Genomic DNA, 72,089 nt, shown 5'->3' with positions numbered 1-72,089 from the left:
GTAGGGTACCGGAAACGCTCGTGTGATAAGCTCGTTTCATGTTATTCAACTAATTGGATTGATTGTAGTCATTGTAGACGTAATAAATTTATATTTAATTGTAATCAAGTAAAAAAACAAGAAAAAACGTTAACTTCGGCTGCACCGAAGCTAATATACCCTTCACAGGTGCATTTCTTTGAGTAAGTATGAATTTATATGGAAGCTATATGCTATAGTAATCCGATCTGAACAGATTATATTATTACCATAAGCAGTAATCCATGTCAAATTTCGTGAACATACCACATCAAATATGAAACTTCTGAACAATTTCTTCTGACACTGCATTGTTGCCTTAGGAAATAATCTATACCAAATTTTATGAATATATCGTGTCAAATCCAAAAGTTTTTCATACAAGAATTTTTTTCCGATCGTTCAGTTCGTATTGTAGCTATATGCTAAAGTAAGCCGATCTGAACAATTTTTTCGGAGATTACATTGTTACCCTAGGAATTAACCTGTGCCAACTTTTGTGAAGATACATTGTCAAATGTGAAAGCTTTCAATACAAGAACTTGATTCCGATCGTTCAGTTTGTATAGCAGCTATATGTTGTAGTGGTCCGATATCGGCAGTTCCGACAAATGAGCAGCTTCTTGAAGAGAAAATGATGTATGCAAATTTTCAAACCGATATCTTAAAAACTGAGGGACTAGTTCGTATATATGTATACAGACAGACGGACGGACGGAAGGTCTGATGAACCGCGCGATACTGCTGGTCGAAACGATGACATCATCCGAAACTCTTTGATTTACTCAAATTTTTTCTCATTCCCTCATAAACAGGGAAAGGTTTATGAAAATTAAGGAATTTGGAGCAGCTGTTCTCAAAGAAGAAGGGAAGTCAGAAATATGTACCTGCTTAAAGTAGCTAACAAAATCAGTGCGAAACGAAATTTGAAGGAACGACACAAATCGTTTTTTGGAATACGTGCAAATAAAGTTTGTTTTTGCCGTTCTTTGCAGGAATAGTGAATCATGATATCATGTGATCATGTGAGTTATATTATGTCTTAGGTTATGTAGTATTTTATTTAAAACATATTTTTGTAAAATTGTGAGAGTTTTGAAAAATTTTAGTTATTTATCTACATATGTACGTACGGATCCAGTATTGATTTATAATATGAATACACATATTTAGGTTTGTACAAAATGGCCAAAAGTTACTTTTAAAATAACCAAGCAGTTTTTATTTCGACTGTTATAAAAAATGTGAGTTTTGACAACTCTCTCTCGAATCAAAGAGTTTCGTATCATTTTATCCTCATCCGGTCCAACGCAAAGTATGAGTCTACAGTTGAGAGCGCTTAATAACTGCAGCCAGGAATAAAGGGATGTTTAACTTATTCCAGTCCAGAGAGCGCCTCAAAATAAGCGTTTTTTATAACATTTCCCATTGTAGCCAGATCAGAAAAAAAAGATATTTTTTGGGCATTTTAAATAAAATACCCAATTCGCATTTTCCACACCACCTATGAGGTATGCAAAAGGGCGCGTTACCGAAGTTATTTTTGGGTGCTCGGTTCCCCAGTAGGCCTATATCACCCATTAAAAAATTATTTACATAAAAAAACTAAAAAAACAAAACAATAACAATTCATATATAATAGTATAAAAAAATAACAAAAACAATACCACTTCATATCACATATAATAATATAATACTTAAAACTATAAAAATAAACATACATATATACAAATGCCAATATTTAAACCCCAAATTCTAATTTGTTATTAAAAACTTTCTATTAAACGTTCTAACTTTAGAGCCTCTTAATACGAATCTGCTTAAAAAATCTTACTTTGGTATAAAATATTTAGCTCTTTGCAACCACTAAAAAAGGAAGATAAAATCTACAAATGTGAAACACACAAAATTTTATTCTTAAAATTGGGTAAAGATAAATCTCTATTTAAAAATTTCGTCACAAAATAAATTCTAATTCTAATAAATAGAGCAATAACTACCTTTGGGTCACAGTCTTCACAACACAAGAAGGGCCTAATATCTTTTAATTTAGCAAAAAGAATTTCTCCTAATCCTATTTTATGACAATTTCTGTCAAATTCTTCGACAAATTTTGTTTCTAAATTATTAATAAATGCAACAAATTCTTGAGGCAGCTTCACTAAGTTGCATTTATCGATCTGGTTTTGATGTATGAAGATGAATTCATCAGAAGGAATTTCATCTCCTAAATAAGGTAATGGCAGGAGGCATGTGTGCATTTTAAAAATTTTCAAATAAAGGTAGCCGCAAAAATAACTAAAAGCATTTTCCTTTAAAAAGTTAATTTCTAAACTACTATCTAAAGTAATGGATCTAACAATGGAGTGTTCGGGCCGTGGTAAACCCTGGAAATCCTGCCAAGAAAGGTCACTTAAAACGGAATCATTGCACACATTAAGAAGAACATTATGGCTATGTTCTGAAATAACACCCCATGACTTCCTAAATAAACTAGAGAACATGAGGGTGTTACTCTAGTACCTCCCCTACTTCTAATCTGACCAAAAAAATGCTCTAAGCTGTCCTGACATAGTCGTCTTGTCTTCAGGTAAGGAAATCCTGAGTGTGACAGCAATCGCCACAATCGTCTTAAACTATTAATATTAATTAACTACCCCTTTATAAAATTGAAATTATTTGTTGTGTCGTTTCCTAACTCATCTACGACCCGAATTGTTTTCAAAACTTTTTCTGCCTCATCTAAAAACTGGTTTTGCTCTGGGGAACTTATAAAAACTTTTTTAGTGGGTACAATGGCCTCAGTGAAACTACTATTGAAGATATCGAATAATTTATTGAAAAAAGAAACGAAATCCGCGGTATTAATGAAGCTCATACTATTTGAGCTTAAGGCTCCCGAGCTGTAAAGAGAAAGCATACCTGAAGCGACCGTATTACTTAAAACTTGAGACGCGAATTTAACTTTCATTTTTTGAAAGGTATTGGGGTAAATATGAGCATCGGTTAATTTATGCGCACACCGATAACTCGACTTAGAGTCCTGTTTATAAAAATGGACTATGTCAGACCAACATACGCGACTATTTTTAAAATCTACTTTATTTTTCATATTTTGTAAGCAGTTTCGACTACATTTTAATAAATGGGGGCTATCGTAAAAAAAACATATTTCCTTACCATTAACGTTGAAAAAAGGCCGTGACATTGAAACACCTAACAAATTAGCTAAATTTTGAAAATTGGTACCCTGGTCACAAACAAAATGGCAAGGAACTAGCCCTATATTTTGAAGTTGGGTAATGGCTTCAAGAATATATTTCTTGAGGACATCCCCTTTACATGAGCCTTTAATAAAAAAATAAGCTAACGGGTGGGACCAAGGTTCTCCACCTATACCTTGCACCATTATGGTCATTGCAGTTGTGGCTATTCTAGATGTGCGATTTTCATCGCCATAATCTTCAAGACCTATCACCCTATCAAATTTCCTATCATACTGCAAATGACATTTCAGTGACATTTCATCACAAGAAACTGATATGAACTTTTGTTCGAAAGAAAATCCCTTACTCCTAATTTGTAAAGACTTTATGCTGCTTTGGGTGCAACCTGGGAAACGAGGCCAATCTGCGACAAAATTATGTAACGTAATTTCCGAGGGAAAACTAAGTTGGTGCTTTAGGTAGCGGTAAGCGATTGGTGACAAAAAAAATACACCCAAAGCTAAAGTTTTAAGAAAAGTGTCATATCGCCGACCGTGACTTTGGCGATTACTATTTAAAAAACTACTCCTAATACAAGCACCTAACTGAGGAGGAACTTTGCTGCAAACTATCTCAAGAGGATCTGACTCTTCCCTAAATGAACTACTTCTTAACATTTCCCTACATCTTTCTAATTCAGTTGCCATTTGGACCAACTGAGCTTTTAAACTCCTATTCTCCTGTTCTTTTTCGTCTAATTTTATTTTTAAAATTCTATTTTCTTCTCTCAATTTTTTTTTCTATCTGTCCCTGCTGTCAGACCCCTACCTGTTTGCGCGGCCTTTTCACTACTCTTTAGTAGTTCCTCCTCAAGAAGAGGCAGAGGCTCTAAAATATTTTCCCGGTCTTCCCTTTCTAAAAGTGGAAGCAGCTGCCTCGATGCACCGGTTGCATTTGAGGCAGTTCCTTCCATTTGGGGAAAAAAATCTTCAACGCCTACTTCAATTATATTTTCAGAATTTGGGGCGTTAAATATTGGCTCATTAATTAAATTTATGTCCGGAACGGCTCTCGGACGCAATTTTTTCGCGTTACGCATTTCATTCGAAAAATGCCGCTCGCACGCAAAAATGTGTTTAGGTGTTTTTTCGCTCAGATCTTCAAAAACACCTAAACGTTTGAGCCAACATTTACGCCTATTAAAAGAAACAAAATAAAATACAAAAAGGTAAAAATTTAATTATAAAATATGTATAATAATAATTATAATAATAGTGCAAAAAGTGTATATTTAATGAATATTTAAAGTACGACTTTTTTATAACTATCATAAATATTCAATTATAAATGCCGCTCGCACGCAAATATGGGTTTAGGTGTTTTTTCACTCAGATCTTCAAAAACACCTAAACGTTTGAGGCAACATTTACGCCTATTAAAAGAATCAAAATAAAATACAACAAGTAAGGAAGGGCTAAGTTCGGGTGTCACCGAACATTTTATACTCTCGCATGATAAAGTGACAATCGACATTTCATTATCCGTCATTTACATAATTTTTTTTTTCTTGTAAAATTAATTAGTATTAAATTCAGAGAGCTTTACCGATATTTTCGGTGAAAAATTAGGTTAGGTTAGGCACTGAGTTCTTCGAGTTCGATATAAGGGACCTTGAAAAGTTATAGTCCGATCACTACAATTTTTCCACAAGGGATACCTCAGCTCAAATACCGTATTTGTGTAAAGTTTTATTCCGCTATCATCATTTGTTCCTAATGTGTATATTATAAAGAGAAGGCATCAGATGGAGTTCAAAATAGCGTTATATTGGAAGAAGTTTCGGTTGTGAACCGATTTCACCCATATTTCGTACATCAGGGTTTAAAAAAAAATATTATATACCAAATTTCATTGAAATCGGTCGAGTAGTTCCTGAGATATGGTTTTTGGTCCATAAGTGACGACGCCACGCCCATTTTCAATTTTTAAAAAAAGCCGGGGTGCAACTTCCTTCTGCCATTTCTTCCGTAAAATTTTGTGTTTCTGACGTTTTTGTTAGTCGGTTGACGCACTTTTAGTGATTTTCAACATAACCTTTGTATGGGAGGTGGGCGTGGTTATTATCCATTTTTGAACTGTATATGGAAATACCAGAAAGAAACGACTCTATAGAGTTTGGTTGACATAGCTATAGTAGTTTCCGCGATATGTACAAAAAACTTAGTAGGGGGCGGGGCACGCCCACTTTTCCAAAAAAATTACGTCGAAATATGCCCCTCCCTAATGTGATCCTTTGTGCCAAATTTCACTTTAATATCTTTATTTATGGCTTAGTTATGACACATTATATGTTTTCGGTTTCCGTCAATTTGTGGGCGTAGCAGTAGGCCGATTTTGCCCATCTTCGAACTTGACCTTCTTATGGAGCCAAGAAATACGTGTACTAAGTTTCATGATGATATCTCAATTTTTACTCAAGTTACAGCTTGCACGGACGGACGGACAGACAGACATCCGGATTTCAACTCTACTCGTCATCTTGATCACTTTGGTATATATAACCCTATATCTGACTCTTTTAGTTTTAGGACTTACAAACAACCGTTATGTGAACAACACTGTAATACTCTCTTTAGCAACTTTGTTGCGCGAGTATAAAAAGGTAAAAATTTAATTATAAAATATTTATAATAATAATAATAATAGTGCAAAAAGTGTATTTTTAATGAATATTTAAAGTACGACTATTTTATAACTATCATAAATATTCAATTATAAATCGTTAGTTTAAAATAATTTATTTAATTAATTAACGGCAATGGCAATAAATTGACAGTTACGCTCTGAACAAGTAGAGCGCGACAGACTGCAAGCGACATTTGTCAAATATTAAAATACACATGTTCTTAAAGACACAGTTATTGAGACAGCTACGTGACTACATAACTGTGTCCATAAGAACGTGTGTATTTTAATATTTGACAGATGTCGCTTGCAGTCTGTCGCGCTCTACTTGTTCAGCACATCACATTTAAAAACACACGGAAAGTCAATTTCATTATGAAAAATTACTATTTTCATTGCACAATCGAAACACTGATTTCATCGAAATTTTTCACAAATTCACAAACACTATTTGCACTACTTAATGTTTTTCAGAGAGGGAAGCCAGACGCATTTGCAGACAGAAGAAGAAGGAGGCCGAAATGCGTGAGTACGAACAGCTGGATAAGCTGGCCGACAGGGGTAATGCTCGAAAATTCTACGAAAAGATGCGGCGGCTTACAGAAGGTTTCAAGACCGGAGCATACTCCTGTAGAAACCCCCAAGGTGATCTAGTTACCGAGGCCCAGAGCATACTTAAATTATGGAGGGAACACTTCTCCAACCTGCTGAATGGCAGTGATAGCACAACACCGGGAGAAGGCGAACCCGATTCCCCAATCGATGACGATGGAGCAGACGTTCCATTGCCCGATCATGAAGAAGTTCGAATAGCAATTGCCCGCCTGAAAAACAACAAAGCGGCAGGGGCCGATGGATTGCCGGCCGAGCTATTCAAACACAGCGGCGAAGAACTGATAAGGAGCATGCGACTTTTTTATAACTATCATAAATATTCAATTGTTTACTTTAAAATAATTTATTTAACTAATTAACGGCAATGGCAATAAATTGACAGTTACGCTCTGAACAAATAGAGCGCGACAGACTGCAAGCGACATTTGTCAAATATTAAAATACACATGTTCTTAAGGACACAGTTAGCTACCTCAATAACTGTGTCTGTGCACGACTACATAACTGTGTCCATAAGAACGTGTGTATTTTAATATTTGACAAATGTCGCTTGCAGTCTGTCGCACTCTACTTGTTCAGCACATCACATTTGAAAAGACACGGAAATTTAATTTCATTATCCAAAATTACTCATTGAACAATCGAAACACTGATTTTATCGAAATTTTTTACAAACACTTTTTGCAATATTTAATGTTTTTCACTCACCGTTCGAGATCCGTTCCACTGTTTGGAAAGCTAAATGTTCTTCCTCCCTCGTTGCAGCCAACAATGCATTTTCTCCAACTGCTGGTTGTCTTCGGCATTTTATCTGTAAAATAAAATAAAAAAGTATTAAATAAATGCAAATTTATTTAATAAAAATTAAAATATACTCACATCTTTCAATCTGCGTGCTGTTTCGCCTTCGGTATTCTTCGAACTAATGGCCGTTACAAATGGAGACAAAATAATGAAAAATCTCTCCATTCGAACAATAATTGGCGGGATTTTAATCTGGTCGTCCCTCTTTTCCAATTGATAAACGTCAAAACCACCTAAACTTTGACAGTTGATCGAGTTTAGGTGGTTTTGACGTTTAGCAATTGCTCTCTCACTTCCAGTGAGAGAGAAGTTAAACATCTCTTTATCTCTGACTGCAGCGCTCAGTGTGTCTAATTTCCAATATTTAGTATATTGGTAAATAGTTGTAGTGGCGCTATATTAACATAAAGTTTCCTGCTGCTTACATAAAATCGTGTTTACATGTGAAGTTAACATTTTCAAAAACAATAATAAGGATTTCTCTAAGCTTCACTAATTTTATGTACATACTTATTTTAACTTGTATAATTGCAATGAAGCAATGCATACTGAAATATGTGAAAATGGTTCTTTCATTGTGCTGTTCGTGGGGATGGTAGTAAACTCGAATCCGATTCTACTTAAGTAACGAGTTTACGCGTAAAATAATCGATTTTTGAGACTCGACCTTTATTTTTAGAAGTTAATCAAGAATCGAGTTGGGACATTCGATTTAACCTCGTGATCAAAAGACACCCAACTATAAATTTATTGATTTTTTCTATTAAATTTCATTTCTTGTCAATATATACTTATGTATTTATTAAAACGGCACCTAGCGCCTGGTGAATTTAAAAGGAGAAAAAAAGGGAAGACAAAGAAATTTTTGATCTGATTGACTCTGACTTTAGAAAACCCTTTGACATTATCAACGTCTTCTCTAGAATAATTCCAGGTTTTTTTTAATAGACTACTCAGCGTGTCCAAATGTGACTTTTGATGCGTCAGTTTGGAGATATGATTTTTTTTCATTGTTTGTGTATTTCCAGATATACGACTTCCGATGGTTAGGAGTTCGTGAGCAGCTTAATTGTTGGATGATACATATACGTATGTATGTACATACAGTGGCTCAAACGTATAATTGGACACTAAGTATAAGATTATTCAAATGCCGATATTTCTCTTCAATGAGAAAATTTCCAAAAAGTTTTGATGCAGAATTGTAGATTATGAAAAGACCTTTTAAAAATGTATAATACTTATGATCTTTTATTAAACAACTTTTTTCTAATTACAAAAGAAACCAAAATCAACAAAATTCTTGTCAAACGTATAATTGGACGAATAGTGTAGATGCCGAGTTATTCTTGGAAACGGTTTTTTGGGACCGTTATTTTTTCTGCTGAGTGAGTTCATGTTAATTCCAAGGCAAATGAAAAATCAGTATGCAAGTGTAGTGTTCAAAGTGCAGATAAATATTGAAATGGATCAACGAAAAAAGCAAACGACTTTAGAAACGCGGCATTTAATTATAAAATTATATGGAGAGGGTAAATCCGTGCGTAAAATCGCCGAAATTGTTGACCGATGTCCGTCCACAGTTCATGCTATCATTCAACGGTATGTTAAAAATTTTCAGGTAGAAAATAAAAGTCGTATTGGTCAAGGAAAGAAATTAAATGACCATGATGAGCGTTGGATTTTGAGAGAAATAAAAACAAAACCATTTACTACGGCGAACGAATTAAAAAATATGGTCAACAAGAATTTAGAAAAGGAGGTTTGTGCCGAGACCATTCGTAACGTGTTAAGGAAGAATAATTTCAATGGGCGAATAGCCAGAAAAAAACCCTATATTAGTAAAAAGAATAAAATTTCACGGGTAAAATTTTGTAAGGAGTATTTGTTGAAAGACTCTCACTTTTGGAACAAGGTAATTTTGCAAAAACTTGTTAAACTTCATTATTTTTTATCTTATCACTTATTTTATAGGTATTGTTTACTGATGAGAGTAAATTTAACCTACATGGATCAGATGGAAAGAAGTACGTTTGGCGTAAGCCAAATACTGAGTTTTTGCCTAATAACACTCGGGCTACGGTTAAGCATGGGGGAGGTTCGGTAATGGTGTGGGGATGTGTTTCTAGTGCAGGAGTAGGGAACATTCATTTTATAGAGGGTAAAATGAATCGATTCCAGTATTTGGACATTTTGAAACAAAATGTGAAGCAAAGTGCGGATAAATTGAAGATATTGGACAAATTTGCTTTCTATCAGGACAACGATCCAAAGCATACTTCACACGTAGCGAAAATGTGGCTCATTCATAATTGTCCAACACTGTTACAAACACCTGCACAGTCGCCAGATCTTAACATTATTGAGCATGTTTGGGAAGAACTTGCCCGTAAGCTCTATCAATCCACTTTCAACACAATAGAGCAGTTGAAGCAGGGAATCCAACGTGAGTGGAACAACATAACTCCAGAATTTTGCTCCAATCTCGTGCAGTCTATGCCCCGACGTTTAGAAGCAGTAATAAAAGCAAAAGGTTTCGCTTCCAAATATTAAAACTTTTATGTTATATATGAATGTCCAATTATACGTTTGACAAGAATTTTGTTGATTTTGGTTTCTTTTGTAATTAGAAAAAAGTTTTTTAATAAAAGATCATAAGTATTATACATTTTTAAAAGGTCTTTTCAAAATCTACAATACTGCATCAAAACTTTTTGGAAATTTTCTCATTGAAGAGAAATATCGGCATTTGAATAATCTTATACTTAGTGTCCAATTATACGTTTGAGCCACTGTATATATGAAAATTCTTGAAAACATTTCGCAGATTTGCTCTTTGAATTCTGGCGGTGGTGTTATGGCTTGTGTATCGCTAGACACTAAACTATGGCCTATTAATGGAAAAGGTGTAACAATTGATGACGACGATAATGACCGTTGGAAACAAGAGTACTCATTTCCCGGAACTAATATTCTTTCCTGTTTTGTTGTGCCTGCAGCCTTACTGACGTCGAAGAAATAACCAATATTAATAAATATATTTTTTGTAATAAATTCTCTACTAATAAATACCAAAATATCTGATTTTCTCTCTTTGGCAAACGCGTCATATATTTTGTATGCTACAGAGATTTAAGTTAATGAACTCTTACCTCCCAATGTTTACAGAATCACGAAAAAACTTGCACTTACGTATACAGTGCTTTGGAATTGATTGACAAGAAAACGCGAAGCGCATACGTTTTCGTTTTGTAATTATTTCCGGTTTCAAGTGAATACTTTCAATATGTTTCAATAATTGACCTTTTTTCTAGAATGTATGTATTGCAATATGTAAACAAATATCAATATTGCAACAAAATATTTTCAAAATTGTTGAATAAATTAAAAAACTACCTGTTGTTTATTAAAAAATATTGTTGTGCACAGCTTAAACATGGTATAGAGGAGTAGGGAAAGTCCCATTCACCATAGAAAAAGAGCCATTCACAGTACTTAAGCTACCCCTCAAGTGTACTTTTACAACAACAACATCGTGGCCACCTCTGGTGAATAAGGGTGGCGAGAGGTTAAAACGGGTTGTAGAAAGCGAAAATGCTATAATATTAAATTATAAATTTATAGTACTATATTTGTACATTTATAAATACTATTTTCAATTTTTGTTATAAAGTAAAGATTTTAGCTGTTATAACAAAAATTAATTATACCTTCATGATATAGATAAATATGCTATATATTTTTAAGCGCTTTAGTTAACTTATTCATGGACAAAATGGAAATTATATTTGATAATGAGTGGACCATAAGAGATAACCATTGTGAAAAATTTGATATTACGTACCATAACAATTCGTCTGAACAATAAAACACATTTTTTATTGTAAGATAAATCAAGAGATAATTATAATAGCCATGTTTTCTATATTTTAATTATAAATTTTTGTAATCACAAACTACGTACACGTTTTAAATGTCAGAATTTAGCTATACGCCGGCGATCAGGAATTCTACTCGTTCCCAAATGGAGTGTTTGACCATCCTAACAGATTTACTATATTATTTTTTAGTTCTAAGCTAAGTTTTTAAATAAAAATTATTCTTAAAAAATTATTTATTGAATTTGCAATATTTATTTAGTAGTAAAAAGGAGTTTAAATTAGCTTACGCAACACTATTTTGACATGCTCAATAGCAATACTGGCATATTATTTGAAAATATTCAAACGGACGGACGGACGGTCAATCTAAAAGTAAGTTATTTAAGTTTTTAATTAAATTATTACTTTATTATTATAGCAATTCTATCCCGTTCCTGTGCAGGTCGATCGACAGGTTAGTATGCTAGAAGTTTAATTATAGCTAATTACTAATAGAAACTTTTTTACAGAAAGAAAATGCCTCGCAAATGCGTACTAGAGTGTGAAGGCTCGTTACGGCTTCACAAATTTCCTGGGGAGCGAGAAATGTCCATGTAAGTAAAATATTTTATTTTATTTTCTTATTTATATGTATATGTAATCACCAAATGACAATCGACGGTTATGTTATGGTTGTTAAAAAAATAATTGTGCAAATTTTTATTTTATTTCGTGCTGCGTTTTGGACGTAGCAAAATAACTTTTTATGTGTATATATAAGACTAGTGAAATTAAATTTAAATATTGGTTAAAATTGGTTTATCTCTGAGTGCAGAACCTTAAAATGTTGGATATGTGTACTCTTATGTATGTAACTTGAAGTGGTGGATCGAAATCAATGAACCATTCAATTTCAAATTTTTTGATCATACGTTATTTTGCATATTGGGTGTATATATGTATAATAAATAATTCAATACAGTGAAAAATTCATTAACGAATAAAAGTGAACACGATTTTTTTGGGATTGTGAATGTGCATACTTCCTATCACATTTATAATATTATTATATTGATTTATAATATTAAATGAAAGATGGATATGAATGTGTGAACTGCATTCCTCGTATTCCGGGTTTATTATGAATAACACAATAATAATATATTATTGTTTATCACACATCTTGAATAAAAACGACTCTTGTATCTAAAAAAAAGTTTTCTAATTATAATCTATAGTGAAATTGTAGAAAAAATATAAAAATCAGTCATTTCTGCTTAAAAATCGAAAAATTGCTCTAATTTCTACAAAAGCAAACTTTAACCCTTTCACTACCATGGGGATCATGCATCCCAAGAGAAATTTAAAAAATCGTCAAAAATACAATTCAAGCTCAATTTAGATAGGAAAAGGTCCCATTGGTAGTTTACAGTATTTTTCGTTCAATATCAGCTGATTTGGTTTCGTTCAATAACTGTACTGCCTTTTATTGCAATTAACCGACAGCAACCTTCAGTGAATGTGCACGTGTTTGCCTATTTGTAAATGTATAAAAGTGTTTCTGTTTACTAAATTAATTTGAGTGAATAAAATAAGTGTTTTTCAATATAATAAGGTGAGTTCGCAACAAAATGTTGTAAATAAATTCGTTTATTTGGGGTTTTGTCCAGTTGGGATATATGATCCCATTGGAATTGTATAATTCAAATAAGCGGGACACATAATCCCATTGGTATACATTTCCGAAATGGAAATATTCATAGAATTTATATCTTTAAATTTTACAGAATGAATAATAGAAAAAAATCTGCCAGAAATATGAGGGAAGACGACATTTTGGCGATTATCAATTCCAGCGACTCTGACGTAAGTGATTTTAGTGCTTCTGACTCAGAGTATATTCCGGATTCCGAGAACGAAGTAGACGAGTCTCCGAGCGAGGATGATGAAGTAACGGATATTGATAATGCAATAGTGTTATCCAGTGAAAGTTCCAATCTTCCAGTAGTATGGGGAGAACCATCAGTTTTATTTCGTCCTCGCTTTTCTATCACTGAAGACGTTGAGCCCATTCTGTTGGCTCAAATTTCAAGGAATGCAACTGAGTTCGAAGTCTTCAAATGCATTTTTCCAGAATCATTATTTATTTTTATCGCGCAGTGCACAAATGAACGATTGAGCATTCTAAAAAAACAAAAAAGTTATAATATTGCACCAACTGATGCATCAGAAATTAAAATTTTGTTGGGCATTACGCTTATAATGGGTTATAATCAACTTCCAGAGATTTCTGATTACTGGTCCCAAAATGAATCCATGGGAAATGAGTACATAAAAAAGGCGATGTCGCGAACTCGTTTTCAGACCTTAATGTCAAAATTATATTTTAACTTCCCTGAGAAACCTGAAGCAGCATCTAAGCTTTATTATATAGAAGAAGTTACCAATTGTTTGAAATATACGTTTGTCAAAACTCGTACCGATAGTTTGCGTCAAAGCATCGATGAGTCCATGGCAAAATTTAAAGGTCGATCTTCTCTAAAGCAATATCTTCCGATGAAGCCGACTAAACGTGGCATAAAAATTTGGCAAAGGTGTGATTCTAAAACTGGTTATACATATGATTTTAATATTTATGCGGGTAAAGAGGAATGCTCAACATTATCAGGAACTTTAGGGGAGAGAGTCGTTTTTAAATTGTGCAAAACTATTCGAAATCCAGATACTGTGTTGGTTTTTGACCGTTTTTTCACCTCATATAATCTGATGAAAACTTTGCCATTTGCTTGCGTAGGAACATGTATTCAAAATAGAAAGAACTTGCCAACCATTAGTGACCGTTTGAAGAAAGGTGAATGTAAATTTTGCATTAGCGAAACCGGTATAATGGTAGCAAAATGGCAGGACTCACGTGAAGTTATTGTTATGAGTAACTGTCATAGTCCTACAATGTCCGTAGTCTTCAGAAAGCAAAAAGATGGTTCAAGGGTTGTTACTAACTGTCCTAAAGCATTGGCTTTCTATAATGAGAACATGGGAGGAGTTGACATATCTGATCAAAAGGTTAAAACTTATGAACAGAACAGAAAATCAAGCAAATGGTGGCGTAAAGTATTTTTCAAGCTTCTCATGACATCTATTGTAAATGCCCATATTGTTTATCAGGAAAATATCCACAAAAAGTTTCAACTGAAACATTTTATTGTTCCACTCGCAGAACAGCTCATTGCGCAAGGAAGAGTTGGGACAAAAGTCAAAAGGACATCTACAACAAAAGGACCCAGGTCAAAAAGAGCAAAAAAAATGTTAAACGTGGGAGATCATATGCCAGTAAAAGATGATCGCCGCAGACGCTGTGTTTTATGCACCTCAATAAAAAAAGTAAAACGCACGTATTACATTTGTTCAATGTGCAAAGAGCCCTTATGCTTCGAATGTTTTGGCATGTTCCATAAATAAATAAAACTTAAATTGAGTTACAAATAAAAACTAAATTTTATTATTCTCAAAAAATTATACCAATTGGATATATAGTCCCAATTAATACCGTGTAAATATACCAGTGGGACATATTATCCCAGGACATATCTTCCTTCTGAAGGATACGAAAAAAAAAATTGTCTTATTTTTCTCTTTTAGAAGATTATATCCATCCGAAAAAACGACCTAAATTTTTTTAACATCGCTGCGTATAGTACGGTAGTGAAAGGGTTAACTGGAAAAAAAATTTTTTTCCTTATTTTTGACATAGGAGAAACTAAAATTTACCATGTAGATGTCAGACCCAAAAATCGTGTTGACCGGTGTAATATAATGCAACTATGAGTAATAGATATAATATACAACTGCTGTGGTCAAATATTAATTAATATATTGTAACTATGTATATTTGATTTCATAATTTTTCAGCCAAAATTAGGCCGACCGACATACAGTGGGAGAGTCTCTTAATTACCTCCTCTGTGGATCTACATGTACAAATAGTACCCGTATGTATTTTTTATTTACAAATATTTGTTGAAACTGCTTTTATTTCTTGATATGTATAATAATACTTTTGCGCTGCTTAATTTTTTTATACAGCTGGGTTGGTATTTTTGCGATGACTTTTTACAAATAATTGTTTTATGCTTATATTTAAATATATATATACTAACAATATTAACTTTTTTATTCTATATTAATATATTTGTTATTTATTTTTGCTTTTTAGGCGGAAGAAATGGATGCACCTTCTTGGTGTATCTGAATTAACTAAGAGAAATTTGTATGCCTGCGATAGGCATTTCTCGCTTCACCACCAAAATAAATTAAGATTATCAAAAGGGGCAGTCCCCGATAAAAATTTGTTAATGCCAACAGTGGCGATAGTTTCGGACTGTGGTAGTGTAGTTAAAGGTAGTTTAGTTAAAGGTAGTTTTTGCGAACCTGACGAACAGGACAATGTAAATACTTTAGGTCCTATAGAGTATATTTCCACCACTTTCGGTGACGAGGTAGGAGACTGTACTTCGTGTTCACATGAAGTGCATGAGGAGGTGTCCCTTCAATACAATATATTTGAGGAACACTCATATTCCTCACCTTTAGGAAGTTTAGATAATAGGGCGATAAATATTAAAACGCAAACAGATGCGTACCTAAGTGAAAGGACACCTAGGAAAAGAAAGTTTGTTAGCGAAATAGTTAGCTTAAAAAAAAGAAATATTAGTTTAGAAAATGAGGTGCAAGAATTAAAAAAACAATTAGAAGAGAAGGAAAGAGAAATTGAGGCCCTAAAAGGAAACAGTTTGTCTATTGAAAATAATGAGAATAGGCAAATTGTTGAGCTATGTAGCAAATTGCCTCCACATATTGCTGCATGTGTGAGGAATAGTTTGTTTAATAATAACCGTAATCTTCACGGTAATAGATACGATAGGGAATTAAAAACCATAGCTCTGGGGGTTCACTTCTTGTCACCTCTAGCATATAGATATTTACAGCCCTATTTTAATTGGCCATCACCAAGAACTTTGTCTAAATTTATTCAAAGTTGGCCACGAAGTCCTGGTTGCACGTATAGCAGCATAAAAACTCTGGAACTTCGAAGCCGTGGCTTTACGAGTGACCAGAAATACGTGTCAATTTGCTGCGATGAAATGTCTTTGAAGACCCATTTGCAGTATGATAGATATAGGGATTTAATTGTAGGTCTGGAGGATTATGGTGATGAAAATCGTACCTCCAGAATTGCTTCAAGTGTTTTAACACTTATGGTTCAAGGCATAGGTGGGGAGCCTTGGTCTCAACCACTTGCATATTTTTTTGTGCATAAATCATGCAAAGGAGACGTTTTAAAAAAGTATGTATTCGAAGTTGTGACACAACTTCAGGGGATAGGTCTTCACCCCTGCCATTTTGTGTGTGACCAAGGGTCAAATTTTGTGCATTTTGCCCGGGTTGTAGGAGTGACAGAAAATAGGCCATATTTTATAGTGAATGGAGAGGAAATCGTATTTTTTTACGATTCTCCTCATCTTATAAAAAGTGCGCGAAATTGTTTGCAAAATAGCAAGAACGTAGTTAGTTTTAATGGACGTCTTGTGAAATGGAGTGATATAGTTCACTTCCATGAGCAAGACGCTCAACAAAGTATTAGATGTGCGCCTAAGATTACTTCGGCTCATCTTAGGCCATCAACTTTTGAGAAAATGAGTGTGCATTTAGCTACACAGGTTTTCAGCAACACGGTTGCTAGTGCAATGTTCGCATTATATAGCTCCGGGAAATTGAATATTTCTAAGTCTCCAACTTTCCTTAATACCGCCGAATTTGTTCTTTTTTTTGATAAAATTTTTAATATATTTAATAGTAGTAGGCTTGGAGCCCTACGAAAATTTAATGATCCTTTTTTAAGTAGTACGGAACAAATTAACTTTCTATTAGAAGCCGAGAATTTTTTTAAATCGTTGAAAGTCAACGATAGTTTAGGTCGTGATATCACGAATACTTTTTCATTTATTAAAGGATGGCTTCTAAACATAAATGGTTTACGACATTTGTGGAAGATCTTGTCCACCAAAGGATTCGAAAATATTAGGACAAGAAATCTTTGTCAAGACAGACTTGAGCATTATTTCGGACAGATTCGTAGGGGGGGCGGAAATAACGTGAGAACTACTCCGTACATGTTCTCATGTCTTTTCCGAAAATCCTGGGGCCTTAGGACTGTCAACTATGTGACTAAGGGAAATTGCGAACCTCTGCCTAGGGAAGAATGGGAAGCTTTGAGTTCTAGCGCCCTTCAAAGCGTTTGCAACGACGTTTTGATTAATGACATTTCTTGGCAAACCTTTCAAAGTTTGCCAAGACCACCCTTAGAACCACTTCAAAATATTGAAATCGGGGAAATTGATTTAGATGAAAGTTTTTTTCTAAAACAAAATTCATTTGTATATTTTTGCGGCTATATGTATTCAAAGTTTTTAAAACTTCATAGTTGTTTGAGTCCGATACCTCATTTCGAAGAAGAAACTGATTCTCGTTTTCTTTTTTCTATGGAAAAAGAATATAACGACTGCAGTCTGGTCAAACCACCTGCAGACTTTATAAACTTCCTCGAAAAATTAGAGGAAATATTTTGCGAGAATTTTGATTCTTGCTGTCATGTCCGTGGGTTTTCAAAATGTTTATTTGAAAAAATGGGACACATAGAGCCGTTTTATTGCTGTGCTAATTCTCAGCCAGACGTTCTTAAATGCCTTTTCATTAGGATAAGAACGTATTTTTCAATAAAAATTTTTAACAAACAGACGAGCACAACTGCTTTCAAGCATGTGAAATTTTTATGTGTTGCACACATGTAAAATTTGTCTGAAGTCCTTTGTCCGGGTGTTTGTCTGAAAAAAATCTTCATTGGTTGTCCGAATTCTAAATTATTAACTTAATTAATTTTATTTTGATATTTTGAAGTGCTCAATTAAATATTACGATAGGAATGCACACTTGTATATTCTTGCTATTAGGCACATTCCGCATTTTTTTATTCATAGACGCCACCCCCCTCCCCCCACCACATATCATTTGAAATTTTTCAGGCTTTTGTTAGATCTCCACTGTTGGCATATGTACATATTAAATATTATTTTATACATACATATGTATTTTTATATATTTTATTATAGAAAATTTTTGAATTGTTTTTACTTTTTTTATTATACAAAATTTTTGAATTGTTTTTACTTTTAATTTATTTTTCAATTGAATTGAATTGTTTTTGTTATTTTTAATTTAAATTTTCTGTAAATATTTGTTGCTTAGTTTTAAGGTATATGGGTGCAAATAGGCCTCCGGGGGAACCGAACACCCAAAAAAAATCGGTAACGCGCCTAGTTGCATACCTCATGGTGGTGTGGAAAATGCAACATAGGCACTAAAATATGTAAAAAAAAGAAACAATAAATAAAATCTACTGAAATAAAACATTTAGTTACAATTTACTTTTTATTTGGGTTTATAATTATAAAATAGGTAGAAAAAGGGTCCAATTATAAGTTTGTTTTAAGCCAAGTTTGGATACTTTTACTTTGTCAAACAATGTTCACTTGCAATTATCCCTATTATAATGTATACAATACTTGTTTTGTAAGTTCTCTAAGTTGCTTGTTTGTAGAATTCCATTTGCAGTTCTCGTAAATTTAGTTCTAATATCTCCACTACTTCGAAATTCATTTCTTGCCGCGCTTGTTTTATATAGCCCTTAATAATATTTATTTGCTAGTGGATCTTCACTTTGTGTATTTACTGGTTGCGCCGGCCAATTATCTATAGATCGCAAGTCAGACTGCAAAGAAAAATACAATAACAGTTACATCGTACCAAATAATATTTAAAAAAATTACCCCGTAAGCATAATCGTTCTCATTATTTCCTCTGATTTGACCGCCGCTAGCGTTATTTGCTAATGCTTGTCGTTCATATGCTTCCATTGCTTGACGGCGTTCAGTTTCAATACGTTGTTCTGCCTCCATTCGTTTACGATCTTGAATTTTTCGTATATCTTCTTCTTCAGGTAGGGGTCGTATTGACAGAATTTTGTCTTTGATTAGTTGGCTGCATGATAAATGTATGGCTTTTTTTAGGGCCCCTTCTCGACTACCTTCTTGACAAGGTACAGCTAATATACGTTTACTCCGCAAATCGATAGCTTCAGCCACATGACCAATTTTTCCCCTGAACGCACTTGCGTCGGCAATGGTGAAATTAGACTCTCCATCGTAAAGACTACCAACAATTTTTAAATACATTTCTATATCGGGTAATACATCTTTGCGCAGTTTTTGTATTAGCATAAATTTGTGAAATAAGCGGACGGTATGTTCGACTCTCATGCATTTCTTGCCGAGTTTCTAGTAGCCACAAACAATGGTCACAGGAACCGATACCATGGTGCTGTGGATTTGATTTATTTGCATTTCCTTGATAGCTTCGCTTTGTGATGTAGCCAAACTGGCAAGTTGCACTAATTTTTAAATAAATTATTTTTTATGACATAAGAACAGGAGACAATTAAGTTACTTACATGCAGTTTCTATTGGAAGGAACTTTGAACAATCATTGCACATAATACTTCCACACAAACGGCAGTGATGCTGATGGCGAGCAATGTGAAAGTTTTTGGCGCAACTAAGGCATAATTTCACTGAGCTACCATCCAACCATGTAAAAATCTACGAATTCATAATTAAATAAAAGTAAATAAACATTATATGCGGTTTAAATTAAGTACTCACATTGCGTTCATGTTGTTTTCGCAGTACGGGATCCATTGGTAAATTGGTTAATAATTTATGTAGCCGAATAATCAATTTATTCGTTTCACTTGCATATCGCTCCAGTCGTGGGTTTCTTATCGATGGAAAATACTCCTAATGATTATACTCGGCGCCAACTTCTTGGCGATCCATAAAATTAAAGATAAACTCGAACAAATTGTTTTGCAAAAACCTTTGTTACTATCATGGTATAGAGGTTACGATGGCAAAAATGTAAATATGGCTGTGAATGAGCATAATCTGGACCCCACTATTTGGCATGGTTGCTTATTTGTTCGTAACATTTTTCTGTGGTGAACATTCATTAGCTTACCACAGTTAAAAAGAGGCATAAATAAAAAACTTAATTTTTCATGTATTTGCTCATATTGTTCTCATCTTTAAGAATATATATTAAAATAAAACGATTTTCTTTTGAAAATATATTAAAGTTTTATATATAACCAATATTTTTGGGACAACTTTTCCATAAATTTTAAGAAAATAACACAATGCAACCATTTTCCGGTAAAAAGTCGGCCATCTTGGATTCAAATAGAAACTCAACCCCGGACTACACTTGGCGTTTCTACAGTGGCACCTCTCAGCTGTGCCTTTGTTTACATAACATCAGCTGATACTTTCTTTACTCCTCCTCTACCGTGAGCTTAAATGAAGCGTACAAGTGTTCGAGCAGATATGAAAAGAAATTACCAGAGAGTTGCTCGATTCGAGTTGCCGTGTGAAAGGAATGGAGTTGTCGATAGAGAGCAATAAAAGTTGTTAGTCTGAACTCAGACTGAGTAAACTCTTCGCTCTTTCTCTCTCGCTTTCTCCTTCGCTTTATTTTAAGAGCAATCAAACAAAAAACTTTCAATACAGAGAATGAAATGTTTTTGCTTTCGCAGTTGTTCTGAAAAAGGTGAGCGCATTTCACCATAGGTAGCATGAGCGGACTTGAAAATATCAGAATTAAGCGAAATAATCAGGGTGACCCATTTTAAGCTCTAAAAAATCGATTTTAAGCGCTTAAAAAAGCTCCAAAAAAGTTAAAAATATGCTCTTAAAAAAGTAAAATATGACGATAAAAAAAAATTTAGTGTATTACAATTCTTTTTGTGAATTTTATTGATAAATATTCAAATTTTACTACTTTAATTAAGAAAAATAATAAAAGTATATTTTCCTTTGTCCTATTTATTGCTATGCACTACCATGTGCATTTTTAGGCTTTCCAACCTAAAATTACGTCTGTATTCAGATAATATATTTCCATAAATTGAAAAAGATCTTTCCACGTCACAAGATGTGTATTAAAATTTAGTTATTTCATTTGGAGAGAACTTAGCAATTAAACTTGTTACTTGTTTATTTTCGAAAAGAACATTATTTATGTCCACAAGTACTTTGTAATCTGGGTTACGTAGCATCATTGCTTTAAATTTATTTAAATATTTATCATTTGAGATCATTTTCAATCTCAAAAAAAACTGTGTTAAGTATGTTAATACTTTTTTCAAGGGGAATTCCTTTTGCTTCGAGCTGATTTATGCTTTCGTTTACAAAAACAAAATTCATTTTAATAAAAGCTAAGCCGCTGCTCAATTGCTGATCTTCGTAAAGGTTTTTTGCAACTTTAATGGCCTTCTGGGTCGAAGGTGTCAAGCACAGTTTTAATTTCATTAAAATTTTTGCAGTAGTACTCCGCAGCTTTCAACCAGGTCTACCATCTGGTTATAACTGGACTCGGAGGCAATGGTAAATCTGGGAACATTTCCAAAAGTTTTTTTTTACGCGAGGGTGCCTAAAAAATTTGTTAAATAAATGTTTGCCTTGTGAATACAGTAAAACCTTACCTTAAAAAAAACAGATTTGTTGCTTGCAACTGCGTCTGTTACGACAAGTAAGACTTTCGAATATTGTATGCCTTCTGGCCATAATGCTACATTTAAAAGGTAACACTTGTCTTTTTCTTCTTCTTCTTCAAGAACTCCAAATATAAAATTGGCAATATAACATTGCTCGACGTCTGTCGTTTCGTCTAAAGACACCCATATATATTTATTTTCCACCTTTTTTTTTTAAATGTTCCATACATTCGTAGTATAATTTTGGAACGTATTTACGCATTGTTTTTTCTAACAGAAACAGTGTTATGAAAAATGGTAAAAAAAGGAAAAAAATGTAAAAATAAGACCTTAAAATGAACAAATACAAAAATATGCAGCATAACTAAATAATTGCAAAAATATGCAGCATAAGCAATATTAAGTAAAATCATAAAATGGGTCACCCTGGAAATAATATTGTTCTCAATGCAAGTACATACATATTTACAGTGGCTCACATCCAAAGTCGGGCAAAAGTATGTAATAGGTTGAAGTGATATTTTTTTAAAGAAATGTAAACTGTTTTCAAAAAACAAGAAATGGTTTTAAAAGCTTATTTATTCAGCAATATTTCACAGCTAGTACTAGTTCTATTTTATTAACATAACGACGCTCAAAAACAAAAATGTAAAAATTCATTAAAAATATGGCCACATTGTAAGTCGGGCAACACACTTCCTTTTGGCTTGTGTTTGTAATAAGTGCGATGTTTAGTATCTTGTTGCGTATCCATTTTGCTTTTCCACTTCTTGGAGTCTATAAGGAATACTTTCAACCAGTTTACGACAAACATCTGGAGTTATTTTCATCCATTCCTCTTGGAGCACAGCTTTAAGTTGATCCCTGTTGGTGCACCTCCTATTTTGAACCCTGCGACCTAGCTCATCCCACATATGCTCTATCACATTAAGGTCAGGGCTTTGCGCTGGAGTTTTTATGACCTTGGGGCAGTTATACAGCAACCAAGTCTTCACCATTTAATTTTTGATCTCGTAGCGAACGGTCGTCATGTCATCGTCGGATGATGATTATCTTTTATTGGCATGTGCTTCAATTCTTATGAAAAAAAAAATTGAAAAATTTTATTATTTTAATTTATTTGATTTGATTTTATTTTATTTTAGTTTATTTATTTTATTTTAGTTTATTTATTTTATTTTATTTTATTTATTTTATTTTATTTGATTTTACTTTAATTATTTTAATTTATTTGATTTGATTTTATTTATTTTAAAATTTTACGCTTATTTCACTTAACTTTTTTCTTCTTCACTTCATTCTTTTTCGCTTCACTTCACTTTTCCGCAAGTATGTATGTATGTCCTCTTCGCTTGAAGTCTTCACTGCAAATGAGTCATGCTTGTCAAACATGAGTGGAGACGATCAAATTATCTTCCGTCAAATAGAAATATCAAAAATTTTTGATTTTCATCAAACAGAGCCGACAACAAGTCGGTGTAGCGTACGTGTAGCCGATGTGAGCCGACGACACCAACACAATTAAAGTGTTTGACGCAATTATTTGATCGTCTCCAGGGCACTTATCGGCAATGGAGTTTTAACAATGTGCCAGGATATTGTTGCTGAAAAATGTTATGAAACCGACACAAGCGCTATGTTGCCACTTTTGTAATTGCTTTCTGCGAGGTTGTCACATTTCCCTTCTGGAAGCAAAATCAGAAATTACTGCAATGTATGAGTTTTAAATTTTTGTCACCGTAGCAAAAATTTTTTGCGAGTGTGTGGATCCGCGGCAGATGCGTATTTTCAGTTCAAAGTGTTTTTTAGTTGGGATCAGAAAGTGGAATTTAAAGTCGAAAGCGTTTATTTGGAAATCAACAAAACCAACATGAATATAAATGGCGAGAAAGTTTCATTCTAAGTTCTTTGGTGGAAACCTGTTTGGCAAAATCTTTTTCTTCCAAAGTTCGAAAAATAAATTAAAAATCATAAATACGAGTACTGGATGTAAACTCGTAGACTTTCGGTTGGTCATTGAATTAAATACACTTCACATTCTTAAGTATTCTGTAAAAAAAATAATAAACACTTATTTTGATTAACAAAAAACTGAAGACTAAGAAATCAATGGATTTTAAGCAATATTTGGAGCAAAATTGGGAAGAAAAGAGCATATATGTATGTGCCGGAATACCATTGTCTTCCTTGGACATGGTCATAGCGTAGCAAATTTCGGCTGCACACTTATACTACATAATGTTTTCTCGCTTCACGACTTCACAAGATCAAGTCCTCCACTCGACTGACTCTACGTCGTTTCCTTCCTTTTGAACTTACCACCGAACCACGCTCGACGATAGCGACGCCACGCTGTCGTCCCGCTATAACGGTACTCCTTGAAGAGACGACATGCAGACAACAACACTCGACGCTAAAGCGGTACTTCTTGAAGTGACAACCAATCACAGCACAATTAACGGCTGATGGGATAATGAGGAACTTAGACTTCTAATGAAATTCCCTAAACTGTATACATATACACTCACACACGCATACCTATATCCACACACTATTAGGGTGCGCCGACATATGTATATACTTAGGTACATAGGTGTTCTCACCTTTATTTCCGAAACTCACTCTTTTTTACAAACAAAATAATGCAAAGAACCAGTGTTTTGAATATCAATTTTTGCAATTTTATTACACGATACAAAACGTTACAAAATTACCGTATACCCTAATCGGCGGTAGAATCAACGAACCATATTGGACGTGGAAAGAAAGAAACGAGATGATGTGAAAAGCGTGCGAGTTATGGTTTAGAAAAAAAATAAAAAAAGAGCTTCGGCCTTTTTTTCACACAACCGTATTTATTAAAGTGAATCTTAAGACTAAATAACTTTACATTTCTTATTAGTTATATATTGTTACAAAAGTAGTATTAAGTTGTATTTGTATTGCTATATGCATCCCTTATTATGAACAATAGCTGTAGGTATATGGAATAGCTTTTGTCTTGTTGTAGACATCTGGCGCCGCGGCTGTCTGCTTGTCGAAACAATAGACATCCGGCGCCGCAGCCATCTGCTTATCTACTTAAACAATTGCTGAGTCTGGCGCCACGGCTGTATGCTGTCTAAGCAATAGCTGCATTTGGCGCCGTATAGCATTATGTTCTGGTAACTTCCAGACGCAATAATCTAGAAGGACACGTCGGCATCAGCGAGAAGTGCGTGGCTATATAAGCCGTGGCAGCGCCAACGTAATCAATCAGTGCTAAGAGTAAACTGTTATAGTGTAGACGAGTTGTAAAATAAAGAGTTGTTGAATTGAATTAAACAGTTTTTGGTTTTATTCGTCAATCCAGAGATACGAACCTAGCAAGGTAAACTAGCAAGCAGTAAAAATAGTAACAATTGGTGTCAGAAGTGGGATTGTCAAATCCAAATTCAAGATGGTTAAATTCGGAGAATTGAGAATTCAGCAATTAAAAAAGGAACTGGAGGAGCGTAATTTGCAGATAAGCGGGCAAAAGGCGTATCTGCAGGCACGATTACGTGGAGCAATGGAAGCGGATGGAATTAATGTGGACGAGTTCGAATTTGTTGGCCAGAAACTTCTACAAAGGTAGAAGAAAAGAACAACGAACATCATCAAGTGTGGACACGAACTTGCTGTTAGTGGCTATTAAGCATATAGAAAATCGTCTGGCACAGCAAATAGCTGAAAATACAGAAAATGCAGTGCAAACAGAAAAAAGTCTGGCACAGCAAATAGCTGAAAATATATCACAAATAACAGAAAATGTAGTGCAAACAGAAAATCGTTTGGCACAGCAAATGACGCAAATAGCTGAAAATACATCGCAGTTAGAAAAGCGTTTGGTACAACAGATTACAGAAAATAATACCACAAGTGCAAGAGAAATTTTCAAAATTTGAAGACGAATTAAGCACTTTAAAAAATGACGAAGAAAATTTAAAATCAGAAGTTCTTCAATTAACTAATCGTGTGCGAGAACTGCAACTACATGGCCCTGCACCATCAACAAATAATCAAAGATTGAAGGCACCCACATTCGATGGAAGTATTCCATTTCGAATTTTCAAACTTCAGTTTGAAAAGACAGCAATGGCCAATAACTGGAACGCAGCGGACAAAGTGGCGTCCTTGTTTGTATCATTGTAAGGACCTGCGGCAGAAATCCTTCAGACTATTCCAGACTGTGAACGGGACAACTATGAGGCATTGATAAGTGCGATAGAAAGACGATATGGTAGTGAGCACCGGAAACCAATATACCAGATCGAACTGCAAAATAGGGGTCAGAAGATGAACGAGTCATTGCAAGAGTTTGCAACTGAAATAGAACGACTGGCTCATTTGGCAAATGCAGATGCACCTGTGGATTACATTGAGAGGGTAAAAATTCAATGTTTCATAAATGGAATTCGTGATGTGGACACCAAACGCGCCACATATGCATTGCCAAAGAGAACGTTTGCTGAAACGGTTTCGCACGCCCTCACACAGGAAACAGCTTCCCTACTAAGTAAACCAGCACACAAAGTACAAAGAGTTGAAATGGAACAACCGGCGCTGATGAAAGAAATATTGAAGACTCTGAAGACAATTGCTGCACCGCGAGTAAATACAACAGGAAGATGTTTCAACTGTGGAAAAGCGGGTCACTTTGCCCGAAATTGCAATATAAAAGTAAACCGGATGTGGTAAGAGGAACGGTTGAACCATTAGTCGGTTGCAAGCTTCGAACGGCCACCGGGGAGGAAGCAGCTGTCGCGGGAAAAGTGTTTTGCGAAGTGATGATTGGTACCCTGGAAGTTAATCACACCTTCATCGTAGCAGAAATCACGGATGAAATTATAATGGGAGTAGATTTCATGATTGATCTCGGGGTTACTTTGGATTTAAAGAAGCAAATGCTGTTTTGCCAGAACATGGAGCTGCCTATAAACACCGGATATGTGACCAACGTTGAAAGTAAGAGGGTGATTGTTAATGATAATCAGAGTATTCCACCAAAATCTGAGGCGATTGTATGGGCTAAAGTGAATGGAGGAGGTGGGACTGAAGAATTGTGGATTGTGGAACCAACAAAAATAGATACACCCATATTGGTAGGAAGAACGCTTGTGAAAACTAGAGAAGACGCCATTATTCCGGTCAGAGTAGTGAATGAATTCAACACGCCTATAAGGCTGAAGAAAGGAGCAGTAATTGGACAGTGCCAGAATATAAGTGCAATAGCACGATGCGAACGGTCACAACAGAAACCTACTATTGAGCCACAGCAGATAAGTCCTACACTCCTAAACAATTTGCTAAACGAGGTGCATGGAAATGAAAAATTAAAAGCAGAAAAACTATTAGAAAAATACGCATCCATATTTGCAAACGAAGGAAACAACACAGGAAGAACCGGCATTGTCAAACATCGCATAAATACTGGAGACGCTAAACCAATCCGACAAGCTCCGCGTAGGGTTCCACTAGCAAAACGTGAGGATGCTAACAAAATTATTGAAGACATGCACAAAAACGGTGTAATCGAACCTTCAATAAGCCCATGGAGCTCACCTATCGTCTTAGTTAAAAAGAAAGATGGGAGCACCCGTTTCTGCGTAGATTATAGGAAGTTGAATGATGTCACAAAGAAAGACAGTTATCCTCTATCGAGAATCGACGATACATTAGACACCTTGTGTGGAGCGAAATGGTTTTCTACATTAGATCTACAAAGTGGATATTGGCAAGTCGAGATTGATGAACGTGACCGTGAAAAGACCGCTTTCAGTATGGGCGACGGGTTATGGGAATTCTCTGTGATGCCATTTGGGTTATGTAATGCGCCTGCAACGTTCGAGCGACTGATGGAACATGTGTTAAAAGGACTCAACTGGAAGACATGTTTGGGAAAAAGTTTTGATGATCATCTGAAAAATCTAGAGGAAGTCTTTCAGCGAATACGCTTGAATCGCAAAAAGTGTTCATTATGGAAGAAGCAGGTCACATATCTCGGACATAAAGTGTCAACTGAGGGGATTCACACCGAGGAGGGAAAAATAAAAGCAGTTAAAGATTGACCTCAACCCACCAACATACATGAACTCCGCAGCTTCCTTATGCACGTATTACCGCCGTTTTGTACCTGGATTTGCGAACGTGGCTAGAAGTTTACATGATTTAACAAAGAAGAATCGCCCGTTTGTATGGCAGTTGGAACAAGAAAAAGCGTTTGAGCAGCTTAAAGAACTACTTTGTACGGCGCCGATGTTAGCTTATCCAATACCTGGAAAGAAATTCATCCTGGATACAGATGCGAGCGCTTATGGAATTGGAGGTGTCCTGTCTCAGCTCATCGACGGACAAGAAAGAGTAATTGGGTATTACAGCAGAGTGCTCGGGAAACCAGAGAAAAACTACTGTGTGACGCGAAAAGAACTACTAGCTGTGGTGGAATGTGTAAAACATTTCCACAAGTATTTGTATGGACAACGATTCTTGCTGAGGACTGATCATGCAGCATTAAAATGGTTATTACAGTTTAACACGTTGGCTGCCACGTCGCATGTTTTCATGCGACACCTAAATGTTACACTGAAGCCTCGTCGCACAATTTCGTGCGACGCCTAAATGTTACCCTGAGGCCACGTCGCACATTTTCGTGCGACACTTATATGCTAAAATAAGTTGTTGGCCTCAGGTGACCAAAATTGTTAAATGACATTGCTACTGAACGATCAAAATTCTAAAAAGGCTTTGGCAGCCAACGTGTTAAGAATCCGGAAGGCCAAATTGCACGATGGATCGAAAGTTTACAGAATTACGACTTCGAAACGGAACATCGAAAGGGGATTCACCACAAAAATGCGGATGCATTATCACGTCGCTCTTGTCCACTGGAATGTAAACATTGCTCCAAATCAGAAGGAAAAGAAGGTATGATCGACGTGCGATTACTGAATATAGAACCTGAAGATGATTGGACTCCTCACCGCATCAGAATCAATCAGCTGGAGGACCCTGATCTTGCAAAGCTGGTAATGGCCAAAGAAAATGGGGTACGACCACCAAAGGAACAAATAAGTAGCGAGAGTCCAACTGCAAAAGCATATTGGGCCCAATGGAACAGCATAAACCTCGTTAATGGATACCTTCATCGTACCTGGGAAAGCGAAGATGGCAAACAGTCTCGTCTGCTGATCATAGTACCGAAGTCCATGATCCCGAAAGTATTGAAAGAATATCACAATGGACCTAGTGGAGGGCACCTTGGTATTACAAAAACTATAGAGAAGATTAAACAACGGTTCTACTGGATCGGTTGTCGAGATTCCATAGCAGAATGGATAAGTAATTGCGTAGAGTGCATGGCAGCTAAAGGTCCTAAAGCCAAAAGTCGCGGTAGGCTACAACAGTACAACGTGGGATCACCATTTGAACGAGTCGCAATGGATGTTGCAGGTCCGTTCCCAACCAGTACGGCCGGTAACAAATATCTACTGGTTGTCATGGACTATTTCAGTAAATGGCCAGAAGTATATGCCTTACCAAACCAGGAAGCGAAGACCGTAGCCGAAGCGTTTGTAGAAAATTGGATAACAAGGTTCGGAGTGCCCGTCGAATTACACTCAGATCAAGGCAGGAATTTCGAATCTTCCATTTTCCAAGAAGTCTGTACATTATTGGGCATCCACAAGACACGGACAACAGCGTTACATCCACAATCAGATGGAATGGTGGAGAGATTCAACCGAACGCTCGAAGAACATCTGCGGAAAATCGTTGATAAAGATCAACGGAATTGGGACAAGTGCATCCAGATGTTCCTGCTGGCGTATCGTTCAGCGAAGCACGAGACAACTGGTTACACGCCAGCAAAGATTATTTTCGGATCTGATCTGCGACTCCCTGCTGATCTTAAGTTTGGAACGAATCCTACAGCTGTAAGAAATGATGGAGATTATTGTTCTGCCTTAAAGGAAGAAATGAATGAATTGCATCTAATGGTAAGACAGCACACGCATCTGATGAGCAATAAGATGAAGGACCGGTTCGATCAAGCCGCAAATTCAAAAGGTTTTGAAGAAGGTGATCTGGTTTGTCCCCGAAATTGCAGACAGCCTGCGACTTAATGACGTGGTATACCGCATACAAACAAATGGAAAAGCACGATGTAAAATGAAAGTAGTACATTTGGAGAGGCTCGCCCCATTTGGTTCAAGAGGATTTGTGCCTAATCGGGACGATTAGGCTTTAGTGGAGGGCAGTGTTACAAAAGTAGTATTAAGTTGTATTTGTATTGCTATATGCATCCCTTATTATGAACAATAGCTGTAGGTATATGGAATAGCAGACTTGTTGTAGACATCTGGCGCCGCGGCTATCTGCTTGTCGAAACAATAGACATCTGGCGCCGCAGCCGTCTGCTTATCTACTTAAACAATTGCTTAGTCTGGCGCCACGGCTGTCTGCTGTCTAAGCAATAGCTGCATTTGGCGCCGTATAGCATTATGTTCTGGTAATTTCCAGACGCAATATTCTAGAAGGACACGTCGGCATCAGCGAGAAGTGCGTGGCTATATAAGCCGTGGCAGCGCCAACGTAATCAATTAGTGCTAAGAGTAAACTGTTATAGTGTAGACGAGTTGTAAAATAAGGAGTTGTTGAATTGAATTAAACAGTTTTTGGTTTTATTCGTCAATCCAGAGATACGAACCTAGCAAAGTAAACTAGCAAGCAGTAAAAATCGTAACAATATATATATTTATTTATGAGTTGGCGTTAGCATACCCGAAATGCGCTCACTATCTTATTCCACAACTAAGCCTAATGTGGAACCCAATTCTATATTAGTACGACATTAAGCATTTACTATATAAGTACATACGTACATACTCGTATATACAATATTATTACAGCTTATTTAGAGTGTAGGAATGTAACTCCTCCACCCTTTGATTTGAGATTCTCCTGGATCTCATTACAAAAATATATAATACTTTTATTAAATTTCAATTAATTCAGTAGTTTTTGTTTTTATAAATGTATAATTTTGTAAACATTTTTAATTTGGAGTTGTTTTAAATGTGATTTTAATAGCTTAGCGTATCTATGTATAGTGCTTAAACAAAAGAAACGTTGTTTTATTTAATATAATATATACAAATTATGATAGGTTTATATTTTTACAATTTTATTTTCAACAATGATAAGTATATATTTATTATAATTGAGACTAGTATTTTTTCGTTTGCTATAATGTTGATACAATGTTGGATGAGTTCCTGGTCTGTGCCACGGAGAGAAATGTTGGTTTCGACCGCTTTAATAAACGCATTTGTATTGTGATGGTCGTCTAGTGGCTTCATTCTCCGGAATTGGTCCATTATGCCCCATGGTGACATGTGAAATCTGTGGAATTGTGGTTGTTGGTTCATTTGTAGTTGTAGTAGATGTTGAACATGTTGTTGTTGCATTTCTTGTTGTTGGGTTTGTAGCTATTCTTCTTGCCTTGCGATAACCCTCTCCAGCTCGGGGATGGTTTGGTTTAGATTCTCCATTGTTGTAGTAGTAACAAATCGTTTTAGTTGTGGTTTGAAGATGTGGTCCGCGGAGTATTTCTTTTTGGACCAGTTGCGTAAAAATAATGATGTATTCTCCTTTTATTTAGAAAATTTTAAATGTTCTAAGTAGAAACATTTTGAAGTAAAACTTCTTTAGGCGCGCTTGGCTTGGGGAGTAAACTGACGAACGCGTGACGAAAAGTGTGATCAGGCGAACGTGTGAGCAGGCGAATTTGTAACGAAAAGTGTGATCAGGCGAGGCGAACGGTAATTGGCTTGGGGAGTAAGCTGACGAACGCGCAACGAAAAGTGTGATCAGGCGAGGCGAACGCAGAGAACGTATAATATAGAGAAGGCTCACCGCGTTGCCAAATTTACGACATTTCATTTAACATATGTACATATTAAAAGACCAAGCGGTCGCGCATATTCACGTACATACATATGTAATTATGTGTTCATGTAAACAAATGTGCAAGAACCAGAGAACTTAAAAGTATAGACAGAGAACATAAAATTTGTTAACATTGTATGTAAGGTCGGAATTCGCCTCGCAATTTTAACATTGTTTACAATTCTCTCACATATTCTAACCGAGAATATGAAGAGACAGAAATATATGTATTTACGGCATATGATGACAAGGCATATATGCCGAAGAAGAGAATATGAAGAGACTCCCAACGAAGAATTTCGTTTTGCTTGTTTATATTTTGTTTCATTTTGACACCGAAAATGTGTACAAAATACATTATGTTCTCTGTCTCACATACGCAAGAATATGAAGAGACATAAATATATGTATGCATTAATATGAAGACATAAACACATGCATGCATGCTCCTTATGCAAGTTCATACATATGAATGCATATTTACGCACGTTGGACGGCGAAGCTGTTACAGCGGCAAGGGAAGCGGTAACAATCGGCGATCGTTTGTTAGTTTCTTTCGCGTCCCGTCGCGTCAATGCTTCGACAGATTGATGTGCTGAACACATAGAAGGCGACAGACTGCAAGCGCCATCTGAATCTGATATTGAAATACACACATTCTTAAGGACACAGTTATTTAGGCAGCTGCACAACTACATAACTGTGTCCATAAGAACGTGTGTATTTTAATATTTGACAGATGTCGCTTGCAGCCTGTCCCGCTCTATGTGTTCCGGGCGTGACTCTTTGAGTTTCGGCCATTGATTGTCCGTGACAACGGAAATGCGAATGATGCGTGCGACATTGTTATTATGAATGTATGTACATATGTACATATGTATGTGGCTCGCATTTGTTTTCGTAACATACAGACAAATGTGCCAAAGAAATAATATACATATGTATGTATGTATGTATATGCCATAGAAATTCTATTGGTACAAATATGGAAATGATAACGAAATAATGCGAATATGCACATTTCATGAAGGTCATCAATTTTCATTGAAGAAATGAAGATCATTTTGCACATCTTCACTTTGTAATAGTCGAAATAAATATTCTTCTTCTTCTTAATTGGCGTAGGCACCGCTTATGCGATTATAGCCGAGTTAATAACCGCGCGCCAGTCGTTTCTTCTTTTCGCAACGTGGCGCCAATTGGATATTCCAAGCGAGGCCAGGTCCTTCTCCACTTGGTCCTTCCAACGGAGTGGAGGTCTTCCTCTTCCTCTGCTTCCCGCGGCGGGTACTGCGTCGAATACTTTCAGAGCTGGAGTGTTTTCGTCCATCCGGACAACATGACCTAGCCAGCGTAGCCGCTGTCTTTTAATTCGCTGAACTATGTCAATGTCGTATATCTCGTACAGCTCATCGTTCCATCGATTGTGATATTCGACGTGGCCAACGCGTAAAGGACCATAAATCTTTCGCAGAACTTTTCTCTCGAAAACTCGCAACGTCGACTCATCTGTTGTTGACATCGTCCAGGCCTCTGCACCATAAAGCAGGACGGGAATTATGAGTGACTTATAGAGTTTGGTTTTTGTTTGTCGGGAGAGGACTTTGCTTCTCAATTGCCTACTTAGTCCGAAGTAGCACCTGTTGGCAAGAGTTATCCTGCGTTGGATTTCTAGGCTGACATTGTTGGTGGTGTTTACGCTGGTTCCAAGATAGACGAAATTATCTACAACTTCAAAGTTATGACTGTCAACAGTGACGTGAGTGCCAAGTCGCGAGTGCGACGACTGTTTGTTTGATGACAGGAGATATTTCGTCTTGTCCTCGTTCACTGCCAGACCCATTTCTTTTGCTTCCTTGTCCAGTCTGGAGAAAGCAGAACTAACGGCGCGGGTGTTAAGGCCGATGATATCAATATCATCGGCATACGCCAGCAGTTGTACACTCTTATAGAAGATGGTACCTTCTCTGTTGAGTTCTGCAGCTCGAACTATTTTCTCCAGAAGCAGGTTGAAAAAGTCGCACGATAGGGAATCGCCTTGTCTGAAACCTCGTTTGGTATCGAACGGCTCGGAGAGGTCCTTCCCGATCCTGACGGAGCTTTTCGTGTTGCTCAACGTCAGTTTACACAGCCGTATTAGTTTTGCGGGGATACCAAATTCAGACATCGCGGCATAAAGGCAGCTCCTTTTCGTGCTGTCGAAAGCAGCTTTGAAATCGACCGAGAGGTGGTGAGTGTCGATTCTCCTTTCACGGGTCTTTTCCAAGATTTGGCGCATGGTGAATATCTGGTCGGTTGTTGATTTACCAGGTCTGAAGCCACACTGATAAGGTCCAATCAGTTTGTTGACGGTGGGCTTTAATCTCTCACACAGTACGCTCGACAGAACCTTATATGCGATGTTGAGGAGGCTTATCCCACGGTAGTTGGCGCAGATTGTGGGGTCTCCTTTTTTATGGATTGGGCAGAGCACACTTAGATTCCAATCGTTGGGCATGCTTTCGTCCGACCATATTTTACAAAGAAGTTGATGCATGCTCCTTATCAGTTCTTCGCCGCCGTGTTTGAATAGCTCGGCCGGCAATCCATCGGCCCCTGCCGCTTTGTTGTTTTTCAGACGGGCAATTGCTATTCGAACTTCTTCATGATCGGGCAATGGAACGTCTGCTCCATCGTCATCGGCCTTCTCCTGCTGTTGTGCGTTCACTGCCATTCAGCAGGCTGGAGAAGTGTTCCCTCCATAATTTAAGTATGCTCTGGGCATCGGTGGCTAGATCACCTTGGGGGGTTCTACAGGAGTATGCTCCGGTCTTGAAACCTTCTGTAAGCCGCCGCATTTTTTCGTAGAATTTTCGAGCATTACCCCTGTCGGCCAGCTTGTCAAGCTGCTCGTACTCACGCATTTCGGCCTCTTTCTTCTTCTGTCTGAAAATGCGTCTCGCTTCCCTCTTCAAACTCTCGGCATCTATCCCTTCCCGCACGTGTTGTGGTTGATTGGAACATTGCGAGATAGGCAGGCTGTTTTCTCTCCACTCCGACACGGCACTCTTCATCGTACCAGCTGTTCTGTTATCTTTTCCGAAAACCAATTGTTTCTTTTGCAGCTGTATGTAAGGAACTTGAAGTGCCGTCCCACAGTTCCCCTATACCGAGTTGTTGACGAGTGCTCTCAGAGAGCAGGAGTGCAAGCCGAGTAGAGAATCGTTCGGCTGTCTGTTGTGATTGCAGCTTCTCGACGTCGAAGCTTCCTTGTGTTTGTTGGCGTGCGTTTTTTGCTGCACAGAGGCGGGTGCGAATCTTAGCTGCAACAAGATAGTGGTCCGAGTCGATGTTAGGACCTCGGAGCGCACGCACATCTAAAACACTGGAGACGTGTCTTCCGTCTATCACAACATGATCGATCTGGTTGGTAGTTTTTCGATCCGGAGACAGCCAGGTAGCTTGATGGATCTTCTTATGCTGGAATCTAGTACTACAGATAACCATATTTCGGGCCCCGGCGAAGTCGATCAGCCTCAACCCATTTGGGGAAGTTTCCTCGTGGAGGCTGAATTTACCGACCGTAGTACCAAAGATACCTTCTTTGCCCACCCTGGCGTTGAAGTCGCCAAGCACGATTTTTACATCGTGACGGGGGCATCTCACATAAGTGCGCTCCAAGCACTCATAAAAAGCATCTTTGGTCACATCGTCCTTCTCTTCCGTCGGGGCGTGGGCGCAAATCAGCGATATGTTGAAGAACCTCGCTTTCATGCGGATTGTGGCTAGACGTTCATTCACCGCAGTGAATGATAGTACTCGGCGACGGAGTCTCTGTCCCACCGCGAATCCCACACCAAACTTGCGCTCCTTTATATGGCCACTGTAGTAAATGTCACAAGGACCTACACGTCTCTGTCCTTGTCCCGTCCATCGCATTTCTTGGACGGCGGTGATGTCAGCCTTTGTTTTCACGAGGACATCAACCAGCTGGGCAGTGGCACCTTCCCAGTTAAGGGACCGGACATTCCAGGTGCATGCCCTCAATTCGTAGTCCTTATTTCGTTTGCCATGGTCGTCATCAAAAGGGGGGTCTCTCATCCGAGGCTGGTTATGACTATTCACTGGAGTGTTTTTTTACGTGGCGGGTCCCAAACCCAGCGCACAACCCTATGCAGGGGATGTTTCGCCTTCTCACGTTAGCTCGCCTTCAAACGGATGTTCTTAGGCTACCCAGAGGATACTTGGTCAAAGACCGGAAGTCGTGAGCTGCTTGAGTCACATGTAAAAGAATCGTTTCTGGCCACTCCCAAGTGAATGGCAATCAGAGAACTTTCCTCACTTGCGTGAACTTCTACACATGACTCCATCCTCCATATTGAAATATTACTTTATTTAAATAAAAATAAAGAGAAATAAAATTAAAATAATTTTTCCTAATTTTTCCCGTGTTTTGGACGATGGAACAAACATTATAATGGTAGTTGTTTACATGTCGCCCAATAACACAGTTAATAATATCATATAGTTTATATACAGAAGACTTATGATTTATGGTCGAGTAGGTTCTGAAGAACTAGGAGAAAACTATCATACGTTGCCACTAATCTCAGCAGGAGATTTCAATATCAATTTCGCATCCGAGAATGGACAACTCTTGATAAACTTTCTACGAGATAAATTAGAATTACAAATGAATAATGACCGTAATGAGCCAACTACAAGACATGGAACAACAATCAATGCAGTTTTTTTCTAGATTTCTGTCTAATTTTAATTCTAAAATATACATACATATGTATCGTATTTGTCGTATCATAAGCCTATTGTCTCGGTTTTACAATCAACCACAGTAATTACTGATATACCCAATAATGAAAATAACGAATAAAACAATGCAAAAAAATAAAAGATCTATGCAAAAGTATTAATTTACTAATGAAAACATAAAATAAATTTAAATATTTGTAGGAAATAAATATACATATGTATATGTGCATACATGTATATATTGCACACACACATTCATATATATACATATAGATAGAGAAAAAGAAGTTTTACTTCAGTCGTGCGGTCATAAGCACACTCTCTTTTTTTATTTGTATTTTGTTTCTATTTCTGCATACACATTAACATCGCGTAACTGTATATATAGTCTTTGCTTTTAGAAATTTTTCTTTAGCTTTTTTTTTATTAGCTTCTGGTAGCGCATAAATATTTTTTTCTGTTTTCAATATTTTCACTATAACCAGTATTCTTTGCCTGTTTTGTTTTATTTTGGCGCTTAAATTCAATTGTCCGTAGCTGTATATATTTTTATGTTTTAGAGATTGTTTTATTTTTGCATTACTTGTTAAATTGTTTAATGCAAGTTGCCGAGGCAATCGTTTCCAAATCAGCCGAATTTGTCTTGACAACTGTTTTGCTGTCCATATCGTTTTTCCTCTGAATTTCTGCTTTACTATTGCCAACACATTTTCTATCGGATTCGCATCAGGCGACTGTGAAGGCCAATCTAACACCTCAACACCATTTTGCTGTTTCCACTCTTGCACACATTCGACTGCGATGTTTGGGGTCAGTGTCTTCTTGCAAAATCCAAGAGTGTCCTCTTCTCCCGAACATCTTCGCAGCTGATGGTAATAAAACTGTTTGGTAAATTTTGTTCATCAAAACCGCATTCAAGTTGCTGGTAAACTCGAAAAGGCGTCCAAATCCTTTTTCTGAGAAACATCCCCAAACATGGACCTTCACTGGGTGTTTAACAGTTCGTTGGAGCAATCGATTGTTAGCGGTACACCAAGATCGATTTATGTTGCTATTTGCCCAAAATGAAGATTCGTCCGTGAATATTACATTATTCCAATTCCGTTCTGAATTGGCGCGGGCCCAGGCGAGTCTTTTTTCAACGTGTGATGATGAGAGCAACGGTTTTTTAAGAGAGCTGCGGTATTTGACGTCGTTAGCGCCTAAACGTTTTCGAATCATCTCTACCGATATTTTAACAACACTTTTCTCTACAACTTCTTTAGCTTTACGCAACGATAAGCCCGGCTTCGTCGCAAACAAATCAAGGATCTTCTTGTCCTGCTTTGGTGAGGTCCTTTTTTTAAGGCCCCGCCCAGACAAATCGTCGACATTTTTTACTTCCAAATACCGATTCGTCCACTTCGTTACGAATGACTTCGACTTTTTCATATATTTTGCTGCTGCTAAACGTGACATTTTAGGCCCACTAGGGTGTAGACAAAGAAATACAGCTTCAAATCGCTTTTCGTACGCGGAACTCATTTTTTAAAACAACGTGCACTTTGTAATAGTTTCACGAAACTGACAGTTTTTGCAATGCGTACTACAAAAATGATGTCGCTACCAAGGTGCATTAAAATTATTTTGATAACGGCACTCTATGTGTAAATTTTGCCGATCACGATTCTACTAGACAGACTGTAAATAAAATAACTTGATAATGATGTCAAATAACCAATCAGGTAAATATAATACGTTATTTAGCTCTCTGAAAAGTAGGCAATATGTTACGTCCATATAACGAAAATTTGGAATAAAAAATCGAGCGAAAGTAGGCAATATATTACGTCCATATAACGAAAACGCGCGATTTTTTATTCCAAATTTTCATTATATTTTCACTATAAAATATTACATTGAAATCATCGCGCGATTTTTTATTCCAAATTTTCGTTATATGGACGTAACATATTGCCTACTTTCGCGCGATTTTTTATTCCAAATTTTCGCCTGCCGCGCTTTTCAGGGAGCTTTGAAATTTTCTTTGAAAACAGTATTATATAAAATAATATCTAATTTTTTTCAAAGATGATGATATTCCATCCACGAGCGCTGCAGCAGCAATGTGTCGTGATGCTACGATGATACAGCAGTGGAATATAGCACAAATGGTCAAATACTTGGGCTCACATGAATTATTCGTATTATTTGCCGAGGTATACGGTCTGTTGCCAAAAAGTCGGCTTTGTGTCATTCACAAAACTCAAATGGCATTGCACAAACGCCACGTAGGGTATTTTAAATGCTCTAGGGGCAATTGTAGGACGAAGTCCCTTATTTCAAGGGCAGCGGGCACGTGGTTTGAAGGCGTCAAAATAAGCTTTCCCCACGTGTTTTACATAATGTATTTTACTCGGGAAGGTATTTATAGGGAAAATTATGTGAGCGTTGGAAAGAAACTGTCATCTGCCACTATCTCCGACTGGTATAGCTACTGCAGGGAAGCGGTAGTTATATTTCAGTTAGACCACCAAGAATTCAAAGGGAAGATTGGTGGTCCAGGTAAGGTAGTGCAGATTGACGAAAGTAAATTCGGGAAACGCAAATACAACAAAGGTAATAATAATAATTTATATATAATGCAATTATGTTTATTCAAATACTTTTCTATTTTTCATGAAGACGCGTAGAAGGGCATTGGGTGCTGGGAATGATAGAGGATGGCAGTGAGGACCTCAGACTGGAGGTATGCTCTGACAATGTACGTTCCGCTGAGGTCCTCATCCCTCTTATTCGTAAACATGTTCACGAAGGAACAACCATAAGGACCGATTTTTGGCGCGCATATGAATGCCTCCCGGAGTATGGTTACAACCATGAAAAGGTTAACCATAGTGACCCTGGCAATCCATTCGTCGCCGAGGATGGCACACACACTCAAAGAATAGAGTCGCATTGGCGTGTAGTAAAAAGATTCTTTTACAAAGATAACTATAATAATCCGGCAAACTTTGCTGATGTTATAGTGGAATTTTTATGGAGGCGGGAAATCCAAAAAAAACATACAGACCCATTTATTGCGTTACTGGGTGTTATTAAATACATATGTGTATAACACAAAATAAAAACAAGTAAGGAAGGGCTAAGTTCGGGTGTCACCAAACATTTTATACTCTCGCATGATAAAGTGATAATCGAGATTTCATTATCCGTCATTTACATATTTTTCTATTTTGGTTCCCAATGTATATATTGTACTATACAGAGAAGGCATCAGATAGAATTCAAAATAGCGTTATATTGGAAGAAGGCGTGTTTGTGAACCGATTTCCTCCATATTTCGTACATGTCATCAGGGTGTTAAAAAAGCATTATGTACCGAATTTCATTGAAATCGGTAGAGTAGTTCCTGAGATACGGTTTTTGGTCCATAAGTGGGCGACGCCACGCCCATTTTCAATTTTTAAAAGAAGCCTGAGTGCAGCTTCCTTTTGCCATTTCTTCGGTAAAATTTAGTGTTTCTAAGGTTTTTTGTTAGTCGGTTAACGCATTTTTAGTGACTTTCAACATAACCTTTGTATGGGAGGTGGGCGTGGTTATTATCCGATTTCTTCCATTTTTGAACTGTATATGGAAATGCCTGAAAGAAACAACCCTATAGAGTTTGGTTGACGTAGCTATAGTAGTTTCCGAGATATATACAAAAAACTTAGTAGGGGGCGGGGCCACGCCCACTTTCCAAAAAAAAATTACGTCCAAATATGCCCCTCCCTAATGCGATCCTTCGTGCCAAATTTCACTTTAATACCTTTATTTATGGCTTAGTTATGACACTTTATAGGTTTTCGGTTTCCGCCATTTTGTAGGCGTGGCAGTGGGCCGATTTGCCCATCTTCGAACTTAACCTTCCTATGGAGCCAAGAAATACGTGCACCAAGTTTCATCACGATATCTCAATTTTTACTCAAGTTACAGCTTGCACGGACGGACAGACGGACGGACGGACAGACAGACATCCGGATTTCAACTCTACTCGTCACCCTGATCACTTTGGTATATATAACTCTATATCTGACTCTTTTAGTTTTAGGACTTACAAACAACCGTTATGTGAACAAAACTATAATACTCTCTTTAGCAACTTTGTTGCGAGAGTATAATAAAACATACAAATGAAAACCCAATTTTATTATTTAGGGGGTCTTGTATAATTGGTGGGTTGGGTTATCTTGGTACTTCAACTACTTATGCATTATTACCGATACATATACAATTTTTAATTTTCAGTGTTTTTTTATTTAATAAAGTGGATTTCCACTTTAATTCATTGAAATAATAAAAATAATAAACATGGAGTCACTCTATGCGTAAAAATTTTATAATAATTAGTGAAAATTGTATGGAAAAACTACGATTTTACACCATTTTCAGGAGGCTGCACTGGAGCCCCCCGGGGTCCTAGGGGGGAAGGGTGGTATTTTTCAAAAGTTCCATTCATTACCTTTCAAATGAGGTGGGTAGCAAGCCCCCCGCCCCCTCCCCCTTTGCGCAAAACCTCTTCAAAATGAGATACTAAACTAAACATTCCCCAGTATTTATATTAAACTTTTTCCACTTTTGTTTGTTCTATATACATATCTCACTAATTTCACTTATTTATGCATCGTTCAATTTAATTGCACGCTCAAAAGGTTCAGGAGAAATATGTGCCGAGGGTAATTTATGGGTGCAACTAATGTCGTTATGGGTACATATATGAACGATATCCGCCCATCAAAAACGACTTTATTTTTTTATTTTCTAAGCGGTTTCCTGTAGTTTTTAAAAGATGTGGCGAATCAAAGAAGTATATGACTTCTGGGCCATTTACTTCGAAATAGGGCTTGTCTATATTTATTCCGTACTAACCTAGAAAAATTTACGAAATTTTACCCTTGGTAACTAACAATTTGGCAGGGACGCAATCCAATATTTTGGAGTTCACCAATGGCTTCGAATATATACTTATTTTTTCACGATATCTCCTTTGCAAGCTTTGTGCACAAAAAATATGCTAGAGGGTAAGTTCAAGTTTCCCCACCAATACCTTGGACGAAAAGTGTTAAAACACTAGAAGCTACTCTGGAGGTACGATTTTCATCACCGTAATCCTCCAACTCAATGAACCAGTCCCTATTTCGCTCATATTGAAGGTGGATTTTCAGAGACATTTCGTCACAGCATATCGAAACATGTCTCTGTGCGTCTGTGAAACCACGGCGTCTCAACTCCAAAGGTTTAATGCTGATAAAATTGCAGCCAGGGTTACGTGGCCAACCTTGAACAACTTGTTCGAGGGAAACGCAATTGGTGATAAATATTTAACAGCCAGAGCTAGAGCTTTCAGTTTCCTATCAAACCTATAGCCCTTCGGGGTACGGGGCGCATTTTTAAGGCAATTCCTCACACAGATTGCAAGATGTGGAGGAAGTTTGCCACATAGCTCTGCAATTTATCTATTTTCTTCCTGCCCAAGTATGGACAAATTCTTTTTTTTTTTTTAATTTCTATTTTATTTTCTAAAGTTTTAACCTTATTGCGTAAAAATTCTATTTCCTGCGATTTAGAGTCCAACTCCTCACGATACATTCTTTCTCGAGGGGTCCCTTCTGACAAATAAATACATATCTGTTTGTATTTGTCTACACAATGCCCAAGTGCTAACTAGTTTCGAATTGCCTAAAGAGGAAGAATATGTACATTCTTCATGACATGCTCGTTGAAAGGATTTACCTCTAGGTAAACAGTAATATGTTTGAAGTTGAGACAGTTGTATTAAGAAGAGCTAAGAAGTATCGGGTAAAAATCCTCACAACCTAATTCTATAATGTTGTCCTGTCCGTTTTGATCAATTATTCCACCTATTTCTTCACTATAATCTATAGCCATTTCCACTTTCGCTGTAGGTGGAGATAATTCTAAATTTAAATCTGGGGTAGCAGTCTTCAATAATAAGCGGCCATTCCTCATCTTAAGTGAGAAATGTCTTTGGCACGCAAATTTTAATGTGTAACTAGTAATAAAACAATGGAAACTAACAATTTATAGTTTAACTACATATACAGCTTCTACATAAATTATGCCCTTAAACGGGAAACAGAAAACCTTAACTACCCATTCGTAAAGAAAAAATCCACTTTTTTAATTTCATCATCAAGAAAGCTATTAAATAACAATTTCATTATATATGTAGTATACGAGGTATGACAATTAAGTAATGAGACTGATTCCATAAAAACCGTATACATATTTGAAAATTATTCTACAACTCTGCCATCCTCTTCAAAGTAGTCCCTTTGTGCAGCTATACAACGATTCCAGCGCGTTTTACATGCCGTCGCGCGGAGACAACCTTTGTGAGATTTAGCGTTTGGTTTCCCGGTCTAACACTTTTACAATCCCGCGCAAAATTTTATCGCGACGCGTTGCTCTTGATTTTCGTGACGAGCACTACAAACACACGTCTACTATCAATGGAGAAGGGAGGGATGCCGGAAAAAGAGAAAGGGAATTTTACAGGTTTACTACAAGCGCGTCAATAAAATCAATCAATAAAATCAGTCTCATTACTTAATTGCCAAACCTCGTACTTATGTACGTACATATGTATGTAACAAAATTTTGTTTAATAGCTTTCTTGAAGATGAAATCAAAAAAAGTTTATTTTTTCTATTTATGTATATTGGAGTGTTTTTTTTTAACCATTCATTTTTTTCAGTCCCCTCATGAAATTTCATTGGAGAAAATTGTGAATTTTTATCTTAAAAATTCTATAGCTCAGATTCATTTTATGGTATCGCTGTGACCTTAGACGCATATTCCTCAGAATTGAACGACCTAAAAAGGATTTGATTGAAGAATGGAGCAAAATCTCTCCAGAATTTACAAAAAATGTTACAGAATACACGCCAAGAAGAGTAAGTGAGGTCCAGAAGTCTAAAGGGAAGTAAACAAAATACTAGAATGAATATTCATTTAGTTAATGTACATACATAGATTGTAACTTTATGTACAGTGCTGTTTACTTTTTTTTACGCAAAAAACGAGAGTATTTTTAGTTTACGCTGCAGTGAACCAATAAAGTTTACATACTTATAGACCTAGTTCTTTTAAATTACGACACGTTTATTTGTCATAAAATGAATAAAATTTGTGTTTTTTTCTATCCATTTTAAAAGATGTATGAATGTATATTTAACAATAAATTTAGAATATAAAAATATTTTTTTTACACAAATAAAAAAAATTAGTGCTAAATGGGCATAATTTATATCAAAAAAGTTTAAGTACACTAATGATTATTTATATAAATCAAAAGTAATTACAATAGTTTTAGCGGTTTTTCTTCTGTTGCTATTATTTTCCCTAGACATAGGTGTATGCTTCCCACTCAATTTGTAGTATTATATCCGGATATTTTGACCCACTAAGTCCATGATCCAGCTTTTTGGTCTTATTTTGAAGAAATTCGAAGATTTCGAATACGATTTTCCAAAAAGTTCCAGATATTTTGAATAGGATTAATGGATGCTGATTGCGGGACCTATGGAGTTATTTTTAATTCCATAACAACCCTGCACGTACAAGATAAGAGGGGTGTTTTGGGTCGTTATCCTGTTATAAATAGAAGTGGCAGCTATTAAAAGCCGATTTAAGCCCACTTAAAATTTAAATTTTTTTTCTTAAAATTACAATAGTGATAAATGTACATTAATCGTACATTTTATCATTCAAAACTTATATTCACATGTACAGTGGGCGACAAAAGTCTACGTACGACCCATATTTTTGATGTATTGCTTAATGTAAAAATAGTATGGAAAAAGTAATGATGCAGTTTTGTTTTAATTACATTTTTATTAGGAAATTATAAAACAAAAAGTGTACTCCAATACAACCATAACAAACTGTTCACAAAAAACTAAAAAAAACCATTGACAAAAGTCTACGTACGGCATGTATTGTAAAACAAAACTGCTTCATTACTTTTTCTATACTATTTTTACATTAAGCAATACATCAAAAATATGGGTCGTACGTAGACTTTGGTCGCCCACTGTATAATGACCATATGTGTTTATGTTCGCTTTCGCGAATTCAAATCATATTATCACTTATCAATAAAAATATTGTGTGTGCGATTCACACACGATAGAAGTGAAACTTCAGTAAAACGACAAAAGAATGAGATGAATATATATAACAAGGGTAGGATAATTACAAAGTTTAATTGTTTAAAAGTGAAAGTGTTTCCATTATTTTAAAAGATATTTTATATTTTACTAGCTGACCCCACAGCCGTTGTCCTGCGTGAAATTATGTAGTTTGAAATGAAAAGAATGTTAAATTTATCATTTAATTTTTTTTTCAATGTAACGCAGCTTTATAAACAACATTTTTCGGTTTCTGTTCCGGTGTACAGAAAAGATGGTTTTCCAACTAGTGAGCACGCTACGGCCGTGTGAAAAACATAGCATTTCCAAATTTATGCCTCACACTATGCGACTATCTTTAGGTCCTGTTGACTGTCATCTCAAATTCAATTTTCACTGGAAACGGAATACGTTTGAACTGAAATGGCAAATCGTTAGAACTCAAAGGAATTCGTAGGATCAAGCATTCTGTCCCCTTGTATTCGATAGGAGCGTCACAATCAGTCGGGTTCCATTACACAGTTTCGGCGCATGAAAATTGGGATACATAATAACGACGGATCCTACTTTGAGACGCAAATGATGCGGTGGCATACGAAGCCTGTCCAAAGAATTTAGGAATTTAGGATAATTCACGGCGTCGTCTTCATAGTCAAGACGATCGATCGATTTGTATGAGCGCAAGTCTCCCGGAATTTGACTTTGAATCTTCCAGTTGAAGTCAACAACATCGGTATTTTTGGCATAATTTGGCTAATGTCCGAACATTTGTGATAAGTTCATTTTTCGTGAATTGACAAAGGGAAGATTGAATTGATATCGAACCACCGGAAGTATCAACCGAAATTGAACCATTTCCAATTTTTAGGGAAGACGTTGTAAAATGTCTTTGACAATGTCGCTGTTTTTATCAAAAAGTATGCGAACTTCATTTTCATTCCAGTGATTAACGTGTTCCAGCAATTGTAATTGCTAGCTTACTTATCCAAAACTTGCACACATCGAACCATTCACAGCAAGCAATGACTCAAATAAAGTTGAACCGCGTACATTAATCAATAGCAACCGAAGGTAAAAACAATATTAGTTGAGAACACACTTGCATGTCCATCTACTGGTTGGCCTTGCTTTCTGCGTAATTATTTCTTCGACGATGCATACTACGTTTAATATCAAGGTATTTCCGAGTGTCCTCGCACACGGATCTCTGACGAAAGTTGAGAAAAAACTCGTCAATGTTAATTTTGTTGCTGGCGTTGTTTCCACTGGCTGTACTGTATTCCCTGGGTTGAAATTCACTCTTTGGACATTCTCCAAATTAACTGCGAGACGCACAACATTCGGAAAACGTTCATGAATTGCAAAAGTAAATATCCTACAAAGCGCTTTAGTGCAGTTCACTTATCAACCGTACCGTTCAAGACCAATAACCGCCATGTTGCTTCCTTTGGTGACGTAATTACATACGTATTTTAGCGATTTCACCAAACTGCAACAGTGGCGAATATGGTACGAACCATGTGTTGTCAACTTCGAGACTCACGCCTCTAAATTGAATTCTAAATGTTCTGCCATTGTCGTCTGGTGAGTGACGCCGATAGAGTGGATATCCATCATTTCTAGTTTGTGTTTGCTAAAGAAAAGTACTTGGATACTGTTTCGTGCATTTATTGACAGACATACAAACCGCAGTGGGATTATGGTGTCCGCAAGGTCCATGAACCATATTGGTTTTCTTCACTTCATATAATACGGGATCTTTCTTTGCATCAGGAATTGCCGCATGATAAATGATTTCATCTATTTGATCTGGTGTAATATGAACTGGTGGTATTAACTTGTACAACTTTTTCTTTGATTTAATGTACACAGATGGACAAAAGTAATCGCCACTGAATATGCTATACATGAATTAGGTTCAAACTATAAAAAAAATATTCTAAATGTTAGTTTTTACGTTATACATATTTCAATAAATTATATTCCATACATTCATTCTTGATAAAAAAAAACCCCAATTAAAAATAATAAATTTTAATATTTAAGCTAAAAACTCCAGAAAGTTCAGAAAATGGTTGGACAAAAGTATTCGCCTCTTACTGTATACGAAGCTTATGGTGGCCTTAACCCTTTCGGGACGGAGTTTTATTTGAAAACCGTAAATAGTCTCAACAAAAATTTCTGCTCATACTGAAAGATGAGGCTAAAAAATTATGTCCTGCATACTCAGAAATCCTAAAATCGTCCTTTTATCCTGGGACATATAATCCCAATAAACATTTACTGTGGGATATAAAATCCCAATAAGAGTTTTTGACGACTATTGTAAATTTGAGAAATAAATAAAATCTTAGAAAAATAGCTATATTGTAATTAAATTTCATATTTATTTGAGTTATTATTAAGATAATAAGATGTAACTATTAATTTAATTTGTAGAAGGGTCCAAAACATTTTTATCACAACGCGTTGTTACAGCCAGAGCAGATCATTTTAGTTCGCTTTCGATTCCAAGTGAAGTGCAGCTGACGCAGCGGCAACGCTTCTCTTGTTCCACTGGCAAGTGATCTCCAACGTTAAGGCTATCAGTTTTTGAGCGTTTAGGAGTTCTTCCTCCCTGTCGACGAGGCATTGTCTCACGCCTTTTATTTCCTTCGAAAATTATTGCTTCAGCAAAGGGCACCAGAAAATCTTTTAGTGATAACTTTTGCTTCTTATGTTCAGTATAAACAATCCATGAATTTGTGACGCTAACTATTAGTAGCTTGTAAAACACCTTTTTCCACCACTTTTGAGATTTGCGATTGAAATCATAAACGGTTGCCTTTTGGTCGGCCAAGTCGACCCCACCCATAATTTTGTTATAGTCACTGATACATGTAGGGCATTTAATTTTCTTCTTCGATCCGTCTTTTTGCTTCCTCTCAACGTCTACAAGCAATGGCTCATAACAATTCGAAGCTAAGAGGACTTCTTTTGAATCCATTGAATCCATTTACCGCTATCTTTTTGTTTACAATTAAAAATATATGTACACTTAAATCTGTTTGTGGGACTAATTATATGGACAATCGCATGCACAGTAAAGAAAATACGAAAGTTAGAAATTTGGTGTGATGTATTATCCCAGTAGTAGAAAGGGTTAAGGAAAGAAGCTGGAGCGTTTACATAAAAATTTGTATCTGGCAATATCATAGTTTGTACCGTGTGAGAGAATGTGTCAAAATAATAAATAAGTAAAAATGAGTCGTAAAGGTAAAGAAACCACAGAGGAGGAGAGAAAAATAATTTTGAAGTTATTAACTAGTGGAAAATCCATAAAGGCAGTGTGCTCTATTGTTTCGAGACCGCGTTCAACTGTGCGCAGTATTTTAAAACGTTTCGAAGAAAGTAACACGTACAAAAACTGCCTTCACACTGGTCGTCCGTGCAAGCTAAGTGAAACAGACAAGCGAAAAATAATCATCCCTCTCATGCATGTCGACTTGGATTGAAATTTTCTCCGTTTGGCAACTTTGGTATCATGCGTTTCCGTCCTCGTTCAGTTCAACTTCGAAACTTACAATTCTACATACATTTCTATCGTAGCTCCGTTCTGCTAAGTAGCAATTTTGTTGGCGGAGAACTTTATGTGTTTTTATTTTGCTGCGAAAATTGTATTATTTGCGTGATTTTTTTTTAATGTTCTAAAAATGTAAGTAAAACTTGTACTTACAAGTTGTAAAACACACGATATTTCCAGTTTTTGCGCTCTAATGATGTTTTTTGGTATGCTTTCAGGTCAAAAACAATAACACCAGAGTAATATGGAAAATTGGCAGATATGATGGAGAGTAAGCTAGATATAGCCAACGGTTTCCACCAGCGTCCTAAAGAAGATGTGCAGGCTTTTTGGAAAGAGGTAGCATCAAATTTAAATTCACTTGGTCCACTATCAAAACACTCAAATGCATGGAGAAAGATAAGGTATTAATTGAATTTGATTGAATTGACTGGAAGTGCTATATCAAACGCAAGCTAACTAGCAATAAGAAGGAAATGATGAGCACAGAGGGAGGGCAATGTCGTTTACGACGTAAGTTGTAAGTCAACTTGAGGTGAAAATTGTGCGCTTAACGGGGTTGGAAAAGAGTACAAGTGGAATAAAGAATACGTACGATTATGGCGATAGCACACAAGACGCAGCTCGAACCTCCGAAATGGAAATTTCGACACATTCAGACGATGCGCCGTCAACCAGCAGAGCTAGCAGCCATAACAGAGAGAGATGATCAGAAAAGGAAAGCGCTGCATCGTTACTTAGGGAGCTACAAGATCTCCAGAAAGAGTTTTAAGCACTGACATATTTACGGCGAATGAACCGTTCTCTAGAAGTTTTGGCAGATACTGCAGTAAAGCAGCTTCAAGAGCAGCAACGACACAACAAAGTAATAGAACTGCTAAAAGAAAAGTTGAATATGAAAATGCAAATGCTAAAATCAGATCCCAACTATAAAGACAGATTTTTTTTATTATCTTTAAGCAACTTGAAAATGAACTGTATTTTTATGTAACAAAATGTGATATGCACTGAAGTTTATTCTTAAATTAACATAGATAAATTTTTAATTTACCTCCTCAGACCCTGGGTACACATATGTATGTGCACTTTAAATTTCACTGAACTTAATCATCTTAGTGACATCTTATGGTAAAGGTTTGTACTACAAATTCTTCTAAAGCTATCAAAGTTTCCACTATTTATCACTAGGTGGCCCTAAACACTTATTTTTTATGTATTTATCTAATTTGAATATGACAGTTGAGAATTTTTGCAAGAGACGCCTACTTAGTAACTTTGAAAGTCAATAAAAAATCAATTGTTCATTTTTTTTGGTAATTCAAAGTGGATACTACAGTTGAAGTATTGGATTATCGTGTGAAAAGGTAGGTTTTACATTTTTCTTAATTCTACCCGCGTAACTTTTCCTTATTTTCTGTGGTGCACATTTGTGTACCTAGGACAAATTAGAACTACTCCCATACAGACTTAATCTGGCCAAAGCGATGATGAACTATGCAGGCGGAATAGTTGAACTTCCTGGAATCACTTCTCGTTACAGCACCAGTGCCTCTAAAATATCCCGTTTGAATGTTACAGACGACGAATTAGACTATGTCAATGAGCCTCCCGCAAAGAAACGCCGCCAGATTATCCCACAGCCACAAACCGAAACCAGACTGGACAATGTTGGTCATCAGCCGAGATTCGTAGACAATAACTTCGCCTCAAAATGTCGTCATCCGAAGTGCTCTTCACGCTGCCGCACCATTTGTGTAAAATGTAATATCTACCGAAGAATGATACAGAAACAGATTACGCAATGCGCATGTTTGCTTTCTGTCAGCTGTTTTTGTTGACGTCACGATTGACTTGTCGTTTTTTTAAAATGCGTTGCGCTGTGTTCGGTTGTGCCAATAACAATAGTAAAAATAATGCTACGAAGTGGAGATTTTTCCATTTCCCTAAGGATAAAACTTTATTAAAAACATGGGTTCATTTTTGTCGTCGAACGGACGAAATCAACATTAAAAATGCGTGCATATGTGAAGTGCACTTCGCGCCAGAAGACTTCGAAAGGAATTTGCAGTTTGAAATGGGTAATAATAGCATTTTGATTAAAATTTTTTTACTTTTATAAACCAAACACTTGTAGGTTTATGTTCGCGGAATCCAACCAAGTTGCTACCTGGCGCTTTTCCCACATTAACCACAGCTCCTGCAGAGTCTAATGAACGGCAGAAAAGGATAAAGTCTCGTTCCAGAAAAGAGTTGTTGAATACACTCTTGAAAGATGCTGCCGCTGCTGACATAGTTCAAACCGACGAGGTTGGAGAGGCACCTCAAAACGCAGAGGTCGTCATCGATGAGAAAAATGTTGTTAGCACTTTGAATAAGTGCAACAACGAGCAGTTGGCAGAAATTAAACGCCTTAAGATTTCAATTAAGACTGCGGAATTTCACCGGAGTAATTTGGAGCAAAAACTTAGTTGCATTTTCATCATCAGCCAGGTAAGTGCCTCCATTCTAAGATGTATGTTACAAGATATACTAAAGATCCTTACATGTAGATTGAAAAATTAAGAGATGGAAACAAAGGGCGAAACTGGAAAGAAGAAGACATTGCTAAGTCGATCACACTGTACTCAATGAGTCCGAAAGCGTATAAACTCTTGAGAAGAAACAACTTTCCTCTACCAGGTGTGCGCACTCTCCAATGGTGGTCCAAAAAAATTGATGTTGATCCTCAGCTAACACAGGCGCAAAAAGTTTGTGCACTCAGTTTTGATGAGATGAAAATACGAAGGACTTTTTGCTACGACAGATCAACAGACTCCACATTGCCTCCTGTTAACTACGTTCAGGTGGCAATGATAAGAGGTAACTCCTCGTTAATTTACATGAAATAAATTTATTTCTACAATATTTTGTGTTTTTTTTTAGGTTTGATAAGTAAATGGAAACAGCCTGTATTCTACGAATACGACTGCAAAATGACAAAAGAGATATTGTTCGAAATTTTGTCAAACGTGAAGAAATGCGGATACAGTGTTGTTGCTATTGTAAGCGATTTGGGTGGAGCAAATAGAGCGTTATATAGTGATCTAGAGATAAATGTGGAAAAGCCTTGGTACATTCATTAAACAATTAAAAAAATTACGATAAAATAATTTTAATTATGTTATTATTTTTTTTTCTTTTTTAGGTTCTCCCACAACGGAGACAGGATTGTGGTTTTTGCTGATTTCCCCCACCTAATAAAACTTCAAAGAAATCATTTTATTGATAATGGCTTCACTATTAATGGAACAGTTGTCAGAAAGGATATAATTCTGAAGCTACTTTCACTTACATCCAACGAGCTTTCCATCACCCATAAAATTTCGCAAAAACATTTGAGTGTAACAGGAGCGGAGAGACAGAAGGTTAAACTAGTCACAAAATTGTTTTCCCACACAATTGTAACTCGAGCGGCTAGTTTAGGCTTACTAAGCGACGAGAATTGGGAAGAATGTTATCGGCTTTTTAAAATTGTAAGTATAATGTAAAATATTAAATGTTCATATTTAATAAATATTTATTTTGTAGACAAATGACTGGTTCGACATAATGAATGTCAGGGTGCACAAAGATGGAGTGAGGGAACGCTTGCACCTCTATGGTTTGGCTTTGAACACCCAAAATAATATTTTGGATCAGATGACGGAGTTGATGTCATCAATGAGGGTAATTGGCAAAACTGGATTGCTTCCATTCCAGAAAGGTCTTGTAGTATAACACTTTAGCTGTATATTTAATAAGTTCTTTTCTTTAACGTTTGATTTTACTTTTGATTTACAGGTATACTCCAAAGCAATAATGCTTTGAAATTGCTGCTGGATGATTTACGCCAGCAGTACAAAATTGACTACGTTTTAACCTACCGCCTAAACCAGGACGTTTTGAAGAATTTCTTCGGAATAATAAGGTCAAAAGGCGGTCTTCACGATCACCCTGACAGACAGGAGTTTAAGTATAGACTGCGTTCGTATATACTTGGTCACAACGAAGGAGCAATAACAGAAGAAGGAAACGTAGAAATCGATAATACCCCGGATTTAGAGGGGAATTATCTATCTCTTACCGGTAATTATCAAAATATTTAAAAGTACATAGTATTATAATCTTAAATTAAAGACAAAATTTTAGTATAAAATTGTAATGTATAAAATTAACTAAACACCCTTGCAAACCATCAGCGGGTAAAAAACCAAATAATCAGTGGGTAACATGGTGGTAAACGAGGGGATAAACATATAGAGTGTGTCTTAGGCCGAGCGAATATTTAACCCACTCACGTACGTATACATGTGATCATACAACAAAAAATAACCCGAAAATGTGCGTTGGTGTTAGTGTATAGAGAAAAAATGTGTAGTTGTATTGAAATATTTGTCACAAGCGGGTAGCCGTGGTTGGCTGGGACGTATTCCATTTATTTATACGCATATACATATGTATGTTTATTATATTTTTGCAGGTAATATTTTTCAGCGTGTGTCAGTTGATCTAAATACCACTGACCCAACTGAAAAAAATGAGGACTTGGACACGCTGAACAACGATGGTCTTGAAAATTTGGCAGAGTATATCTGCCACAAACTTGGGAAGGATATCCCCGAAATTTGTGCCAACTCCAAGAATAGTTCGTCGTTCACTTGGGTGGATCACCTTTCTGAAGGAGGGCTCTCAAGGCCAACAGATATGTTGATGGAGCACATGAGATCCTTACAAGCAATATTTGACGAAGTTAATAGCAGCGAATTGTATATTTGTACAAATTATATTAAGAACCACTTAGATTTAAGTAATTCTGTAAATTGTAGCACTAAGGTAAAATAACTGTTTTTTAGAGCTAGAATGTATTTCAGAATTCGTTCTTTAAACAAAAATATAATTGAAAATATGTACAGCAAAAAAAGAAAATTAAACAAGACAATAAATTGAGACATGAAAAAATTAAATATTAAACTTTCAGACTTTTTATTTGCATTAATGTATATGTAGGTATGTAAATGCCAATTAAAAATATTTGGTTCTTTTATTAAAATTCCATTTTATTGATATTAACTTTTGATGATATTTACATGTTTGCATGCCTGCAATACAAAATTGCTTCTTGTTGCTAAGAAAAACAAACAAAATAAAATCAGCTGATCGCACATTGGTCAATCGTGACGTAGATGCGCAGAACGAAGCAAAATTGAACTCGCCTTTGCGTAATCTTTGTCTCTATGATTTGTGATATCTACCTATGTATTTTAAAAAATAATTGTTTTGCAGACTATCACACCATGAAAAATCTCAACTCGAAATAGCAAAAGTGTGACCTGAAGTACACATACAGTGGCGGACAAAAGTCTACATACACCCCCTGTTTTCTTCGATGTGAGAGTACAAAAAGTTTTTAGAAAAATGTATTTATACAGTTTTATTCTAATATTTATTATAACAGCAATTAACTAAAAAATCCATTATTTAACATAAAACAACAAATTTATGGAAGAAAAACCCAAAAATTGCTTTGACAAAAGTCTACATACAGTTCAAATCTCATACTTTGTACATTGTAATATTAACAGTAAGGTAACGCTAGCCTTTTTCTTTCATTTCAATATGATTATTGTTTGATATTGAATTTAGTTGTGGTTTAAACATTTCAATAGCTATAATGGCTCCGCGAAATGAAATATCAATTGATGTAAGAAATTTGGTGATAAAAGAAAGAAAAGAAAAAAAATCATATGGTGAAATTTCTAAAATTTTAAACTTGAGTCGAGCAACAGTACAGACAATTCTAAAAAAACTTTAAAAATAATGGTTCCAACGAAAATAAACCGCGCAGTGGACCAATAAAGTTTACATACACCTAGTTCTATTAAATTACGACGCGTTTATTTGTTTTAAAATGAATATATTTGGTGATTTTTTTTATCCATATCAAGATATGTATATTTAACATTAAATATACCATATCAAAAATTTTTTATTTTGTACACAAATAAAAGAAATTAATGCTAAAGCTTAAAATGCGCCTAATTTGTATCAAAAAAGTTTACGTACAAAAATGATTATTTATATAAATGAAAAGAAATTGCAATAGTTTTAGCGGTTTTTAGCCTACATTTTGTTAATATTATTGTCCCTAGACATCGATGTATGCTCCCCACTCAATTTCTAGTACTATTTCCGGATATTTTGACCCACTAAGTCCATAATCCGGCTTTTTGGCCTTATTTTGATGAAATTCGATGTTTTCGAATACGATTTTCCAAAAGGGTTCAGATATTTTGAATGGGATTAATGTATGGTGATTGCCGGACCTATGGAGTTATTTTTAATTCCATAACAACCCTGCACGTTCAAGATGAGACGGGTATTTTGGGTCATTATCGTGTTATAAATAGAAGTGGCCGCTATTAACAACCGATTTAAGCACACCTGCCTTTACTGCCGGGCACATTTTTGGTCTAAGCGAAAATGTAACATGCTTACACTTCGGTTCATTCACATTAATTCGCCAGTTCGATAGCCATTCTTCGACAGAACTTAAATGCTCCGCTAATATTCTTGATGCCAGAATGTGGCAGTTGTTACGGCTCACTATAGCTGTGTCATCCGCAAAAGTTGAAGTTAATACATTGTTAGCAGTTGGAAGACCTGCTATATACATATGTATATGATGTATAGAGTTGGGCCTAAAACGCTGCCCTGGGGTACACCAGCCCTTATCTGTCTTTCATCCGATATGAAATCTCCTGTTTTCACCATAAATTGTCTATTGTTTAAATAAGACTCCATTGTTTTATACAATTCTAAAGGTAAAATTTTTTTAATCTTGTATAAAAGGCCCTCATGCCATACCTTATCAAACGCCTGAGCCACGTCTAGAAATATAGCTGAACAGTACTCCCTGTGCTCAAATACTTTCCTTGTTTCGTTAGTAATTCTATTTACTTGCTTTATTGTGCCATGTTTCGCACGAAATCCAATTTGTATTATTTTCGTGGAGGAAAGGAGACATCTTTGATAGTAATACTTTTTTAAATACCTTAGAAAGACAGGGTAGACAACTGATTGGTCTGTATAAGACGGCTGTGTCAAGTCTTTCCCAGGTTTATCTATCAAGATAATCTGATCTGCGACTTTTTCTATGAAATTGGATAGTATCCGAAACTAAGAATTGCATTGAAGAGCAAAGAGAGCACCTCTACAGCAATAATTGCCCTGCGGGATATGGTAGACATCGGTAAGCGAGCAAGGTAAACGATTCAACATGATTGTATCGCTTACTCCGACCGATGAAAATTAAACGGCGATGTCCTACGAAAAGTAACAGATCACCCCTTTCGCTTACCATAGGTTAGGTTAGGTTAGATGGCTGATCAAAGATCACACATAGACTAATAATGTAGTCCTTTGTGAGGCCATAGAAAAAGAACTTCCATGTTCGGACTTATAGATTGGCGTAGCGCTTTGTAGCCAATACATAGTTACACAGACGCTTAACTTCAACACCCGCCAGTTCGGTGGGATGTTCGAAGGTATGCGCCCCCAAGTGTCTAAGTTTTGACCTTCCAAACGCGGGACAGTCAAGCAGGAAGTGCTGGCTTGTTTCTACCGCATCTTCTTCCAAACAGCTTCTACAGTCAGCATCCGGTAAAATACCCATTCTTACCGCACGTATGCCAATGGGACAGTGGCCTGTTTAGAGTCCCACCACTAATGAGAGGTTAGCCTTACTGACGGCTAATAGATCATTAGATCTCCTGCGATCTATCCTGACCCAAAAGGCTTTTCAACCGCACAAGTGCCGACGCTGGCCCAGCGTTGGTCAAGCAGCCGCGTGGTTTCAATGGTTCCATAAAAGGATTGCAGCAGTTTTTCAAAACTTTTCCATGCATATAAACATTATCATCTTTCTTCGATAATCCTCTAATTTGTATAGCCACTCCAGGTTTGAGGTAGCAAAAATTATCCAGTAATTTATCGCTGATATTAAAGTCGTTTCCATAAAATCGAATAACCTTTCCACATCTATTGACTTTTGGACCCACATATGTATCTGTCTTTTATGAACACGTTTTCATATTGCTATCAGTTATTTATACTATGTTGTAATGTTTCTCGGGGTCTTTTAAAGAAACGCTTTAGGGTTTGCAAGAAATTTTTGAAAGCACTGAATGTACATTGTAACTCACTTCTTCTTCTCCATAAAAGGTTGGGAAAAAGGTGCACGAAGTAATTAAGCATTTGCTTTATTTCTTCTAAATTGTTTACATGGGTTTTTTGTGACGAAAGCAATGCGTATGCACAGCGCAACAAAGAGAAGTGATAATAAATACCGTCAGATACAATGCCTTCCAAAGCAACCACTCCCGTGTATAGTACAAATTGTCGGAACTCTATTGCTTTCCATCTTGCAATTTCATCTAAGCTTCGTTTTCTGGCAAATTAATTGGGTATGTAAGATATGTATGTACGGTACCAAAGTTTTCGACAGCATATTTTTCTGTTGCTTTGTCAACTGATATCCCACAATCGGACCATTAATTAGACTTTTTAGCATTTTTCTTACAACTCCAAGATCTAAAAGGTGCATTGGTTCAACAGGAAAAGCGGAGACCATTCCCACACCTTTTTCTTCGAGACACGATTTTTCCATTTTTTTATGATGGCCCACGCTATTTCTTGCAGCAAAGTCATCATCAGTTCGAAGATTTTCCGTCAAAGTACTGTAAGTTATTGTATTGTTTATTTTTTTTATCCACTTGTGTGCACTTGCTGCATCTTTGAAGAGAGTTGTGACCCACTGTTTGGCAGATAAATGCTCTTTCTGGGGCATCGCAAATAAAGTATTGCACTTTTACTTTGACTCTTCTGCCATTGACTTCCATTCCGTATTGCATTAAAGTTTTTAGCTCATAAGCAAAATCGTGTAAATAATTATTCACATTTCAAAAACACCAATCAACATCACCTTCGCATTTCTTTTTGATGCAATTTTGCCAATATAGGCCACAAGCTTACATTTGAGCTTTTGTACAAAGGTAATCCGTCAATACCGACATCGATTTCAAATTTATCAACATCACTCAACGTTATCGCGATACTCCGATAAAATGCGATAAAAGCAACTAGCTTATAGCAAATAATTTCCTGGCGCAACAGTTCTCAATCTGCAGGTCGCTTGCCGTAAAAATCCTTTCGAAGATGTTGGTGTAGAAATATTCTCCGACTGCAATATTTTTAACAAATCATCGAAGCAGTTCCTTGTGACTTTATGACGCGCAGTCCACATTTTCAATTTTTCAATTAATTTGTCACAATTCGATTTTCGTGAACTTTCTTCGGGTCGGCTTTAGTATACCGTCCCAGGACTTCGGGAATAAAATGGGTATGGTCGGATAGAGGAGATTCTCCAGATCACTAATATAATACGAAATATATTGTAGCCGCAGGAAGCTTATTGTTTAGGAGATATTCGCGTTTAAAGTTGAAAATTTGCAATATTTTAATTACATATTTTCTATATATGAAATTAATTTTGCACTTATGTTTTTCAATTTTATATGCACTAACACATCACTTATTCATTTGAACACATTTACTTCCCAGTAAACAATCGCGTTTGTAAATAAACTTAAAATAAACTTACACTGGTAAACCTTTTCGTTACAAAAAGTTTACGTTTTTCATTACAAAACAATTACAAAAGACTTGTAAAGAACCAAAACGTTACATTACTTTGGGCTTTTTCACATACTTGTAAAATCGCTTATTTTTAAACTTAAAAGTAAGCATTTATTAAATTAATATCCAACCGCTTGTAAGTTTATTTTCAAATGTATTTGTAAACGTGTTGTAATGATTTTATGTAATGGTAGTAAAATAAATCGCATGATATATTTTTAAAGATATATAATTATTTTCTTTATTAGTTTTAATTCATTTAATATTATTTATTATATATACATATGTACTTATACTAAAAATTAGAAAAATTATTGATAAGTTAAATTAAACTTATACTAAAAATTAAAATTTGAAAAACATTCTTTAAAAATGAAATGATAGAAAAATAGTTAGGTAAAATAATTAATTTGCTGCATTTTGGTGCTTCCGTTTTTGTCTATTTTTGGCAAACTGAAAAATCGTCTTGGTGCCACTTATATATTCAGTGTCATTGCCCTTCACTTCATGTAAGAAGACATCTGAAATTTAAATTAAAAATATATATAAGTATATAAGTACACATGTAAATATAAAGTTTATTAAGTTTTATTATTAAGTACCTCGGATAGCCATAGATACTTTTAAGACGCGGACAGGTTTTTTGTCTGACGTTCCATTCCAAGAAAAATGTTGAGCACATTCATCGGATACCAATGAGCGCCAAGCTGTTCTGACGAATTTCGCTCCTGTGTATTTAATATTTTGCATAAGTTCCGACTTCTTCAAAAAAAGGAAATTGTAAAATTAGCTTTCAAACAGTCAATACATATTTACTTACAAATTTAGTAGATTCTTCATCCTTCTGGAGTAAACTCTCCAATTCCATAAATTGCTCCACTGTGTTTAAAGGTTCCGCTGGCATAATCTTTTTTGATGGAACATTGTTTCTGCTATTCCTCAACTCTGCGATATCTCGCCGCAAGCTTCTTACCTCCTCGACGATTCTTTCCATAGATTTGGATACAGCTGCATCAATGGTGCTTTGAATTGCTGCAAAAAAAACATTTTCATTAAAAAAAATTGTTCAAATAAATAATTGATATTGACTACCTTCTAAAAATGTGGGATCCAGTGTATAGCTATTAATTGTTCCTGCTTCTTCGACTATGATGTGGTTATTTCCGTTTTGGTTGATGGATGTTTCAAATTGCAAATGCACTCCATCGGTATTTATTTGGGCTATTGGTTCTTGGGAGTTGTATGTGTATGATTTATTGAGGGACATTATGTGAAACTAGGGGAAGAAAGGAATGTGAATCACTTTCAAAGTTATGTAAATAAAGTACTTTTATTATTTTGGTTAGGATATGGGAACTTAAAACATTTGAAAAAGTTAAGCTGTTTGTATTATATATATGAAATACTGATGATTTTAAAGGAGTTATAAATAAATCTTTTAAATTTTGTAAGTGATGTCCTTGTAAAATGATTTCATTGTCACTACTTTTAATAATAGAAACAGTTCTAAAGATTAAGTTGTCACTCATATAAAAATTATCTGGAGCTTTTAAAGAAAAGTACAAACCGTTTTTAACAACAAAATTGAAAGAACCGTTTTTGAAACGACCTAACTTCTCCGAAATGATTTGCTGCTTTTTTGGATGCAAACTCTTCTCAACAAGCCGGTTGTATAATTGTGGTGCTAGTTGATGTTTTTTTTAACAAGTTTTTTTAACTGACCGAGGTAATTTTCAAATTTAAAGGCATTGATCGTTTCAAGAGAACCGAAAAATAAAGCATCTTGAGCTAAGTGTGTTAAGCAATGGAAGTTATATGTTAAAAGAACCGAACTATAGAATTGAGGAATTTCTGAAACAAAATCATTCAAAAGTTGTGATGCACAGTAGTTATTTCTTTGGCAATCGATCGGATTCAACAATATTCGAATAGCAAGAGAAAGTTTGAGGAAATGATTATATCTATCTTCATCCAAAATAGATTTTAATACAACTGGCCCGACATACAACAAAAATAATCGAAATTCAGTAGCCTTGAACCGTTCTAATTCATTCAGGTCTCGCGTTTTTCTATTAAATTCCCGTGGAATTTGGCTTCTGAAAAATAATAAATTGGCGTTTAAACAAGTTATTTTTTCATTTCGCAACGAATAGTTCATGTTTCTTACTTTCACCCAAGATAACAACAGAACTTTTACTACCCCTAAACAAATAACGTGCATATAATCAAGTGGAAATTGCTTGATCATATCTATTGGTAAATTTTCTAAAATGATGGGATTGAGCTGCTTGTGATGTTGTATGTCAGTTCTATTTCGAAAATCTGCATCTGTTCTGGAAGGATGTGGTTGAAAGGGAAAAATGGTTCTGTTTTCTTGACGTTCGCCTTTCTGGGTGCATTTTGTACAAGAGCTGTAGCCTGAATGACCCTTAATGCTTAATATAAAGGCTCTTGCGGGTGCATCACAAATAAACGCTCGACATTTAACATTATAATTTTTTGAATCAAATTGGAGTCCGCTGGCAATAAGATCATTCATTTCATCAACAAAAGGTTTTAGATATTCATTAGCAGATATTGGATGAGAACTACCGGCAAAAATTCCAACAACTAACACAGATTCTGTACCATGAATATTTATCAGAATTGGCCACAAATTTTTCTTTGAACTTTTAGATATTGGTAAGCCATCTACATTTATATTTAATGCTAAATCATTTGAACTTAGTGAATGTAATTTTGTTTGAAGAAAATCTGTCAAACAATCTTTAAGACCATAATGGAAATATTGCCCTTCACTTAAGCAAGTAGTAGGGGCGTCGGTTGGAGTTTTTTTTAATGTGCGAACATCCTTTGGTAGTCCAGGAATTTTAGTGCCTAAAATTTTCAAAAGCTTATTTCCCAAATCGTTTGAAATATTTGATTCAATAACCCATGATGTAAGTTCATCTATGAAGATATCAATTGGTGGCTGATGCTCATAAAATTCTGAAGGACTTAACTCATCTGAATCAGAACTTGATTCACTCAAATTTTGTTCAATTAGTTGAAATTCACATTCATCCCTCCGCGGTGGGGAAGAAGTGGATAGGATAGGGCAAGGATTAGGTGAAGCTGGGGAGGTTGTAGGTTGCGACTGTTCATTATCATTTGAATACAACAAGTGCATCAACTGGCAACTAAAAGTTTTTGCTGTTCTGTACCGCTTTAAGGAACTCATTTGCAATTTTTATAACTAAGTATAACATATGTTAATATAAAAAACAACAATAAGAAATAATAAATGAAAATACCATATATTATTTACCTTTTAAGTTTTGGAAGCACCTTATTTCCAGTATTCCTGCAAAAAACAAACTTAGTTAGAATGCGTGGCAAATTTTCCGCGAACAGCGGTTAAAAAAATTATAACAACGCCTTAAAATACAACATGCAACTTACCCTTTTATATTGTAAAGGCCTTTTTTATTTTATTTTATTTATGACACTTGTAATAATACTTATATTATTATAATATTAACTTTTCCACTGTTTTATTTAAAACGCACGTCTTCACATCTCACAAATTCAATAATTATGAACTGCGATCACTCAAAAAAGGAAAAACAGTCGTCAGAGAGTCGGCGAAAAAACTAACGGGAAATGGTAAACGGTTGGTTTACTTTTTGTGTTTACATGTAAACTGATTTGCAATGTTGCATCATAAGTTTACATTTATGTTTGTAAGTAAACGTTTTTTCAACGCATTTATTTTAAACTTACAAATATAAGATAAGTAAACTTATAATTAAACTTATTTCTCACATTTGTAAGTAAGTTTACTCAAATGTTTGTAGATAAGTTTATTTTAGTGCAGATTTACGAAACATTTACGCAATTGTTTATTGGGTTTATATAATATAGTGCAAAAATAGCTTTTAATATACAATTAAATTATGATAATTTAAAAATAACAAATGAATTACAAACTGTCAAATAATCAGTGTTACCATACTAAAATATTTTACAAACTAAAACAAAACAAAAATATAAAGAAATATTATACCCTAAATACAGGAAACATAATCGTTGATAAACAATAAAAAATAGAAGGTCTGTCGCAAAAGAATCAGAACTTTTCAAATATAACTGTTTCTGGTGGCGTTACCTTTTGGTGGGTATATGAAATAAAAATTTTGATCTCTTGTTGACATTTCGTAAAAATTTTAAGACAATTGGATAACTACAATCGATGTTATCTATCAAAAAGGGACAGCAGCTTTTGGTCATCGGTCGTAAAATGCATTTTGAACAAAGAGCAAATCTTAAATTTTGTTTCAAAATAGGGAAAACGTTTACTGAAACATTTCAAATGATGAAAAAAGTCTATGCTGATCAGTGCCTATCCCGTAGTAATGTGCATGAGTAGTTTAAGCAATTCCAAGAAGATCGTGAGGACGAGGGCCATCACCGTAAAAAAGTCGTCTTCAGAAGTCAAAAATAAAGACAATGCTGATTTGTTTTTACGATACCGAGGGTATTGTGCACTGAGAGTTCGTCGCACCTGGCCAAACGATTAATGTCTTGTTTTACCTTGGTGTTATGAAGCGTCTTTTGTCACGCATTCGTCGTGCTCGTCCACAATACCGTGAGGCAGGGTCCTGGCGCCTATTGCACGATAATGCGCCGTGTCATCAGTCAACGCTTGTCACTAATTTTTTGACAAAAAACTCCTTTTTAACCATTATTCACTCATCCTACTCACCTGATCTGGCACCCTGTGATTTTTACCTATGTATTTGGAAAACTTCATTTGCCCATGAAAGGACACTGGTTTCAGGACGTTTCAGCTATCCAAAAGGCGACGACCGATATCAGAGATAAAGAGATCCCAACTCCTCTCTCACTGAAAGTGAGAGAGCAATTGCTAAATGTCAAAACCTACCGATCTTTGACAGTTGACTGGATTGAGTATGTTTTATTGTTTCGCAATTGGAAGAAAAGAGACGACCGGATTGAAATCCCGCCAAAATAATTTTAGAATGGAGGAATTCGTAACGGCCATCGTTTATTCGAAGAAAAAAGGATTAGCAAAAAGGGAAGTAGTGACGTAGTAGTAGTGAAGAAGAACTGAATTGAGTAAATGAGAATTTTTTAAATATATCAGGGATAAATCAGCAAATACAGTGGCGGACAAAAGTCTACATACACCCCCTGTTTTCTTCGATGTGAGAGTACAAAAACTTTTTAGAAAAATGTGTTGATACAGTTTTATTCTAATCTTCTTTCTAATAACAACAAACTTAAAAAATCCATTAATTAATATAAAACTACAAATTTATGGAATAAAAACTCAAATATTGTGTTGACAAAAGTCTACATACAGTACAAAAATATCTTAGTTCAGTGCGAAAAACTGTACAAAATGCTAGTTATTAAGACGTTTTAGTATTTAGTTGTGTCCTCATTGGCATCTATAACTGCTTGAAGACGCCGTGACATTGATTCTGCTAAATTTGTCAACGCTGCAAATGTAATGCTGTTCCAAGGTCCCAATATGCGCTCTTAGAGTAGAGCAGAGCTAGAAATTTGGTTCTTTCTAATTCTACGCTCCAAAATCCCCCATACATGTTCAATAATATTCATATTTGGACTTTGAGGTGGTGTATTTAATTCACTTGGAGTATAATAATGCAACCAATCCTTGACAATTTGCGCCGCATGCATCGGATCGTTATCTTGTTGAAATATCCAACCGGAACCGAGCCCTAAATTATCCACCAAAGGCCTCAAATTATGTTCCAACAGAGACTAAGTATAAGTACCGCCCATTTCACCTTCAATAAAGTCCAACTTTCTAACTCCAGAGGCCGCAACAGCTCCCCAAACCATTACGCTGCCGCCACCGAGCTTCACAATTTATACTACGTTCTTCGGTTCAAGCGTGGCGTTAGTTTTCCTTCAAATTTTAGCCCTTTCATCACTACCAAAAAGGGTGAATTTAGAATCATCTGTAAATGAAACTTTTTTCCAAAAATCCATTTCCTTTTCTTTGTGTTTTTTGGCGAACTTTAAACGAAGCTTCCGGTTTTTTCAGAAATAAAAGGTTTCTTCCGTGGTGTTCTACTGTGGAATCCGTTATCGTTTAGAGTTTTTTTTATTGTTTTTGGTTGGATACTCATTTGTGATGTACTTACTACGCGTTCGGCTATATTTGGAGCATTTACTTTTGGATTTTGGTCTACTTCGTTGGGAATCAGGCTGACGTCTCTACGAGATTGTTTTTTTGGGCGTCCACTGCGCGGTTTATTTTCGTTGGAACCATTATTTTTAAAGTTTTTTAGAATTGTCTGTACTGTTGCTCGACTCAAGTTAAACATTTTAGAAATTTCACCATATGATTTTTTTTCTTTTCTTTCTTTTATCACCAAATTTCTTACATCAATTGATATTTCATTTCGCGGAGCCATTATAGCTATTTAAGTGTTTAAACCACAACTAAATTCAATAAATATCAAACAATAAACATATTGAAATAAAGAAAAAGGCTAACGTTACCTTACTGTTAATATTGCAATGTACAAAGTAGGAGATTAGAACTGTATGTAGACTTTTGTCAAAGCAATTTTTGAGTTTTTCTTCCATAAATTTGTTGTTTTATGTTAAATAATGATTTTTTTTAGTTAATTGTTATTATAATAGATATTAGAATAAAACTGTATCAACACATTTTTCTAAAAAGTTTTTGTACTCTCACATCGAAGAAAACAGGGGGTGTATGTAGACTTTTGTCCGCCACTGTATAACGTAAGTACCATAAAAGTAATTTGCGTACATAATTATATATAAATCACATATTAAATTACAGAAAAATGCCGAAAACACCAATGTGGAAAAAGTGCATTGTGGGCTGCAGCGAGGGAAATAACGTATTTAGATTTCCCAACGAGGGATCGGATCTTGAACGGTAAGTAATTTTAAATAGACTATAAATAGTGCACAAAGTGACTGAATAATAAAAATCGGGTGTTTCTTTAAAAAACAGAAAAAGTGTAATAGAATTATCGATACATTTCGATATTTTGAAATTTAATTTCGTAAATACATAAATGTAACGTTATCGCGGGTTCGTTTAAATATTTGCGATGTGAAATTGATAGCATTATTTAGATAATATTTAATTATATAATTTAAATAATTAAATTCAATTAGCGGGTAAAAAATTGTAAGAAAAAGTTTCGATAAATTTCGATTTTTGAAATTTAATTTTTTAAATATTTAAATGTAACGAATGTACCGGTTCATTTGAATAGATATGTTTATATGTTTGGTATTTTTGCACTATATGTAATGTATGTAGTTATTTTATATTTTTATATTCTTCCTTTTTGTTTTAAATAGGCGTAAATGTTGGCTCAACTAATACAGAGTAGAGGGGGTGGATGTTTAACTCATTTTAAATGAAACACGTAAACATATTTTTGCCTGTGAGCGGCATTTTTCGTCAAAAATGCGCCTTGAAAAGCGATTCCGTTCGAGGGCCGTTCCCGATATCAATTTAAAAGTTGAGCCTACATTTGACGTCCCAAATTCTGATGTAAAAAATACAATTTTATTGGGTTTCGAAGATTTTGCTCCCCAAGTTGAAGAAGCTGTCTCAAATGCACACAATGCATCGAGACAGCTTTTTCCAATTATTGAAAGTGAGATAGAAGATGGAATTTTAGAGCCTCTTCCATTTTTTGAGGAGGATATACATATCTCTTAATTTTGATAAGGCCGCGCAAACAGGTAGAGGTCTGACAGCAGGTACAGAAAGGAAGAAGAAATTGAAGAGAATAGGGTTTTGAAAATAAAGTTAGAAGAAAAAGAGCAGGAAAATAGGAGTTTAAAGGCCCAGTTAGTTGAAATGGCCGCAGAGTTAGAAAGATGTAGGGAACAGCTAGGGAATAGCTCATTTAGGGAACAGTCATACCCTCTTTCTTTAGTTTGTAGTAAAGTTCCTCCTCAGTTAGGTGCTTGCATTAGGAGTAGTTTTGTAAATAGTAATCGCCGTATCCATGGTCGACGATATGACAATTTTTTGAAAACGATAGTTTTGGGTGTTTTTTTTCTATCGCCAATTGCTTATCGGCACTTAAAGCACCAATTAGATTTTCCATCCGAAAGTACTTTGAAAAACTTTGTTACAGACTGGCCCCGTTTCCCAGGTTGCACCCAAAGTAGCATAAAATCGTTAGAGATTAGGAGTAGGGGATTCACTTTCGAAGAAAAGTTTGTAGATAGTAGTTTAGAAATTAATTTAATTTAAAATGCGTTCAGCTATTTTTGCGGCTATTTTTATTTAATAATTTTCAAAGTACACACATGTTCCCAACCTTTACCATATGTAGGAGATGAAATTCCTTCGGGCGAATTCATCTTCATGCATCAAAAGCAAATAGACAAAAGCAACTTAGTCAAGCCGCTTGAGAATTTTATTGCATTTGTAAAAATTTTGTAAACAAGATTTTTAGAAGAATTCGACAATAATTGTCATAAAATGGGATTAGGAGATATTCTTTTTAATAAAATGAAAAATGTTAGGCCCTTTTTTGTTGTGATAATTGTGACCCAAAAATACTTTTAGCCCTTTTTATTAGAATAAGAATATATTTTTTAACTAAATTTTTAAATAAAAACCTTTCTCCCTAATTTTAAAAATAAAATTCTGTGTGCTTCACACTTATAGGTTTCATTTTTTTTTTATTTTTTAGTGGTTACAATAAGCTAACTCAAACTTACGATAGAAAATAAAAAAGTTAAAATTTTGTAAACAATTAGGAGAAAGAGGCTCTAAAATAAGAAAGCAATTTTTTTTATGGAAACTTCGGTAACGAGCCGTATTGCATACCTCCTGGATGGTGTGGAAAGTGCAATTGGGCATTTTAATTTAAATGCCCAAAAATTCTAATTTTGTTCGATCTGGCCACAATGGAAAATGTTATAAAAAACGCTTATTTTGAGGCGCTCTCACACTGGAATAAGTTGGACATCCCATTATCCCTGACCGATATTCTCAAGAGCATTCCGAAAAATGACCTTAAACACTCATTTGAAATGCTAATTGACCGGGATAAACGCCAGGGATAAAGTTACCTGTGCCTATTTTAGATACTTCAGTGTCATGTATGCGGCCCAACTCAAAAGAAGCACAGCTTTTACGGAAAACAGATTTATTTATTTGGGACGAAGCATCTATGGTACCTGAGGATGCAATAACCATTGTTGATAAGCTTTTCAAAGATATAACAAATGTGAATTTGCCATTTGGAGGAAAAATATTTGTATTTGTATTTGCCACCAGAACTTCAATTATTGACAATTGCATTAAACGCTCACCGTTGTGGTCAAAGGTGAAAATTCGTAGATTAGTTCAAAATATGCGAGCCAATAATGACCCTGAGTTTAAAAACTGGCTACTCAAACTGGGAAATGGTGACTTAGAAATCCAATGAAATATCCGAAGATACTATTATAATTCCACGACAATACTACGCTGATTATGATAACCTAATTGCTAAGGTTTACGGCACAAATGAAATAAATGACAGTAACATATCTAAGTTTTACTCAACAGCTATTTTATGTCCAAAAAATGACGAATGCTCGACTTTTAATGAGTATATAGTATCAAAGTTATTGCCCGGGGATATTAAAATTTATCTAAGTTGCGATACAGTCGAAAAAAATGAAAATTATGATGCTCAGTGTTATTCAACTGAGTTTCTCAAATCTCTAAATCCTTCCGGCTTACCTCCACTTAAACTAATTTTGAAAAAAATACAATCGTTATGTTGATTCGTAATCTTTATGCCAAAGAAGGACTTATAAATGGTGCCAGGATGGTCGTCAGCCATTTAGGCGAGAACGCAATAACTCAAATTAATCGATTTGTACATGTTTTCTCTGTTTAAAAATCAGTGACTTGCGAAATAAGAATCTACCAAACGTTAAAGGTTTAAATGCAAGAAGCACATTAAAAAAGAGTCAAGACAAAAATGTAAAGAAGAAAGAAAAAGTTACTGAAATAAAATTCGATAAGAGGTGTACCAAGTGTTTAGGATTATTTGGACGCGGTATAAGTCACAAATGCAATTTCAACAATGCAATTAATGCCATCGAGAATGAAGTAAACAAATTTTCGAGCAAGGAGAAAGATCATTTTGTGGCTAGACTCTTAAAAAATAAAATGCTTGAAAATGATAATGAAAAAAATGAGACGTTATTTTTATGCAAGTTTTCGTCCTTTAAGGATGTCATGGAAAAATTAAGTAGAGGAAGATTTAGGTATAGCTACTGCTATTCGGGCTGAGCTAAGAACTCCAAAATTATCGAATCAAATTTACAAAAGAAACTGGTTGATAATAGTCATTCTGTTGATAAATATTTTGAGACAAAAAAATTTGATTTTGTGAAAAAGAAGAAATTTCCTAATCGCAGTTCTCCCTCTCCAGAAGATGCAGTTATGTATATGTAGTGATTTACCAGGATTTATTATTTATATTGTGAATCAGAGATAATGAGATGTCCAACTCCTCTCTCACTGGAAGTGAGAGAACAATTGCTAAACGTCAAAACCACCTCAACTTTGACAGTTGACTGGATTGAGGAGGTTTTGACGTTTAGCAATTGGAAACGAGCGATGGCCAGACTGAAATCTTACCAAAAAATATGAAAACGGAGGGATTTGGTGCCGCCGTTCAAGATGGCTAATAAAAATTTAAAACAATGAAAATCAAAGAAAATGCGAAATTTAAATATATTTCATGAAACGTTTTGTAATTTGAAGCATAATAGAATTAATTTTCTATTACAATTGATTAAAAACATTTATTAATTGAGAACTAACAGGCTTAATTCACCTTATTAAGTATTGAAAGATCGAAAGTCAGTTGTTTTAAAATACCATAAAATCATAAAAAAGGAATTAAGTAGTTTCGCCATATATTAAAAGTCCAATATATAATAATTTGCAATCGTAAATAATGTTGGGTATTTTAATTTAAAATGCCCAAAAATTCTTATTTTGTTCGATCTGGCCATAATGGAAAATGTTATAAAAAACGCTTATTTTGAGGCGCTCTCACACTGGAATAAGTTGGGCATCCCATTATCCCTGTTGTGAATAGTCGAAGACTCTCGAAAACACCGTACCTTAAATTTGGTTTGGATGGTGGAGGTGGTTTTTTCAAAAACACGCAGTTGTTCGTTCAATATCGCAGTTTAATCAGTATTTTTCTTTTAAGTTGAATAATTATGATACCTTTCGTTAATTTAATAAAATTTAAGCGCTTTATTATTACTTTATTTATTTATTTATAACTGGGAACTTTCAAACATACTCTGCATAATGCGCAACATACACACACACAGTTCATTTAACTCCGCTCTGCTCCCGTACCGCTCATCGCCATCCAAATATTAATATAATATTTGCATACTTACGTACGTAGTAAGTATCCAATGAACATTTTTGTTGATTCTCAAATTGAGATGCGTTTGAGAATTAACCTTATTTTCAAATCTCAAACGTTTGTTCTCTAAGTCATTTCAATTTGAAAACAAAGGCATTCTCAAACAAAAAGGCACATTTTTAATATGAAATTTTCCTTTGTTCTCAATTTGAGAATGTCAAAATCTCAAACATTTTCTCAAATATGAAACGAGAGGAATGGAACGAATTCCAATTACATTAATTGAAGTTGCCACTGATTTAAAAATAAGAACTGATTGAAATTAAGTTTTGAAATTAATTTTTATTTATATAAGAATTTATAGAGGTTTATTTCACGCAGTACATATACATACATATACTCGTATACATAAATTTTATAAAACAATAAATAATATGGTAACGTAACAAAAATTCATTTTTTAATTTAAATTAACGAAAATAATGTACATTCTTAAGATAAGGAAACAAACGAAAAAGTTAATTTCAGTGCAAAACTTAAGAATAATCCAATTACAACTTACAAAATTAAATTTAAAATTGTCGCGCAATAATATAAGAACTAATTAATCTTCGATTACCGATGACATATTCTTTTTGTTTTCGAATTCAATTCTTTTTTTTATTCTTTTGCTGGCGTGTTGGAAAAAATTTAATGTAGTCCGCTCGAATTCCATATCCGTGGCAGCGGTAGGGTTTTTTGTTTTGAAGGTATGCCTCGATAGATTCCTCATATACGGAATCTTCACTTTCTATATCACTAAACTCATATTCCACCCTATTGGAAGTAGAAGGACTTTCCTGCATAGCCGCATCTACACCTGGGATCTCCAGGCTTTTATTTTTCTCTACTCCATCACTATCTGTGAGCAAGTCAAATATCTGCCTCATGCTCTGAACATATAACGACGACGGACGACAAACGACATCTGTCAAATATTACACACGTTCTTATGGACACGTATTTTGACGACGACACGAATACACGACTGTAGGCCGACAGTTGTCATTCTCGCTAATTCCTATTTGCCAACGACAGTAGAATGACAGTAGAATGGAAGAAGAGAGATGAGGAAGAGTGGTGATGCCACTAATATGTAAAATGTAAAATTATTCACAGCTCTTACAAACTTGACAGCTGCGTTGTTTTGTGTACATGCGTTGTTTTGTTTTCATTTCACTTTTGTACTCTCGTTTGTCGTTTGTCGTCTGGTCGTCGTTATGTGTTCAGTACATCACTTCACTTTTTATTTTCTTTGTAGTATGCATTTTCTGTTCGAAATATCACAATTATAACAAATATTTATAATATTATACTTCCTTTCACTTTTATTCTTCAAAAATGCTGCACATCACGATTACGTTTTTTTTAGTTATGAATACTTTTTGACAGATGATTGATTGATTATTGAACGAAATGAAACGGCATGCCATATATTTGAGAAAATGATTTTTATCAAATTGTAAAACGATGGAAACAAATTTGAGAAATAGCCTTTGAGAAACGTTTGAGAAAATGTTGTCTTTCAAATTGAAAATTAATATTTTCTCTAACGTTTGAGAATTTCAATTCCAGTGTTTGTTGGGTATGTACATTTGTATGTACATACATTAGGGTGGGTCGATTCCGGACTTTTTTCGATTCGGTATTTCTAATAGTGCGGAAAAGTTGCCTTATTACTTCCTGATTCCAATCCAACTTTTTGTTTTGAGATCGAATTGCATCTTCAATACGAACCTCGGCCTTGAAATTTCGGAAATTCGCCTAAAATCGTGAAATTGTCTACCTAGCACCTGAAATACGCATCTCATTGCAAAATGTATGAAACAAAAGTTATTTGTCACGTCATTTGCTACCGATCATGGCCGTAGGACGAACCGTTCCCGAGATACGAGCGAAAAGGCGGCGCGCCACACTTCTTGACGTTGATTTCGCCGAGTGCTATCACTCACATTCATTCACCTACGCCAAAGGACACGTTCGGATAGGTCTCCACACAAATATCGAGTTCCTTCACTCTTGTCGGTGATTTCGCCGAGTTCTATCACTTACATTCATTTCCCTGCGCCATACGACACATTCGGACTGGTCTCCACATAAATATTTTTTCATCGAGTTCCTTCACTCTTGTCGTTGATTTCGCCAGGTGCTATCACTTATATTCTCTCAACAAAACACAGAACTCAAAATGTCTGTATCTAAATTTAAATTTAGACAGAAATGTCCTGTGTTTGGCATATATCCGTACAATCTCTCTGAGTCCCAGTTACCTACTTACCAGGGTGTTCTTTTGTGTTATCAGTTTGAAAGATTTGGTATAGGGCGACTCCGAGGCGACAACTATGAACCTAGGAGTAAAGAGGTTACAGAAATAGTTGCAAAAAAGGTTGAAAATACTTTCAAAAAGTCATCTATTCCGATAGTTTCACACACCAGATTTGTACAAATGCTCACCACATACCATAATAAAATTCTGACTCTTAAAAAAATGTTTTTAATTAAACCAAAAGGTTTGAGCTATAAAAGAGACGACTTTGTCTCTTCTGCCGGAAATTTATTTGACATCGCTGCTTGTAAATGCATTTATTTTTCTTCTTGCACT

The 72,089-nt window shown here is 35.6% G+C and overlaps 3 protein-coding genes and 1 pseudogene across 3 annotated transcripts; 2 read left to right on the top strand and 2 right to left on the bottom strand.

The window, feature by feature from the left end:
• Positions 1-4,230: 4,230 nt before the first annotated feature.
• LOC125777773 (uncharacterized) lies at positions 4,231-9,089 on the bottom strand. Its single transcript, XM_049453326.1, has 3 exons — positions 7,404-9,089; positions 7,233-7,335; positions 4,231-4,420 (listed from the first exon to the last, which is right to left on the bottom strand). The coding sequence occupies exons 1-3, from the start codon at positions 7,644-7,646 to the stop codon at positions 4,395-4,397; spliced, it is 372 nt and encodes a 123-aa protein (XP_049309283.1). The 5' UTR covers positions 7,647-9,089; the 3' UTR covers positions 4,231-4,394.
• Positions 9,090-12,672: 3,583 nt separating this feature from the next.
• Positions 12,673-14,498, top strand: LOC125777306 (piggyBac transposable element-derived protein 4-like). The gene is made up of 3 exons (XM_049451746.1): positions 12,673-12,803; positions 12,976-14,329; positions 14,406-14,498. Exons 2-3 carry the CDS (start codon positions 12,977-12,979, stop codon positions 14,496-14,498), a joined length of 1,446 nt encoding a protein of 481 aa, XP_049307703.1. The 5' UTR covers positions 12,673-12,803; position 12,976.
• A 4,156-nt stretch (positions 14,499-18,654) lies between these two features.
• On the bottom strand, positions 18,655-31,256 carry LOC125777305 (rabenosyn-5-like; annotated as a pseudogene).
• Positions 31,257-38,571: 7,315 nt separating this feature from the next.
• LOC125777304 (uncharacterized) lies at positions 38,572-39,663 on the top strand. The gene is made up of 2 exons (XM_049451745.1): positions 38,572-39,164; positions 39,227-39,663. The coding sequence occupies exons 1-2, from the start codon at positions 38,672-38,674 to the stop codon at positions 39,661-39,663; spliced, it is 930 nt and encodes a 309-aa protein (XP_049307702.1). The 5' UTR covers positions 38,572-38,671.
• Positions 39,664-72,089: the final 32,426 nt, after the last annotated feature.

Source organism: Bactrocera dorsalis, chromosome 3, assembly GCF_023373825.1.
Source record: "Bactrocera dorsalis isolate Fly_Bdor chromosome 3, ASM2337382v1, whole genome shotgun sequence".
In the NCBI taxonomy this organism is placed as follows: Eukaryota; Metazoa; Arthropoda; class Insecta; order Diptera; family Tephritidae; genus Bactrocera; species Bactrocera dorsalis.
Note: the sequence above shows the minus strand (reverse complement) of the source record. Positions and strands in the feature narration are given on the sequence as shown.

Bases quoted from the DNA above. Each gene is read 5' to 3' on its own strand.
- LOC125777773 (XM_049453326.1), bottom strand. From the start codon at position 7,646: ATGTTTAACTTCTCTCTCACTGGAAGTGAGAGAGCAATTGCTAAACGT. The intron at 7,336-7,403 runs GTGAGTATATTT...TTTATTTTACAG, and splicing joins CAGCACGCAGATTGAAAGAT to ATAAAATGCCGAAGACAACC. The intron at 4,421-7,232 runs GTGAGTGAAAAA...TTCTTTTAATAG, and splicing joins AGTGGAACGGATCTCGAACG to GCGTAAATGTTGGCTCAAAC.
- LOC125777306 (XM_049451746.1), top strand. From the start codon at position 12,977: ATGAATAATAGAAAAAAATCTGCCAGAAATATGAGGGAAGACGACATT. The intron at 14,330-14,405 runs GTAAATGCCCAT...TTCCACTCGCAG, and splicing joins AGCTTCTCATGACATCTATT to AACAGCTCATTGCGCAAGGA.
- LOC125777304 (XM_049451745.1), top strand. From the start codon at position 38,672: ATGTGTCGTGATGCTACGATGATACAGCAGTGGAATATAGCACAAATG. The intron at 39,165-39,226 runs GTAATAATAATA...TCTATTTTTCAT, and splicing joins GAAACGCAAATACAACAAAG to GAAGACGCGTAGAAGGGCAT.